The sequence below is a fragment of the Silene latifolia genome, chromosome X (assembly GCF_048544455.1).
Source record: "Silene latifolia isolate original U9 population chromosome X, ASM4854445v1, whole genome shotgun sequence".
Lineage (NCBI taxonomy): Eukaryota > Viridiplantae > Streptophyta > Magnoliopsida > Caryophyllales > Caryophyllaceae > Silene > Silene latifolia.
In genome coordinates, this window is record NC_133537.1 from 50,561,974 (window position 1) to 50,634,062 (window position 72,089).

Consider the following 72,089-nt stretch of genomic DNA (forward strand, 5'->3'; position numbering starts at 1 on the left):
GACCACCACCAACCTGGTCAATCGCCGCCGAGTCGAACCGAACTGTGGGCGCCATAAGGCCGGGTTCACCACCGTGCCTCACCACACGCCCACTGTCCTTGACTCACCACCACCGCAACAATCACCAAACCCCCGCAAACTACTACCACCCGCTCGCCGTCCCCCACGTACCCGCAGAGACGGTGGCACCACCGTCTCGACCTCCCCTAGTCCACGGTGGCGCCACCCCAAACCTACCCATCTAAACCCGTCTGAAAACCACTACATAAACCCGTTTCTACCCCCTTGTCGATGCCGCCCTTCACAGCCACCACTACCGCCTAAAACCACCTCAACAACCACCACCCCACTCGACCCTTACCACCCTACTCACTTACCCTGCTAACACCCACCAGCAACACCTCCCTAAGCCACGAAACAACACCCAAAAACCCGACATAAATGCTAAAATAGAGGAGATGGGTTGAATGCTTACCTTTCCGCCACCACAACAGCCACCACGGCCACCCACGGTCGTCGACAATAGTCCCTAGCTCATCTCTGCTGTGCCGTCAACACCCATGGCCACTCTCTCTCTCTCTCTCTATGCGTAAAAAGCTGAGATTTGGTGTTGATGAAGAAGGGAGGCGGGTTGAGTGAGTAAGGAATGAGGGAGGCGGGTTGGGTAGGGTTATTAGGGTTAGGGTATACTATTAGGGTTAGGGTTTAGGGTTAAATGGGCTGGACAGTTATTGGGCCAGCTCAAATGGTTAGCTCACATTTCGAATTCCATATAAACCCGTCTCAATTAGCTTAGATCGATACAACGCGAGTCAAGTAAAATAACTTAACGTAATTATCGACTAACAATTAACCCGACATAATTTAATTAGTAATATAAATGTATAATAATTAATATATAATAATATCCATTTAATTGATTATATAAAATACGGGGTATTACTGTCTTCCCCCCTTAAAATGAACTTCGTCCCGAAGTTCGGTCCCGTACTCAAACCTCAGAAGTATATTGTATATCGTACCTACGGACGTCACGCATTTCCTACATCGTTAATACACACTTTTGACACATCAGTTAAACATAACAGACACGGAATGTTACATTCTGCCCTCCTAAAAATAAACTTCGTCCCGAAGTTTAGCTCGTTTTTACTTAACCCACTAACTACAACTACTAACTACCTGAGAACACAAATGTATAATAACTAAATATTCATCTGAGAACACCGTCATCTTCCATCTCAATTCCGATCTCAAACTCAAGTAACTCAATAATCATGGTCTCACTGGACCGTAAATGTAATTCGGCACAAAGGCCCCACAACTCATAACTCAATACTAGTAGTTTAACTATACTCTCCTTTTACACCTCAACCAACTAACAGAAGTAGGAATAAAACATATAGAACTCATTTGCATAGGTACCCCACAACGAAACATCTACTTGATCAAAACCACCATCTACAAATAAGTGCAATATAAACATTAAGATTTTACAATCCTACCCGACTAGAAACATGGTTACGTCCTCGTAACCTCTTTTCAATTTTCATATACTTATGTAGCAAAATCATTATCAACCACATGTGACAGGAAAGAACACATGATAAGAGATTGCGCATTAACATTAAGGTCGAAACAAGGTTTTATTAAGGAATTAACTGATTATCAACAAGTAACATTTATTACTAGCTCATGCTTAACTTAAAAACACAACATCAAACTAAAAGAACAACTAGAAAGGAACCAAGGTTTACATGGTTTCAAAACTAAACAAATTTGATGATCAATTATAGACTATGAACGAGCGAGAGCAAAATCAACAAAGCAATTTAAGAACTTCTCACATTTGTAAACATATCACAGAAAACAGATCTACCACTGCTATCCCTCACAATCACAGGATCTTATTGACATGTCCGTACAACCATTTACTCACTCCCTGGTTTAGGTCACGAATTAGGCCGATGAATTTAAGCAATCAACAACATACTCATCATTCATATTTTTAATTATCAAAATTGTTTGCACGATATCAATTCTGAAAACATGTTTCCCAATAAAAGTAACAACGTATGATCTATGACAACGACAACATTACTTCCATATCCCTCATGTGTTTAACATCTTAGCAACCATATCATTCAATTGTGTCCAGCAACTTAGTATAATTCATTTTCAGCAAAACAAAAGATATCGTAAAAATAACTTAGACATATACATTTGCCATCATATACTTTGTAGAACTCTAGCTATGATAAAAGATTAACAACTTGAACAACTTCTCTGATTTGTACGGTTTGAATAATTAGGCAACTCGTAGGCTCAATTAAACGTAACTATAACGACTATCATTTAAACCAATGTATATCATGTGAATCATCAAAGGGTTATCCTATTATAATTGTCAACATAGTTATCATAAACAATCTCTATTAGAATATAATTGATAGTAACGACTCGAGAATATAGATATGTCAAACGTCGTGTTACGATTGCAAGAATCACTTTAGCATTTTATGACAATATAATAATGAACATATCCAATAAGAAATAACTCACTGTTTATTATCATGTTATAGGTTTAGGTTCAACTGAAATAATTTAATGCGATGAAGGTAACAAATATAACTATTGCACACAACTCATATGAAAGACATTAGAACTCAGATGCATCCTACATGTGTGAACATTTAGACATACTCATTACTACCATCCATGTGTAAACATTTAAACATAATTATTATAATTATTCATGCGAGTATATTAGAACAATAAAATTAACTTTTAACGCCATCAACTTTACCAAGATATGACAATATAGTTTTATATTTATATATATCCGACCACTATGCAAATATGATGAACACGCCAGCAATATTACAACATGCCAAATGTATATAACGTATGCAAACAACTGGACTCGTATAAACATTTCACCCTCGATGAAGAATCAAATTAAGCTATCCCATTTTACTCATACTATCATGCCAACAATGTTATCAACTAAGTTTTAATTTTATCACTTGTTAAGATACATAACTACTGAACATGTCTGCTACTATCATCATATAAGGACATTATAAATTCACATTACTAAAGCTCATGAATTAACCAAACAATCGTATGAAAATTCAACATAGAACGCACATTTTAAATGTTTTGATTCACGTTGTAACTTCCAAAAATCACGAATAAATAACCGTTCGATTATAACTCGATTCATATTACTTTTATAAAATACGGAGAGTTAAAAACACATGGGAAAAAGAATTAGGTCTAAAGTACATGAATTCCATTTTTAAAGAATTTTACAACTCAGTTGGTCCAAACAAACATGTGACCGCAATTGGTCTGAAACTTGGGTCAGTTTGCAAAACTTATTATTTAATATAGAGACATCAATATTTTTCGTGGCTTATCAATATAAAAACATATGCGAGTTTTATGATCGATGGAGTTGGAATTATGAGAAAATTATTAATACAATTTAAATGAGGATTTTTACAAAATCGTTTGTCAAAACATCACTGCATAGGAACTTCCTAACCACAACTTACTAAAATATTTATTACTCCTAATCCGTATATCATATAAGCATGAAACCAACGCCAAATGAACACTAACTCCCAAGGCTATCTCTCATAAAATTTTCATCCATAGGCAATAAACAGAAGGAAAATGGCAGTAAGATCAATTAAAGAGTAAAATCAAACAAAACGAGTTTCAGCACTAAGTCGTTCATTTTCTATGTTCCAAACTCTTACAACCATACTATCGATACTAACCCATCCCGACTTAAATCTCACCCTGTACTTACGTAAACATCTACCCCATAGAATCCCTTCGCATCTCGATCTACTCCTTACATCTAAATCACGATTGCTATGACTAAAACATGCATTTCAACAGTGTTTCTAATTACTATCACAATACTATACTAGCATGGCTTCGGGATCACATAACCGCATATTACTAGGCATAATAGTACTATCAGCACATCATTCAACATCCACCTAGATAACTATCATCGACTCGCAATTATTTTCATGCTCACGACTAGCACAACACTTCATTGATTATTAACCTGAATTCGAAAGTTTATTTCTCATTTCCACAACATTATATGATCACGTCATCATTCATACAAAATACTTACCGTAACGTTGTCCTGCAGAATGGTTAGAATATATGGGTCTCAAGGTATACATCAACTCGATTATGCAATAATCAATGTATCAATCAGTTAATACTTAGGCAACGATATTTGAATTTCATGTTCAACCTCAAGCAACTTTTCTACCCTTTCTCTCGTATACACTCGGGGTTTCCGGGTCAAAGGCGAGAGGGCCGCTGGTTCAGTGTGAGGGGGCCCCTAACTCATACCTTACCTTAGTGTGCTCCTAACAGTTCTATCCCGGGGTTCATTTTATTTAGACTCTTCCTATGTTCATTGGGTTTATTGGTTTAGGCCTGAGGATCGTTCGCTCTGATACCACTTTGTAACACCCCGGTTTATGAAGGAGCCTTTAGCAAGACATTCCCTAATAAACCGGACTGTTACCATCTCGGTTTCCCGAGGTAGTGAATAACAAATTAAACTCCAAGGCAAAATTATATAATTACTTTAACTTAATTATTACAAAACCTCTTTTACGTCAAATTACAAAGAACTAACATAAATAAAAGTGAAAGTCTTCTAGATGATGATCTAGCTACTAAGTCTTCTGATCCAGTGTCTCACGCCCACCAAGCTCCCGTCCTATCTCTTAAACCTGTCAAGTCTGCTCGCCAATATTTGGGTCATCACAGGTGTTCACGAATACACAGGGTCAACCACGAGGTTGAGTAGGGAAAACAATAAAACAACAAAATATGATATGCATGCTCCTCCGTCACCTCCATCTCCATCTCAACTCACATCTCATATCTCATACCCCGGACAACCCAGCCATACCGATCCCCGGTAGACTATATATATCGAGGGTAGCCGATCCGCACTCGCGATTGAGGACACCGGGGGCAAGTCTGCGAGAACCCGCCTGGGCCTTATCACAACATCGTCATCACCACACCACATCACCACAACATCCTCCATCTCCAATGCATATGAATGCTCAAAAGAAATTAATGCAACACAATATATATAAATCACTGAACTGATAAATCATAAAATCGTTCCGGTTACCCGATGCTGTGATATCATACTCAATACGATCAATTCAGTCAATCACCTTCCCGTATATGAATCATAACGTAAATCAACAACCATGAATCAAGTCAACACAATTCGACAACAACGGTAATAAGTCAAGTGTATTTCCCTACCTCAAGGTGCCAACAAATCCAATTAAGCAGTTCAAGCAGTCCAGAACATAAAGCAATGAATTTGATTAACGATCCTTCACGAATCCGTCACCTAAAACAATTATAATATTTATAATTACTAACTACTAAATATAGAAATCTCCCAAAGTAGAAGCTACTAAAAATAGATAGGTTACCCAATATAGAGAGTTCCTAAAATAGAAGTTTTCCAGAAATACAATCCCGACACCAAACTTATGCCCCAACTGCTAACTAAAATAACCCGATTAGTGTTTGACCCAACTTCCCAAAATAGAAAGTTACTAAAGTAGAATTTCTTAAAATGGAAACTTTCCCGATATAGTAACTTTTCTCTTTTAACAAACCCGACTCAAAACCCGACTTGAATTACCTAACTGGCTCGGGAACTAAATTGAATAACCAATATGATAATTAAAAGATTAAACGAATTATACGATTGAGAAAACTCGAATCAAACATTTGAACAACTCACAACCCGACTTAAAACCCGTCTTTAATTATTTAAATAACTCGGAATTAAATTAATTAATTAGGCATACGACCAATTAACGAAATTTAACGATTAAACTATGACAAAACCCGTTTCAAAACTAAAACAACCCGTCATCAACACTACCCCCCTCACACGCGCTCCCACGCTCCCACGCGCCACCACTAGGCCGTGTCAACCACCAGCCCAATCCCCCACACTGACCCAGCCACCAACGACCACCACCAGCCTGGTCGACTGCCGCCGGCGAGTCGAACCAGGGCTGCCATAAGGCCGGGTTCACCACCGTGCCTCACCACACGCCCACTGTCCTTGACTCACCACCACCGCAACAATCACCAAACCCCTGCCAAACTACCACGGCCCTGCTCGCCGTCAGCCCACGCACCCAGAAACAGTGGCACCACCGTCTCGACCTCCCCCTAGTCCACGGTGGCGCCACCCCAAACCTACCCATCTAAACCCGTCTGAAAACCACTACATAAACCCGTTTCTACCCCCTTGTCGATGCCGCCCTTCACAGCCACCACTACCGCCTAAAACCACCTCAACAACCACCACCCCACTCGACCCTTACCACCCTACTCCCTTACCCTGCTAACACCCACCAGCAACACCTCCCTAAGCCACGAAACAACACCCAAAAACCCGACATAAATGCTAAAACAGAGGAGATGGGTTGAATGCTTACCTTTCCGCCACCACAACAGCCACCACGGCCACCCACGGTGGTCAACAATAGTCCCTAGCTCATCCCTGCTGTGCCGTCAACACCCATGGCCACTCTCTCTCTCTCTCTATGCGTGAAAAGCTGAGATTTGGTGTTGATGAAGAAGGGAGGCGGGTTGATTGAGTAAGGAATGAGGGAGGCGGGTTGGGTAGGGTTATTAGGGTTAGGGTATACTATTAGGGTTAGGGTTTAGGGTTAAATGGGCTGGACAATTATTGGGCCAGCTCAAATAGTTAGCTCACATTTCGAATTCCATATAAACCCGTCTCAATTAGCTTAGATCGATACAACGCGAGTCAAGTAAAATAACTTAACGTAATTATCGACTAACAATTAACCCGACATAATTTAATTAGTAATATAAATGTATAATAATTAATATATAATAATATCCATTTAATTGATTATATAAAATACGGGGTATTACACTAGGTCTGAAGGAAAGAGGCGGAAATGATTTGCGATTTATCAAAACACGATTATAAACCCTCGCTGAAAAGACGCTACTCGATCGAGTAACCCACTTACTCGATCGAGTGGCTTCTACTCGATCGAGTACCCAAGCTACTCGATCGAGTACCCAAGCTACTCGATCAAGTAGCCTCTACTCAAGATATCTTGGTTTTTGTTTTATTTTGTAGCTCAACATTTGGTAATTTTCTATAGCGCCACTTATATTACGAACTTACACTGCTATAATTGCAGGATGCCATACTACCCTTGTCTGCAACAGTTATGGCTCTTCCTCCCTTATCTATAAGAGGAGATTTGGGTGTTATTTCAACTGCTGCAGCTAGGTATGCACCCTCATTATTGAAATCTTTCGCCCAGATGGGCCCACAAGGAGCTTTGGGTGCTACGAAGCTTCTCAGACCTTTTTCTGAGATACTTGATTCTCTGGAACTCAAAGACCCTTTTGTTCGGAACTGGGTGGATCTTCTCGCCTTTCTTCTAGCCGGTGTCAAATCTAATGGTATACTATCAGCATAGATGGTAACTATTATCTGATAAGTTCCCCATATTTTCCCATGGCATTATCATTTCTTGTCCTAAATTTTGACGGATGCAATTTCAAAACATTTTTCATTATTGACTTATTTATAAACAACCTTTCTGTGTTCACCGAAGGATAAGTTCCGTACATTTGACCCCCTTCACCTCGCCAGTTACAGTAACCCTTGTGACACTAGGTCAATATTGTTTTAGTATCAGTTCTGGCTTAATCTTTCACAATCTTCAAGTACTAAGTGGAAAAAATCCATCAAAATGCAAGATTTAACAAAATCCGTGTTTATGTTTCTACATTGTCACAATTGTGAATTGCATGGTTGCACCTTTTGATTCAAAAGAGATTTTGTCCCAATTTACAGATTTACATGTTTGCTGAGTGGTACAAGCCAGGATGTGTTCTTGAGTATCCTTTACAAGGAAGCGGAGCAGTAGTTGAGGCATTAGTTCGGGGGATTCAGAAGTTTAGGGGAAGGATCTCCCTTCGATCTCACGTTGACAAAGTTGTCGTCGAAAACGGTCGACCAGTTGGTGTTAGACTGAGAAGTGGTCAAGTATGTTTAACATACTAGCATGATTGGAAGGCACACACAATATTATGTATAGAGTAGAAAATGATCTTTTTGACGGTCTACGATAATTCATTGTTAGCTGACCCCTAATCGATTTGGGATTGAGACTCTATTGTTGTAGAAACTGATGTTTGTTCAGCTACGCCACAGTTTGTACGAGCGAAAAAGGCAGTTGTGAGTAATGCTTCCATGTGGGACACCTTGAATTTGGTGCCTAATGATGCTTTACCCAAGTCTTTCCAAGAGAGGGTTAAATCAACTCCACAATGTGATTCTTTCATGCATCTTCATCTGGGTTTTGATGCAGAGGTAAGCCATAACCTGGTGTAAATTGGTTAGATTCATTTATCTCCGATCTAATGCTTCCCTACACACCCTGAGGTCGTGCTTAAGCTATTCAATTAGATTGCTCACTTTGGACTGTGATGAATTTCTTCCTATAAATTTCTATTTCTAGTTGAGCTGAACTACTGCTGAAGATAATTTAGTTGGTTGATGTAGTTTTGGTGCTATTTACATTATGGTTGCTCAGAAATTGCCTCTTTGGGTTTCCAATACATGGGCGAGGCTACATAGCCCAAACTCCTTACTCCATCGTAAATGGGATCGCCATAGAGGCACCATAGTTATGTTACTGATGCATTTCTTTGTAACCTCATCGAAATTCTAAAATCCTCATTTTTCGGTGTAGATGATGTATCAAAGTGTTATATCTATGTCTGAATGTTGGGTGTTGGACACAAATGCACGTGCTGATATGGAAAGTCAGAGCAACCTAAATCATTGATTGTCTCATTTATGTGTTAATTTTCAGGGAGTGCGTGAAGACCTTGATATACACCATATAGTTGTAAACGATTGGAAGAGAGGAGTTGATGCAGATCAGAATGTAGTTCTGATATCTATTCCCAGCGCAGTCAGCTCAGAGTTGGCACCCCCGGGTAAACATATATTGCATGCTTATACACCAGGAACCGAACCATTTCAACTGTGGGAAGGGCTTGACCGCAGAAGCGATGAATACAAAAAACTCAAGGCAGAAAGATCTGAGGTATTTCTTTCCCTCCTTCGCCGCTAATTCATTTCTGGTGACCCCAGGGTGGAGTTATTTTTCATTTTGATTAACCTAAGAGTGGAGTTAGTTATAACTTTGACGACCCAGAATTTGAAAATTTGCTCACTGTGATGGACTTAGTGTAAGTTAGTTCATCAATAATAGTAAACTGTTTAGCGTGATGAAGTGCGAAGTATAGTTAACAAAACAAGCCCGAAAAAACAGGTAATATGAAAAGCAGTAGAACGAGCCGTAGGTCCAGGCTTCAGCAGGGAAAAATGTGAGGTGAAAATGGTAGGTACACCTCTAACCCATCAAAGGTTTCTAAGAAGAAATAGAGGAACATATGGACCTGCCATTGAAGCCGGAAAAGGGACATTTCCGGGACATTCAACTCCAATACCACAAATGTATTGTTGTGGTGATTCTACATTTCCAGGCATTGGAGTTCCTGTTGTTGCTGCCAGTGGTGCCATTGTGGCTAACTCTCTTGTTTCCGTCTCTCAACACTCTCAACTTCTTGACGCGGTAGGTATATAGTATATGAGCTCGACATTGTATCTTATAATTTTATTAACGGCCGTCATATATAATAAGATATTTAAGACCAATATAATTTACACAAGTACTCTGTAAGACGGGCTTACACATGTTGATTATTAAACAAGTTCTTTTTTTTGGCAACTATTACCTACTACTTTGTAATATGGTTATGTTTGGATCCGTTTTACACTATTCTTATGTAAAACTGTCTTACACGATACTAACAGTGCATAACTTGTTACTCAAAGCAGCTGGTTTCCAAGTTTGGAAGTTACAATATCATAGGAACGACTGGTTTTGCATCAATATTTATTAATATTTGTGTAAGGCGGTTTTAGACTTGTCCCTCGAGAATCCTATATTATAGACTCGATACTCATATTATACAGATTTCAGTGTGCATTAATATGTTACTGACTTATGAGACAGGTTGATGTCAGGAGAGAGTAGGGAGTGTGAATTTGGAAATCTTGTGATTCCTTTTCCCCTGGTAGGCTGCTAGGATCATATCATGTACAACATGAATCAATTAATGTAGTAACCTGCCAACTACTTTTTAATGTACTTGGTAACTTTGAACGTTACATTTACGTGCACGTTTTGGCTCTATTGTGCAATTAAATTTGACTTGATTCACAACAATCAAATAAAGCAGTTGTACGATTTCAATTAAGACACGCATATCCATATTCATATCCATATTGAGATTAAAACTGTTGAAATAGCATTTTGCTTTGGTCATTTCTACCATGCCTAACCTGTTTTAAATTCAATATAATTATGTCCATCTTAAACGGAAAAAAAGAACATACATTGGATGTGTACTATTTTAGATTTTTTTCTTTCTTTTTTTTTTTTTTTTTTTTGAGCATATGTGTATTTGTTTTCGAATGTATAATCTACTTACGGATCTTAAACAAGAATTTGAGAAATGTAATTTGAGAATTGTACAACTACTATACATTTATTCGAACTTATGTGTAATTTTTTGTGAGTTTTCTTAAAGTTTAATTTTTTTTATGTTTAAGTGGATGAGTTCAGATACTTTATAATATAACTCAGATTCTTTAAAATAAGACTCGAAAACTTTAGTATAGAGATGAGATTCGACACCATACAACTGGTGGTATAGTCTACTAATTGAGATTTAAAGTCAGTGGGAGATGAAAAATTTTCAGCGGAGACGAATAGGTAATAGTATTAAGCAAACTCGGAAAAAAATATCAAAAATATTAACTAAAAATTTCTAAAAGTACATTTTGTAAGTAAGTTAGCAGCCAACGCTACTGCTAGCCTCCCTCTCACTCTACCACAGCCTTTAATGCTTAAATTAGGTTGTCAATTAGGCTTATCCGAAGCCTACAATCAAGTAGATAATTAGGGAAGTTTTACCTAATAAATTACAAAAATGAGAATTTGTGAATAAATTGTATTTTCAAAATGTACAATGAATATGGACACATGGTCTAACAGTTCGGCTTTCATGCATGCATTTATACGCGAGGCGAGAATGAAGTCGCTATGGGGTGATAATTGCTCTGAGTTTGAGCCGGAAAGATGGATTTCGGATCGAGGTACGATTAAACATGAGCCATCAAGTAAGTACTTGATTTTCTATACGGGCCCGAGAAGCTGCATGGGCAAAGATGCGGCTCTGACCCAAATGAAGATGGTTGCAGCCACATTGATCCATAATTTCCGGTTCGAGCTCGTTAAAGGTCAGAAAATCCAACCGGATGTGTCCATGATTTTGCACGTCAAGCATGGATTGAACGTCAAAGTTCATAATCGATGGACATGAGACAAAAACAGTTCAAAGTTTGTGATTCATTTGTCTCTGTCGTCCATGCATGCATTATTCCTTAGGTATTATTATTACTATGAAAAAATTGTGTTCTTCGGAAGGATCGTCATTCTTACACTTAAAAACAATCAACAAAATGAAATATTATAAATGCTTAAGTATAAGGAGTAGAGTCCCCGCAGAGGACACAAGAATTTTTCGTACTACTACGTAAAATCTAGCTAGCTACTATTGCTTTCTATTGTGTTTATTGTACTTCATGTTGTAGTTTAGTTGTGTAATATTTGTAGCTTTTCTATTTTTATTTCCTTTCAAATTTCCTTATCAACTTCTCACATGAAAAATTAGACAAAACATGCGTTCATGTTTGATAATCTATCAACAGTTGGTGTCTTACCAATTCAGATCAATTAGGATCATTTTCAGTTTTCCTCTTTCTCTCTCTCTCTCTCTACCCTTCTATTACTTTTCAATGGCTCAGGTTTTATCTTAAAACGATCAATTAGGATCATTTTCATTCTTCGTTGTTCTAAGGTTTTACTAACTCCATTAGGCTTATCCGAAGCCTACAATCAAGTAGATAATTAGGGAAGTTTTACCTAATAAATTATGTCTATCCCTCTTACTAAAGTATGAGTAAGGACGTTTATTGTTCCTAATGAACAGTACCAAGGCACATCACTTTACTCTTTTTCACTTCAAAACGCAGCGTCCCATACTTTCTTCAATTCAATATTTTTGCCTACCTCTCACCTCGATTATGTTTTACTCTCAAAACCTCCTGCATCAACTTCCTCCTATTCAAGCCCTCTCCTCCATCAACCCCAGATTTCCCTCACGAATTTGCCAAATGGACACCACGATAACCGCTCCCTTTACCAGTATTTTTATGTTCCTCTTGCTTCTCTCTATTATCTTAAACTTACCGTCCATTTTCATCGGTATTTCTACATCGTTTTTTGATGATTATTTCAGTCCACTTTGCGCTCAAAAGACAGCCTTTTACCATTATTTATGCCAGATCTTAGCTAGATTTTGGTTGTGACTTTCTTCATTTTCGATTTTTGTCGTTTACTTTTTCTCGTTTAGTGATCTTCTACTTCAAACCCCAAATTGTGACACCCTTAGACACCGCTAGTTGCAATAGAAAATCTCATCTCAATTCCCGTCCCTTGGGATCCGACCTTTACTTGCCTCTTTACTAATTGTAGAGTTGTTTGTGAAGTTATAAATTGTGTTTTGGTCTAGGTGCTCCTAACGACAAGTACCGAAAACTAAACCTCTTCGAGAGTCCGATCAATAAATGGGGGTGTTACAAAGTGGTAACAGAGCAAAACGATCCTCAGGCCTAACCAATGAATAATAATGAAAATAGGATGTGTCTAATAAAATGAACCCGGGTAGAAACTGTTAGGAGCCCCTTAAGCTTGGGATGTGTAGGGCGCCCCTCACACCAAACTTCTCGCCCTTTCAGTTTTTAACCAGTTACCTTAAGAGATATTACAGTGTGGGGTAATTTAAAATGAATATTGCTTATTTTGTCTTAGGAGTTTTGGTTGCCTTGTTTGAAAATTGTTTTCATTGCTGACTGCGGTTACGGGGACGTAACTTTTCTTTAAAGAAGAGGGGTTTGGATAAGCATGTTGACATGAGAAAAGTATGTGGCATGTATGTGGGAGGCGTAATTATGATTAACATGCGATGTATTACGGAAAATGCGTGGAATTATGAAGAATGTGATTTGGTTGATTTCTCGAAATGTTACCCTTGATTGCTTTGGTTGCCATTTACTGCCTGTTTAATATCTTTGCACGAAATTTTTATGTGTGGAATTCTTGTGAGTTAGTTTCATATGCCGCTGGTTTCATGCTTAAATAATATACGGTTTAGGAGAAATAAATATTTTAGTGGACAGTTGTCAAAATATTCTTGTACAGTTATGTTTTCGTCTCATGTTTTTGTAAAAATTGCCATTTAAAAGTTACTTATTGTTTAGATATGATTTCAACTCCACTATTTTAAAGATTCGTATATGTTTCTAAATTGATAAGCCACGTTGCAAGATAATATTTTGACATTTTATAGTGATTTTTACAAGATGACCTAGATTTCTGACAAGTTGCTATTAAATTTCTGTTTCGACCAAATAATTTGTAAAATTCATTATAAATTGATCATATGAGCTTTGGACTTAATTATTTCTCTGATGAATTGTTAACTCTCTGTATTTTCTAAAAAGTATAAGTGCTCAACAAGTAATTATGTTATTAAATACTAATGATTTTTGGAAATCGTAACATGTTTTCTTATCCTTGAAAATGTAAGCTTTTACACCTTGATATTTTGATGTTGTAACTTATACGAAGTAGAATAATATGTCTAGTGATATGCGGAATGTGTTGCCCTAAGCCTATATATTTACATTAATTGGATCCATGTTTAAGTTAGACCTCGTTAGTAAGAAATACACGCGCACGTAATAAAAGGTAATTCATGGGTTGTTGTTATTCATTTATCCATCAATCGATGTTGTGTTGAAAATAATAGTTGTCTTATGTTACAATGTGTATTACATGTTTTGTGGTGTTATAACAAATGGTTTGTTTATTCCTGTTGTTTGATATCCCGAACTTCGAGGACGAAGTTTATTTTTAGGGGGAAGGAATGTGATACTACAAATGTTTGAGTTATTATTGTGACATATTGTGATAAGATTGGTGTAGTTGATAATAGTAAGTGGTTAATTGTGTTATCATGTATTATGATAAGTTGGATGGTGCTCAGTTGAGTGGACGTTTATAGATGTTGTTATAATATGTATGGGCGAACTTCGGGACGAAGTTCATTTTAAGGGGGGAAGACTGTAATACCTCGTAATTTAATAATGATTTATGAGAATAATTTATGTAATTTAAATAAGTAATTAATGGCATTTCTAATAATAGTAGCAAATAAGACGTTAATTAAATAAAAAAAGTAAGTAAGCAAGTCGAGTATTGAACTTAGCTAATAATAAGGCCTTGGACCGTGTGTTATATTTAAGTGGGCCGGTTTTGTTGGCCATATATATGTGTTGGTGGGGATTCGTATCGGGATTTAATAATAATAAGAATAAGAACAAGAATAATAATAATAATAATAATATTGGTAATTCCTATATTAATTGGAATAAGGCAATAGTTTCCTAATTGGCATCATAAACTCTCTAAACCTAGACTATAAATACTAAGATATCTAAAAAATAATTCACAAAGATAGAAGAAGGAGATTTAAGAGACGGAAGGAGCAATTAGCGATAAAAGGTAAAGATCATCGTAATTTATGTTTATATCGTCTTAATGACTTAAGTTATCGTTTATTCACCGTATTTACCACTGTGAACAGTGTCGTTGACCTTAAAAGTTGCCCTTGACCGTAATAATTCTAGTGGGACCAACCGTGACCTTCGTCGACCACAGTCGGTGGCAGAATTAGTGTCTAAAGGGGCGGTTGTCGCGGGATTTAAGACGGAATTTTTAGCTTGCGTGTTTGTCGTATGAGCATGGGACTCAGGTGGTTGGTATTGTCAGCGGGGGGCAGTCCTAGTGGTGGTGTCTAGGTGGTTTCAGGTGATGGTTGGTATGGTGGTTGGCGGTTGTTGCGTGTTGTGTTGTTATACGGGTCTTGTGACTCATTTCTGGGTGGTTGTTGGGTGTCATGAGAGGTCGTGGCTAGTGGTGGGACCATCGTGGGTCAACGGAGACCACAGTGGTGGCCACTGGTGGTCATGGGTTGGTGTAAAGAGGTGAGTGTGTGTGTGTGTTGTGGTTGTTGGTGTCGGGTTTAAGGAGGGAAGTTAGGGCGTGAGTTTGTGACTTGTATGTCGGGGTTGTTGGTGGCTGGGAAGGTCCAGGGACACCGTGGGATGGGTGGCCAACCACGATGAGAGTGATGGTGGAGAGTCGTGGTGGGGCTGGTGTTGGAAGAGTTAGTTGTCGGGTTTTCGGTATTGTTGGTGATGAGTGTGGTTGTTGCTGCTAGGGTGTGGGTTGCTGGTTGTTTGTGGCAGTCATTGCAGGTGGTTGAGAGACTGGTAGGAGGGACTTATAGTGGGGGTTGGGTTGGATTTGAGGTCGTGTGTTGGTAGTGTCAAAACACAGGTCTGGTTGGGGTGTTAGTCGTGGGTACATGGGTGTGTATGGTTGGATTGTTTCATGTGTTTGTAGTGGGTTTTGGGTATTTTGTTTATGGGTTGGTTTATTTAGTTTTATGACGGGTTTTTACGTAATAATATATACGGGAAATAATTAATATAATTAAATTATAATTGATTAAAATAATTCATAATGAATATAATTTATAAATTATAAAATAAGAGTAATGTAATTAATAAGTAAATTCATAATTGCTATTAAGTGACGGTTTTGTGGTGAAGTATTTCTGAGTCGTGCTTGAGCTGCTTAATTGGATTTGCTATTGGATTGTATTTGCTGCGAGGTAGGAAACTACTCAATCTTGTCTTCTTTATGTTATTTCTAAAAGATGGATTAAATGTATGTTGTGGTGAATTGGTGAAGGATGAGTTTAACTGTTTACAGCGATATTTTATTATCTTGCTGGATTTTCTATCTTATGCCATTATTCTATATCATGTTGGTTTGGTTATATTAATGAGAGTGTCATTATTATTGATTGTTATTGAAGTTGGGAGATGAGTTTTATGTGAATCCAGACCGTGTGTCTGAGGCGGGACTGTGTGTCCAGAGTATGACCAGACTGTGTGTTTCAGGCGGGACTGTGTGTCCTGAAGTATGACTGTGTGTCTAGAAGTGGCGTATGACTGTGTGTCTAGAAGTGGCCGTGTGCCGTAGTGTGAAGTGAACGGAATTGTGGTGGTAGAATTTATTTGTGTATCAGTGATATTGCAGGTTGCTTTATTCTTATTCATTGTTTCGTTTCCTACTCAACCTCGTGGTTGACCGTGTATTCGTGAACACATGTGATGAACCATAATGGGGAGCAGATTTGACAGGTACTAAAGATTAGCTGACTTGGGAGTTTATGGGAATGCGTGAGGACTTTGCCAGTCTTCCTAGAAATCTAGACCACATAGATTATTTAATCACTTATCTATTTCCGCTGCGAGTTGTATCTTATTTTATATTAAGTTTTGGTTTGGTTAAGTTGTAACGAACATGTAATCACTAAATTTTGCTTAATGTACTTTGGTGAGTTGGACTTTGTTATTCACTACCAGGGAAAATCGAGATGGTAACGCTCTCATTTACTTGGGATGTCTAGCTAAAGGCTCCTGAATAAATGAGGGTGTTACAGTGTTCTATTGTGGAGTACTTCTGTGGGTAGTCTATCGATGATGAATGCTGCAGTGCGCACACAATATCCCCAAAAGGAGAGAGGCAACCCAGAGCTAAATCTAAGAGCCCTGTTAATTTTCAACAAATGCCTATACTTTCTCTCCACTACTCCATTTTGTTGAAGTCTGTCCACACAACTGGTTTGTTGCCATGTCCCCTTAGACAATAGGAACCTTTCACTCTCTCCCTCAGTAAGTTCCAGAGCATTATCAGACCTTAAGTTCTTGATACTTTTCTCAAATTGATTTTGGACAAAATGATATAACTAAATTAGGAGTTGAGACACTTCAGACTTGTGTTTCATTAAGTAAACCCAAGTGGCTCGTGAGTTATCATCTACCAGAGTTAAGAAGTATTTATGTCTGTGTCTAGTTTCCTTTCTGTAGGGCCCCCAGACATCAACATGGACCAGATCAAAAATATGAGAAGCTTTGCTCATTCTGATAGGGTAAGGCAAGTTGGTTTATTTGGCCATAGAACAAGTGATACACACCCTGTGATTATTCTGGTGAAGAGATGAAGCCACACAAGGTATGTGTTTCAATTTGTGATTGCTAGCATGGCCCAACCTTAAAGGCCAAATATCACCATCCTTTTCATTAATAATTGGCAAATCCTTACACAAATCCTGAGAGGCATCAGAAGTATTGAAAATGATACCTTCTATTTCATTCATGCCAGTACTAGAAACAAAATAAGAGTTAATATTACATAGTTCAGAGTTACATTTCCCAACAGAAACACTTGCTAGACTAGTTTGAGGTGAGCTAGAACTATTAACTAGATAGTAGATGCCCTTGTCTTCTTTGCCCAGAGCCCTAATCCTCCTGGTATTAGAGTCCTGTATGGCACAAGCATGCTCATAAAACAAAATAACACATTGTCCATCCTTAATTAGTTTTTGCACAGATTACAAGTTATGTTTGAATAAAGGAACATATAAAACTTTCTTTAGTTTCATTCCATTTTTCAGTTGAAAAGAACCAGTGTGAGAAACATGTCAGGCACCACCATTTGGCAGGTTAATTTTGGGTTTTTCTTTTAGCTCTTTGCAATTTTCTAAGAGTCTTAAATATGATATCATGTGATCAGAAGCTCCTGAGTCAATTATCCACTCATGGGATCTGACATTGACATTATTGCAAGAGATGAGAGTCATACCTGCAAAGTTGGCCTCCATTTCATCCTCAATTTCAGGATAAGTGCTCATACCTTTCCCTTTTTGGTTGCTCATCAGTTGCTCAAACTGTTCAGTAGTCAGAGTAATAGCACCTGCCATCTCAGCACTTGCGTCACCAGTCATAGCATTGGCAGCCATTCTCCCTTTGTTAGGATATTTATGAAACTTGCCTTTGCTTGCCCCAGCTTTGTATCCCTTAAAACCAGTCCCAGCATGTTCATCAGTACTCTGGAAATTAGCAGCTTCAGGCTTTGCTGGAAAATACTTGGCCATAGGATAACCAGCTAGATAGCCAACCACTTTCCAGCACTTCTCTCTGACATGACCTTTCTTTCTGCAAGCAGTGCACTGAGGTCTGGTGTTAGATGGAGTCTGATCAGCAAAGGAAGCAGCATTCTCAGCTTCACCTTTCACATTGGTCTTGTAATTTTTCCTTTGTGCTTCTTCCTGTTGAAAGAGGGCAGCTGCCTCCTCAGCTTTTAGGAGAGGAGTCATCATGTGAACATTGCTTCTCATGGTGGTATAGGAAGGATTCAGGCTATTGAGAAACTGAAAGAGTTTCCTTTCTTCCTGCTCTTTGTGCTGAGCATCAAGAAAAGCCCCTATCTCAGGGGTCATTTCACTCATAGGAGGCCAATCATTCATCAGCTCTATGTTTTGCCACAGGATTCTGAGATGTGTGAAATACTCACATATAGTCTTCTCTCCTTGCTCCAGATCATCCAGCTCCTTGTTTAGTCTGAATTTTCTGGCTCCATTGCTCACAGAGAACTGCTTTTGCAGATAATCCCACATGTCCTTTGCTGTTTCAGAATACATCACATATCTCTTGATTTGTGGTACTACATTGTGAAGGATCTAGGATATCAGAAGACTGTTGCAGGTCGCCCAAGATGCTTCCCTTAAGGGATTATTGGTGGGCTTCTTCACCAAACCAGTCAGCATACCAAGTTTTCTCTTGGTGCAAATGTTGATTTCCATTTGCCTTTTCCACTCATGATAATTCTCAATTCCAGAAAGTTTAGTGTCCACCACTATAGGGTGTGCACTCTCAGCTGGATGGAGATAGAGAGGATCAGAGGTTTCTACGGTTGCATTTGCGAAAGGAATAAGAGATTCATATGAACTCATTTTTGTTGTAGAATTATTTGAAACAGGGAAAGAAAGAAGGATAGAATGCTTGTGAATGAATGAATTTCAACAAGCCAACGTCCAGTTTAAATAGACTGGATGTGTACTTCAACCATTAATGCCCAACCATAATTGGTTATCAGTCTCCTCATCCTTGAAGCTCTGATACCATATTGAGTTTATTGCCAATGAAGGAAGTAGAAGACTACATTCATTGTTAGAAGAGTTTTTGGTTGAATTTTCTGATGATATATTCAATAATACGAATGTATATTTTGTACATTGCTACTGACTTGAGTATATACTCCTAAAGTAAGGATAATAACCATTGAACAATTAAGTTAACTAATTAGTCTAATCTAGTTAATAAAGTTGATGGAAGACAAGCTAAGTACAACTAATAGCTACTATTAACCATCGTCCTTCTTTCTTCCTTTCTGATGAATGCCATGGACTGTTGGTCCATGGTGCATGCTTGTCATAGTGGCAGCAGTACATGGTACCTTCTTTTCTCTACAAGTACCCCTAAGAAAATTGCCCAACTGTCATTAAGGGATATTCCTGATCAACACCAATTTTTTTTTTTCTAAAATCCTTATCCCAAACATTTGCAGAGCCTTTTATGGTTTGGTTAACAACATAAAAGTTTTGGGTTTTTTATTTTTTTTTTCACAATGTTTTTAAAATTAAAATTCCAGCTACCACTTTTTTTTAAAAAAAAATGTTTTGTCAACACAACCTTTAATATAATTTTTTTTTTTACCAAACACGACATTTTGACCGGATTTTGTCAATTTAAAGCATTTCTAAATTGCATAAACTGCTATTATTATCAGCATATCATGACATTACTTTGCACAAAAAAAAATATCATGACATGACTCAGTTCACTTGATTAGTTGTAGATTAGCTCTTTTTTTTAAATCAAAATTCAATAGGATGAAATATAAAAATTAATTAAAGTATCAATTTAAATTTTATAAATAATATTATCACGCATTGTGCGGGATCTAGACTAGTTCTTAGTAAGGGCTATTTTTTTGTCTTGATTAGGAGTATTCCATACCGACAGTTGGGACAATCTCTTTCAACGTACTAAAGACAATTTAATGAGTAGACCCCTCAAAAGTTCAATTTTTTCATTTGTAAGAGTTCGGAATCGAACCCCAAACACTTATTTAAAAGATGAGTACACTTACCACTTAGACCAACCAACTTTAGTGCTAAAGGTTTTGGCTGCTCAATAAAAACTAGTGTATTATTGGGTTTTGGACTTGTAAGTAGAGTAGGCAATGGGCCGTGCTGGACCGGCCCGCGTGTCGGCCTGTCGTGCCTTCCTCCAAAATTGGCCCGGCCCAGGCACGAATATTGGGCTCCTCGGGCCGTGCCGTGCCAGGCCCACTGATCCATACCTACGCCGCGGCCCGCTCAAGGCACGGTCATTTTCTTGCTCGGGCCGTGCCTGGCCCATGGGCTTCTCGTGCCTTGTCCGTGGGCCGGCCCATGTGCCTTAATATTCTTTTTTATTTTAAAAAAAATGTTATATTATTGATATATTTTTAGTACTTTTTGTTTAATAAATGATGATTAATCGTTTAAATACTCCCTCCAATTCGCTATAATGTTCCCTATTTTCCAAAACGGATTATTCAAGTAATGTTCCCCTTTCCTTTTTTGGTAACCTTTTTCTCTTATTTTATTCATTTCTCTCTCCTATAATCAAACCCCACACAACTTTTTTACTCCTATTTTATTACTTTTCTTAATGTTTTGGCCCCACAACTCATTATTTAACTCCTATTAATTCATCTCTCTCTCCTAACATCAACCCCACCAATGTCCTTTATTCATTTTTAATAGTATTTCTTAAGTATCGTGCCAAAAGCAAATGGGAACAATATAACGAATCGGAGGGAGTATATATTTTATTAAATATTAATGTATTTTTTGTTTAATAAATGATGATTAATAGTTTAAATATATATTTTATTAAATATTAGTGTACTTTTTGTTTAATAACTGATGATCAACGGGCTGTTCTTCGTGTCGGGCCATGCCAGGCCCTGCCAGGCCCGCCGTGCCTGGTGCGTGCCGGGCTTCACCGTGCTTGGGCCGTGCCGTGCCTGGGCACAGATTTCTGAAGAAAATCGCGTCGGAGCCCGTCTGAAGTCCAGTTGTGCCGTACCCGTGCTTCCTCGATTTTCTCACCTGGCCGGGCCGTGCCGTGCCTGGCCGTGCCGCCCACCAGCCCGCGGCCCTTTATGCGAACTCTACTTGTAAGTGAAATGAAAACCTCGTAAAATCCAAGTAGCCCCAGCACAGCGTTCTTCACCCTTCAACTCTCCTCTTTCTTTCCTAACTTTTTATTTTTACCCTCCTCACAAAAAAAAAAAAAAACTCTTCCAGCTTCTCTTCAGGTAATTCCCTTTTATTTTACGTCTGTTTAATGGATATTCATTAATTTTTATTATGCAAGTTTACCCAGTTGCTGAATGATGACCACCTCCAAAAAGCATAATTATAATTTATAATTTACCCGCTTATTTACTTACTTTCTATGTTATTTCTGTTAATGTGAATTTTATTGGGTATTTTAATGTAATTGAATGATTATTTTCATATTTGTATGTGGAGCAAAAGCTGTTGAATAGAATCTGGGACCGTCATTTAGATAAACCATTGGGATTTTGTTGATTTTATTGGCTTCCAGGTTATGCGAGTCCTTAGCTGGTAAAGTGATTAGGGTTTGAGTCCTGTCTGTAGTCCTATCCTTGTGACACGGAACGAAAAAATTAAGACGGTTTTGCAGGTTAAACATGTTGCTAAAGAGTGTAGAGTAGACACTATGGTATGAACCTTGGTTGTTTAGCTTGCTGGTTTTGATGTATAATTCATTCTGTAGTAGTCGTCTGCCCTCGTCTTTTTAAGATTAAAATATAGCTATAATTGCTAAATATCGCTAGAGGTGGTTATTCCACCCCTTCAAGTGCTAACGTAGTGGAATATTCTGGCATTGTGAAAGTATGGTGTATGCGTGTAGTTGTTAGCGTGGTGTCTAGACGTCTAGTGAATCCATAAAAATTCAAGAATTGAGTTAAAGGAGAGTGTAAAAGAGTTACAATAAAAGTTTTCTTCTCCCTCAAATAAGGTAATATTTTCATTTTTATATGAACCCAAAGACACTATTCTTTCAGTTTGGGATGGGAATTGGAATATGGTGGAGTAGAGCAATATAACCCGCTTAATCATTGGTTAGATACTTAGATACAAAATTAAGTAGAAAGGGGAGGGATAGGGAGGGGTGGTCGACTAGTGCGTGGTGTTTTTCTTCGGAATCTTTTGTATGTGGAGGGATTTTTATTTGGCTTGGAAGGGGAAAATTTGCCTCTTTCTACCCACCTATTTCTCTCTAACCTAATTTGCTATCTAAACAAGATAAATTGTTGTTCTCCTTTTTCCCTCCATCCAAACAAAGGGTAAAAGTCGCTGGATACAATTAATAATTTAAGTTCCTAGGTATTTCTAGGACAACCTCGTATTGATTGATTAAAGCAACTACTTGCTCTGTAAATTTACGAAGTTGGGATGTGCGTTGATCCTCGATAGACGATAGCTATCAGGCTCCAATATTCTATAGCCTATAAGTTTATATGGCAAACACTAGAAAATAACCAAGGAATTAGTGTTCCCAGCTTCAATATTTTAATATTGTGCCTGGGAACTAGAAGTCGAAATTCAATATCAGACTTGGGCCTATTCCATTCTTTGGGAAGCACGACAAGTTGGAATTGGGTTCAATTCTTACCAAATCCAGCTCATCTGCCTGTCATTCTAATTCACACATATCTTTTATTTTCTCTGTCTTCCTTCTTTCTCCCTCTCTCATCTGTCATTATAGCTACTTCAATGGTTACCTCGAGCACTATTATCAGTTTCCCCATTTTCACGTCTCTTTGTTGCTTATACTTTTCTCTAGTCAGTTCAATTTCTAGGGTTTTTCTTATCAGTTTCTTGTAACATTTTTTTATTTTTTTACCTTATTTTTAGGACTAGTTTTTCTGCGTAACTTCAATATTGGTTTTAAGTTAATGATAAAGAAAATTTGGTTATTTTCTTAGGTTGGTATCTTGCCTTTACATGTTCAGGAACGCAATTAGATAACTAGTTCGAAGCACAATGCTTGTGTTTCATATTTTGAATATACAGTGTCATCAATCATCATTTGCTCAAAATATAGGCAAGTATTGATGTTTCTCATGTGCTATTTTGATTGCAGTAGGTAGTTTTTATCTACCTTCTGCGAACATCTTTTCCACAATTTTATTGAAACAAAATTGATCAATTGAACACTTGAACCATTAATAAGGAAGCCAATCTTGATCATACGTATTAACATATATCTTTGTTATTTGGATTGTGGGAAATGATGCTTTATATGCAGCGCTGCTGCTGCATGATCTAATTGTGTTTTTGTAAAACATTTGGTATCTGCACTATTTTTATCTTCTTATTTGATATTGGGTCTGTGACACCCCCATATACCAAGGAGGCTTAACAAGACCTTCCCTAGCATATAAAGGCATCACCATCTCGGTTACCCGAGGTAAGTAATCATCAAAGGTCAATAAAAGAACATTCAAAGTTATTTTACAAGTGATACAACCAAACCACTAAAACAAAAGGTACAACTCGTCAAGCTATATAACTACTTCTGACATTACTCGTGAAGACTCATCCCTGCCAGAACTCGCGCTACTACCCAAGACAACACCTGCTAAGACTGACTGCTCACCATAAGGGATCACGACAGACACAACAAAACAAACAAAAGACAAACCACACAAGGTCAGTAACTGAAGAGACACACAAACCACAGGCACAACAAGACAGAACAAAAACATACACACAAGCCACATCTCCTCCAACTAATCACCGTCACCGACTGTCCACTAGAACAGCCCTGCCAGTGGGGGACCGCAGCCGTACCCACTAAATCCCCGCTCATCATACCGAGCGATAAACCCTGTCCCATTAATGTGCACATCCCCTCCGGTGGCGGGTTCCACGGAGGGCGAAACTAGGGCGTGAAGCCACTCCCGCAAGTGACTCTACTCAGCCGAGGACGCACCTAAGAACCAAAGACAATCAATCACAAACAGCTGCAATACAACAACAACCAACAAAACAGCATACACCAACCGATTACCACGTATACTCAGCCACAAAGTCACAACAACAATACAACAACTGACACACTAGACCACCAATAGAAACTGAGTAGGCGAACCTACCTTTAACCAAAAGCAGCGATTCCTCGATCAACCATACGACATCAACCAAGCAAGCAATCCTTATACAAACAGTATACAAGCCTATTACTACCAATACAACCCTACAAGGAACAACAAAGAAAAAAATGATGATGATGACATACCTACGCATCCTAGATCGGCGTTAAGACCGCTACCCGACTCAAGCAACGCATCCCCAAGGCACTAACATCCTCAGAAGCTCCCATGGAAGAAGTTATGGTGAAGGGATGGGAAAAAAGCGGCATCTAGGTCTGAAGAAAAGAGGCGGAAATGATTTGCGATTTATCAAAACACGATTATAAACCCTCGCTGAAAAGACGCTACTCTATCGAGTGGCCCCTACTCGATCGAGTACCCAAGCTACTCGATCGAGTAGCCTCTACTCTATCGAGTACCACACACTCCTAAGGTTAAATAAGACACAAGGCACCTCTTGCACGCATTCCTAAAGGTTATCACCGGCCCAAAGGTCGGTCAAGGTTGGTCAACGAGTCCCTAAAAGGACGGGTATTACAGTCTTCCCCCCTTAAAAAGAACTTCGTCCCCGAAGTTCGACTCACCCACTCCCGAACCACAAGACATGACATCAAGGTCGACATCACCGTTTACCTGACATAGGGTCACAGCTTCTCTAAAAACATCATCCCACTACACCATCGTCATCAACTTTCTAACACACACCACATGTTCGAACCTTCAAATACCGAACACGCTACATGTAGCCAACAACCCTATCACAGACTCAACAATGTATGATTCATAGGCACACAACGTAACTACTAATGACAACCTCGCTACTGTTCAAAACATCGTCGTCTCATTAGGACCATCTTCTTACTATAACACAAAAAATTTCTTCCACAAACATTATAATAAGCTCAACTAATTTTCTCAAACATTAGAAACTCAACAAATTTTCACTTAACGCAACAAATTTCTTCCCTAAATATTATGAAACGCATATACTATAAAACGCATTAGAAATATAGTAAACTATTCTAAAAAATTATTAGGAATAATTATAGACTCGTACATGAAATATAACAAGGACGTTATAAAACATTACAAACATATGAGAACAATTGTTATAGTTTCGGCTTTTTCCTTTTGCGACATTACTCTTCCCCTCTAAAAAGGAACTTCGTCCCCGAAGCTCACCATCAAACGACCTTCCAGCCACCTAACCGGACACATGTCGCAACTTATCGACATTACTAACTAATTTCAGTTAGCATTAACTTATATACACCGACTACTTAAGAGAATGATTATCATTAATCATGAAAGACATGCATGTAACAATTTGTGTATAATGTAAGTATGGAAATTTTAGGAAATAAGTAACGAGTCTTTTCGATAATAAATAAGTTAAGCTTGCTTGTAAACATTGATGATTTAAAATGAATGCAATAAAAGAAACCTTTGTGTCACATCTATTCCCACCAAATGTCATCTATAAGTCAAGCACGGACCCAAGCATAACCAATAGGACGACCCGGACATGTTACTAATCTTCCATAACTATGATAAACATCAAAATATGCAAAAATAAAATCATTCAAACAATTCATTTTTCGCAAAGTTCCTGTAACAGTGCTACTCGATCGAGTGGGTTAGGCACTCGATCGAGCTGGCCCTACTCCATCGAGTATATCAGCTACTCGATCGAGTAGCCCGAATTCAGAATGCCTCTAAGTCGTCACATCTGCAGCTACTCGATCGAGTGAGGGGCACTCAATCGAGTGGATTTAAGTCACAAGCTACTCAAACTTCTCTAACACCATATATATATTGCATAATCATTAGTCGGGATGGTAACCCAACCACAAATCCTGCAAACAAGTCTAGAAAAAGCAAGTACGGACTTATGGCCACCAATACAAACCAAATACGATAAGTACGAAAAGAGAAAGTACTAACCAAAACAAAGTAACATCCAACACCACTACAAACACGATAAAAGAAACAGAGTATCACTTCTGCTGCTGCTGCTCATCCATGACATAATCCTCATCTCCACCACCACCCGAGGTGCCTTCTCCTGATGTGCCCAAACCCATATCACCACCGGCTCCAGCATCTGGTCTCACGTACCAAGGGGTCAAGCCGCCGTAGGGGTATGACTGAGGTTCTCCCCATGTGAACGCGTCCACCCCGTAAGAGTGAAAAACCCCGCTGTAATCCCCAACTCCCCTCCACCAAACCGGATGCGGTCCCGAGGTCCCAATGCCCTGAGCATACGCCATCTCATGAATGTTCTGGAGCGTCAAGGTAGAGGACACTCTCTCTGCCAGGTAGCTCTCACGTGTCTCTGGGGTATCAAGGTAAGGGTAACAAGGAAATGGGTGTTGTGGTGGTGCTGCCGGCTGTGGCTGTGTCTCAGCCATCCTCTCCCGCACTCGACGTGGCCCTCTCCCTATCCAAGGGAGATCCTCCTCAGCTCTCACATTCTCCCCCTTCCTTGGCTCAGGCATGACTCGGAGGATCTCCGGGTCGATGAAGTACGTCTGCCTCGCAGGACGCGCCTCAATCTCTTCCTCATCAGAATTGGCAGCTACCACTGCCGCAGGTAAAGGCTCTGTCGGTGGGAGGTGCTCAGGAGCTGGTATCTTCATCCAACTCATTCCCCATACCCTCCATGCTAAACTACCATCCTCCAAAGTTCTCAACCATTTCAGGTCGAGGAAGTAATCTATGTCCATGGTAGGGACCGGGGTGGCTAAGGGAATGTACTCCGAGGAAGCCTCAAAAGAAGTTAGCTTCTCAGCTAAACGTGTGGCGATAGCACCACAACTCAAAAACCTAGTGCTAGAGGAGGCCATCAAGGCAAGACTGGCACATACTATAGCGGGAGCATTGAAGGTCACTTTTTCAGTCCGCTCAGGGTTAAGGTAAGCCATCAGAAGCAACAACTCGTGGGAGTTCAACTTACTCATATCAGACCTCTCGTAAAGGAGACACGACACGGCACGGAGAAAGATCCTCAAGGTGAAATGCTCCACATCATTGATCAACATGTTGCTAGCGGTGGGAGCTGATTTCCCGGTGATACAGGGCATTGTGGGAAATATCGGTATACTTCCATTAACATTATAAGTATTATAACGAAATTATAAATATGAAAACTAGTCATAAATGAAATTTGCATAAACAAAAGAGAAGAGATTAATAATCAACCTTTGGTCCTTGCAAATATGGCCTAAGAACAATACCAAAATTGATATTCGCCTAATCGTTGCACCCAAGATGATATGAGAAATGCCCTTTTGATTTTGCTAGAATCGATCCCCAAAATTCACTAATTAATTTTAGGGTTTTTGTTGTGTTTTGTTTGATGAGAGAATGCTAGGTCAAAAATGAATTAGGTTAAGAAAAATGATCTCCCACTCTCTTATTATAACCGAAATAAGAGAAGTAAAGGGGAGATATTTTCTCTCCTCAATTTCGGCCAAAACCAACCGAAATAATAAGGAGGATTATCTCCTTATTTTCGGTTTTTCCACCTACCAAAATAAGGTGATTAAATCTTCTTATTTTTGGTAGTTTACAAAATGTATATAAAGTGTATAATTTATAAATTGTCATTTAATTTATTCCGTATTAATAAGTCTACACACAACAACTTGCAGTCGATTTATTAATGCCGGTCTGTAATAATTTATTATGACAATATCGTATAATATATACTTTAACTATAAATATCGCATATTTATAATTAGCTAATTAAAAATAACTGGTTACGTTTAATTACGAATTAACATCTTAATTCGTTCAAGCTAACATTATATACATTAATTAAATATAACATATTATATTCAATTTACGAATTGATAGTTAATTTGTCTCAGCTAATATTATTTAATTAAATTAAATAATCGTCTCATCAACACATTGACTAACTGTTTAGTCAAATACATGGACTAACCTTTTAGTCAGGCATCAATGTGATTATATTTTCATACAATCACATCTCTCAAACACATCCTTTAGGTGTGACTTTTAGGGACCAGTTGATCACCGCCATCAGTATGATAATAACGTCAAACTTTCTAGCAAGCCAACCGTTATTAAGTAATCGTTAATCAACTGATAAAATACAAAGTATACCCTTGTGAACCTATAAGAGATTTATAAATGTTATCACACTAATTGTGGAGGACACAAGCTCCAACAAACTCCCACTTGTCCTCACAAGTGTATGTGCGATAACCGATTCTCATATCCTAAAATTTCTCCCACTCAATGTAAAAAAATTTGCGAAATCCGTATTCACAAAGGTCGTATTTTACAAGTGATCAATATCAAGAGTGGTTTTCCCGACTAGAGAGTAACTTAACTGATAAACGAATCATCATTCGAGCATGGCCATGTATTTCAGTTACAACTCCTCGAGTGGCCCTGAGAAATTACTAAACCTGATAAAGGTTGGATATTTTCTTCAACTCGAATCCTGCAGATGTAAGCACAGTATGAAATGACCCAGAAAAAATCTACTTAGTCTCCTGTTACGGCAGACCATGAGAAAGAAACCAAAGTCACCCAAAAACTGCCTTAATCTCAAGAGACAGTCAATAGTCAAAAGAATCGACTCTAGGAACACAATGGACGTCCAATCCACGACCTGGCACCGAATGTTTTTAAACATTTAGGACTCCATTACGTTGTCACAATTTTTTTGTCCTACGAGATATCGTTATAACTCGTATCTGTGATCGATCAGCCAACTGTTTGACTTATGGCTCGTTGAACCCACCATCAATCGACTGCATAATATAATAGCCAGAGTTATCAGCTCATTAAGGCGATTACGGACCAAAACAAATATAATGTAATTCAGTTCACTTTGTGGCGTTCAATGTTGTCAGTACAATCCACATGAAAAACAAAATATGAAATAAAACGATGAAGTTATAAATAGTATATGAAAAAGATAATGTATCGAATCCATAATCAACTACTACAACTCAGGAACACGTTTAATTCCCATGGAAATAACGTGCCCTTCATGCTTATCATAATTCAACGGTTTAGTGAGAGGATCCGCGATGTTGTCATCCGAAGCTATCTTGTCAATCACTATCTCCTCTTGCTCCACGTAATCACGGATCAGGTGAGACTTCCGATGTACATGTCTAGACTTGTTGCTAGACCTGCTTAGCCTGGAAGATGGCACCTCTATTGTCACAATAGATGGTGATCGGGTCATTTGAACTAGGAACTATCGTAAGTCCTTGTAAGAATTGACGCATCCATATAGCTTCCTTTGCTGCTTCCGAAGCGGCATAGTACTCGGATTCAGTAGTAGAATCTGCTACAACACTCTGTTTGGAACTCTTCCAGCTGACCGCAGCACCATTAAGAGTAAAGACGAACTCGGACTGAGATTTAGAATCATCTCGATCCGTTTGGAAGCTAGCATCTGCGTAACCGATTGCGCATAGCTTAGTATCTCCTCCATAAGTCAATACCCTATCCTTAGTCCTCCGTAGGTACTTAAGGATGTTTTTAACAGCTATCCAGTGTGTTTGACCTGGATTCTTTTGGTACCAACTCGTCATACTCAATACATATGACGCGTGCATATCATGGCATACATGATTGATCCTATAGCTGATGCATAAGGAACACGACTCATGCGCTCAATCCCTTCGGGCATCGTGGGTGACTGAGACTTGCTCAACTGCATCCCAGATGTCATTGGAAGGTTCCCCTTCTTGGAGTTGGTCATGTTGAACCTTTCAAGAATCTTATCCAAATAAGACTTCTAACTCAGTGATAACGTCCGTCGTGATCTATCTCGGTAGATACGGATTCCCAATATGCGTTTTGCCTCACCCAGATCTTTCATCTGGAAATGGTTCTTCAACCATCCTTTAACCGAAGATAAGAGAGGAATGTCATTCACAATCAAGAGTATGTCATCGACATGCAATATCAAGAAAACAATCTTGCTCCCACTCGACTTGATATATAAGCATGGTTCCTCGACCGATCGAGTAAAACCATACTCTTTTATCACCTGGTCGAAACGATGATTCCAACTCCGAGAAGCTTGCTTAAGTCCATAAATGGAACGCTTAAGCTTGCACACTTTCTTAGGATTTTCAGGATCCATGAAACCTTCGGGTTGTACCATGTACAACTCTTCCTCCAAATAACCGTTTAAGAAGGCGGTTTTCACATCCATTTGCCAATTTCATAGTCATGAAAAGCGGCAATCGCTAAGATTATCCGAATGGAACGCAGCATAACTACGGGTGCAAAAATTTCATCATAATGCAATCCGTGCACTTGAGTGAAACCTTTTGCCACTAGCCGTGCCTTATAGGTAACTGGTTGCCCGTCTATAGAACGCTTTATTTTGTAAAGCCATTTGCACTATAGAGGTTTTACCTTATTAGGTAAATCAACTAGATCCCATACGTCATTCTCATACATGGAGTCCATCTCGGATTGCATGGTTCATTACTCTCTAGGAGCAAAACATCATTCTCCTCGACCATACCAATGTATCTGTCTGGAGGATTAGAGACTCTACCCGACATCCTAGGTTCCTGATGTGACCATAATTGGCGCATATTTAGCCCCCGAATTACCATTGTTTCCATGCTTTTTAGTGCCTATTTGGGTCATTTCTTATCTTTAGTTATTTGTTTTGCATATTCTTTGAGATTTTGATCCCTTGGTAGGAAAGGAGTAAGAATCTTGCATTTTCATGGCAAAACGAGGCTAAATTGATTGTATTCAATGACCAAGCATCAAGAAGAGACAAGACTAGAAGGCCTTTGTACATATCATAGTAGAAGAACCATGTTGAGAAAGGATCCTTGCGTCCCCAAGGAAATCCCCAAGGAATTTATGAAGAAAAGGGAAGAAAAGTAGAAGAATTGACGCTGACCAACAATCCGAACGGATTGCAGACAATCCGCCCGTCCAGCCAGCACAATCCGAGCGTCCCTCCTTGGAATCCGCTCGGATTCCCCCTCAACAATCCGAACGTCCCTCTCCTAAATCCGCTCGGATTGCACCGCCCAAATCCGGCCGTCCTGACCCTAATCCGCACGGATTCCTGCACAGCACGGATTTCATTCTTCAAGCTACGAAATGAGAAGCCCTTCTCTCAGAAAATACCGGGTCCTCCTTGCTCAACTTAAAAAGTGTAATTACTAGTTTAGCCCTTAGTTAACCCTAATGCATCCTCCCTAATTTTCACTATAAATACCCCATTAGGCTAATTAGAGGAGCATGTTCTTCTTATCAATAATTAGTGTAGTTAATATCAATCAAATCTCTTTTCAATATTGTAATCAAGTATTAATCAAGTTTTAATCCAAGTTTTAGTTCTTTAATCTCTCTCTTGTTCTTCCTTTATTTTGGGTAATTGAAGATTATTTGGGTTATTATTGGGAGATTGACAACCTCTCAATCTATCATTCAAGTACTTCTATTATTCTTGCTTTATTATTGGAATCATTAGTAGGTATAATCTCTTAATCCCTTTTTAATTATTGTTAATTACTTTCATTTATTCATCATGTTTCATATTGTTGGTATGATTGACAACCTTGCTAGCATGATCAACATGATAATGAGTGAGTAGTCTCTTAGCTAGGGTTTAATGGGTGATTAGGGAAACCAACATGGGGAATGATTCATGCTTAAATCAATATGCTTTCATATCTTATTTGCTTGCTTGTTTTGATCTTAATACATGCACATGTTATATTTGATGAAATGCTAAGCCTATGAATCCTTGCATTTACTATCATCTTCTATCTTTTCAATGAGACTTGTAAGACATAACCCAACTCGAGTCTCATTAGACCATGCATGTGTTGAGTAGGAAAGATTAAGTCGACTTGTAGGTGTTGTACAATGTAATCGATTCGGCTCCGGGACCCAAACTTTCCTAGGATTGTAAGATATAACCCAACTCAATCCATCACAACAATAATTGCTTGCTTATAATTTGAGAACATGTTTGTATGATCATATCCCATGATTCCCCTATGATCCCATGACACCCTAGTGCTTTTAATCAATTGTTTACACCCCTTTTTATTCATCTTGCTTGTTTATTTTCATTGTTATTCTAGTTTAGTAACCTTCTACATCAACCCAATTTGTGACACCCCTAGACACTACTAGTTACAATAGAATTCTCATTTCAATACCCGTCCCTTGGGATCCGACCTTTACTTGCCTCTTTACTAATTGTAGAGTTGTTTGTGAAGTATAAATTGTGTTTTGTATCGACCATTGACCAACGACCACATATACTTAATTGTGAACACGAAATGGCCTCGATCAAAAATGGCGCCGTTCTTGGGGACGGTGTTTAATTGATTTAAGATTTCTTTTTATTGTTATTAGTTGTGTCTTTCTTCACCTTGGGGAAGTAAAACTCCTCAAGGTTTGTTCTAATTGTTTTTGAGTTGTTTGATATTTTGCATGTCTAGAAGGTTACAAAGTGATTTGTTACCTTTTGACCGTGAAATCGAAAGAACCTTGACGAATAATAGGAGACTTGTTAGGAGGAATTTGAGAGGTGTTGGTGAAGTTGTTCAACCCACTAGTGAGTTTGTCAATCCTTTCGCAACCGAAGGAGAAGAAAACCCATTACACAATATCCCACAAAATCCACCTACAATGCCTAAATTCTCGTCACACTCTATACCCACCGAGGAGAATCTACCAAATGGTACTCCTACACCGCAACATCTCACCGGTAATTTTATTGCCAAGTCCGCCTTCATCCAACTAGTTGAGAGGAGCCAATTCGGGGGAATGCCTAGTGAGGACCCTCATTCTCATATGGAAACCTTTTGCGATTATTGTGATGCTATCTCTCAAACGGGCGTGACTCAAGACCAAATTAGATGGGTCTTATTTCCTTTTTCGTTAATCGGCACCGCAAAGCAATGGTTGAAGGGCCTTGATAAGGCCACCCTTGGAATAGATTCTTGGAAGAAGTTAGCTCTAGCTTTCTACAAAAAATTCTACCCACCGGAAAAGACTAACATGATAAGAGCTCAAATTACGGGTTTCAAGCAAAGGGATGAAGAATCTTTGTATGAGGCTTGGGAGCGGTTCAAAGGTATTTGTCGCTCATGTCCTCACCATGGACTTAGCGAATGGTTTTTGGTACAACGATTTTGGAACGGTTTATATGAAGATTCAAGGAACATTCTCAATATGGGATCAAATGGAATGTTCACCGATGTTGATGTCAATCAAACATGGAACAAGATTGAGGAAATGGCGGTCCATAATTCACAATATAGTAGACCTCGCAAGGCTACTAGAGGAGGAAAGCATGAAGTGGACTCCGTTACTCAATTGGGTGCTCAACTTAGTGCTCACATTGACACAATCAACTTGAAGTTTGAACAAGCTATGGCTAGACTTGAGGAAAACTCAAAATCATCAAAGCATCATGTCAATGCCATGACGGCATCCTCATCAATCCCAAGTGGGATATGTGAGAATTGTGGAACTTTGGGTCATGACCCAAGTGAGTGTAGGGGAACAACCGAACAAGTTAATGCTTTCCAAGCTTACAAAAGTGGTACCCCTTATTCAAATTTTTACAATGAAAACACCAAGTTCCATCCAAATCTCTCATACAAAAGCCAAAATGTTCAAAACCCTCAAACAACATACACTCCACCACCCATGAGGAATCAAAATCAAAGACCCTTTTACAATCAAAACCAAGGTTACCAAAATCAAAATCCATACAATCACCAAAATGACCAAGGTTTTGATGTCCAAAAAGCGGTCCTCCAAATGCAAAACAATCAACAAGAATTTTTCACTCAAATGCAAAAAGATAGCCAAGCAAAGGACACCACCATCAACAAAATTCTAGCTCACACCAAGATGTTGGAAACACAATTGACTCAACTAGCATCTTCAAGCTCACAAAGACAAAATGGGCAATTACCACCTCAAAGTAATCCCCCTAGACATGAAACGGTTAGTGCCATTCACTTGAGAAGTGGTACAAGATATGAGGCACCGAAGAAGCAAGTTGAGAATGAAGTTGTGCAAGCTAGTGAAAAGGAAGAAATTGTGCAAAGCCCCAAAGAAGGGGAATCATCAAAAGAAGAAAGTTCAAAGAAAAATGAAGACAAGGCCAAAGAGAAGGAGCCCATTGTGATTAGAGTTCCTTTTCCAAGTCGTCAAGCCAAGCCCAAATTTGATGATCAACTTGGAAAGTTCATGGAGATTGTGAAGAATTTAGAAGTCTCAATTCCTTTCACGGAATTAATCAATCACGTACCGGCCTATGCAAAATACATGAAAGATATCCTCACAAAGAAGAAGTCGATCCGGAAACTTGAGACTATCGCCTTCACTAAGGTGAGTAGTGCAATACTTCAAGGGAGTTCACCTCCAAAGTTAAAGGATCCGGGAAGCTTCTCAATACCGTGTACCATTGGCGACACGACGATCAACAAAGCCTTATGTGATCTAGGGGCTAGTGTGAGTGTCATACCGTACTCGGTAAGTAAAAGGTTGGGGATGGGAGAGCTTAAATGCACCAATATCACACTTCAAATGGCCGATAGATCGACGAAGACACCATTAGGGATATGGGAAGATGTCCCCGTGCGAATTGGGAAGTTTTTCATCCCGGTGGACTTTGTCATTGTTGATATGGAGGAAGATTCCAACATTCCAATCATCTTAGGAAGACCTTTCCTACACACCGCGGGTGCGGTGATTGATGTGAAACATGGAGAGCTCACTCTAGAAGTGGGAGATGAAAGCATAACTTTTAATCTTGACAAAACCATGAGAGCTCCTCGTTTGCATGAGCCATGTTTCATGATTGATCATTATAGCCGGAAGGATGAAAGGAAGAGATCGGAACTCCAACGGAGGAAGAAAATTGAAGATGCTTCATTCAAAGAGCAAGTGAATTGTGACAAGGAGAGCTTGCAAAGCTCATCAAAATCAACCAAGGAAGAAGAGGATGGCCTCATTGGCCAAGAGAAGAAATGGGGAGAGTTGTCTCCATCTAAGCAAGAGATTTTCAATGATCAACTCAATGAAGTTTGTGGTCTTTGGGACGACGAGTTCGAAGGGATTTTTAATCCCTACATTGGGCATGCCATCGATCATGATCAACAACAAGGGCCACGGTCTATTGAGGACCTCTACCACAATAATGAACAAGCTTTTGATTACTTCTTCAAGGTGTTGAGCAACATCAACAACACCTTGAACATGCCCCCTTGACATCTCATCAAGAATGAGAGTTTGGTGGAGTCCTCCCTAAACCACCACTTGTAAATATTTCTAACCCCCCTAACTTACATTTTAATTTTTGTATTGCATTTTTTGTCATTTTTGGATTTTTATTTACTTTGATCAAAATAATTGTCATGTAAGAGAGAAGTGAGGGAGGGACTAACGACTTCAATTGATGTGTAGTGCTTTACCTTAGTGTGGGGATGGGAATTGCCTAGGTTATCCATGCCTTAGTAATGCCCCCACAATGAAGAACACAAGAAATGAAGAAGAATGGAAGAATGGTAAAGGGAAATGCATTGTGCACGAATGGAATGAATCCGGGTGCAAAGGACCAGAATCCGAGCGGATCCCCAAAAATCCGCCCGTCTTGTGCAATCCGAGCGTCCTGACCAAAAGACGCCCGTCCTGAGCTGAGCTGAAATTGAAAATTTCTTGACTGTTGAAGAATCCGAGCGGATTTCTGGAAAGACGCCCGTCTCATAGAATCCGTCCGTCTTGTGAAGAAGACGCCCGTCTTTGCAGCTGAAGAAAATAAAGAAATTTCTCTGGACTGAAATCCGTCCGTCCTGAAGCAAATCCGCCCGTCCCATCACAGAAGAATCCGAGCGGATTTCCCAGAATCCGCCCGTCTTTAGGCGAGCTTCTGAAAATTTCCCCTGCGTTTTCGAAAATTTCGACTTCTTTAAATACCCTCCCACCTTCATTCCTTCATTCATTCATTCATAAACACTACCCACAACATCAAAACCCTCATCCTCTCCATCACAAAAACAAAACCCTCAACAAAATCCACCAAAATCAAATCAAACCATCCTTCAAACAACAAATCAATCACTCCATCTTCAATAAAAATCAAAACCAAGAACAAAATCTTCAACCTTTGAGTCGATTTTTGATTTCATAAAGGCAAAGCCTTTCACCTTCAAATCGATTTGGGCATTCTACAAATTGAAGATTTTTGATTCTTTTCTTGGTTAGTTCATCAAATGGCAAGGACAAAGGGAGCAACAAAGGCACCAAAGGCAAATGCTCTCTCTCAAAGGCAAAAAGCTCTCCAAACAAAGAAAGCTTTGGCAATGGTGGTATCAACACCAAACTTGGAAGTGCAACAACAACAACAAACTTCTATGGGAGCATCACCTTCTACTCCGGTAATCGATCAACTCTTGCATTATCCGGAGGTAACTTTTATTTCCGATACCCATAGAAATACATTTGTCAAGTTTGCTATGAAATCAATTCAATCCACCAAATTCATATGTGAAGATGCCTTGGAGAAATTGGGTGTTCTTGAACAAACAAAAGCCTTTTTCAATGCCATGGGTTTGAAGAAATTGTTTGAAACAAAGGAATCGACATACCCTTCCCTTGTCTTGGAATTCTTAAGTTCTTTAAAAGTTACCAAAGTTGAGGATAGGGAAAATCTTGAGTTTCGTCTAGCTAACATTAGTAGACGCATTACCTTTAAGGAATTGGGTGAAATTTTGGGTCTTAGCGATGAATCGAGATATCTTAAGCATTATGGAAAGTATGACCCCGAGCCTCTTTGGGAGGCAATCTCCGGGAAGAAATTTGATGATTTTCATGCTTGTCGTGCTCTTTTGGTCCATCATCCGGGCATAAGAGTATGGCACAAAGTTGTGGGAAATACCATAATTGCTAGGAAAGACACCAATCACTTCACAAGACTTGATTTTATTCTCCTTGAATCGGCTTTGAATGTCGGAAGAATTCACACCAAGCCTTTCAATTCTTTGAGGCTATTGGTTGATAGATGGCTTAATGTTGATAATGGGAAGAAGGGTACGACCGTTATTGTAAATGGCGGCCTAGTCACGGTCCTAGCTAAGCACTTTGATCCTAATTTCAATAAGGATAAGAAGTACAAAGCAAAGGAAGGTGGCCATCTTATTAATATGCACATTATGATTAACAAGTTCAAGTGGGTTGCCCATAACCCCCTTGACACTAAATATGGATGGCTAACTAGTGAAGCTAGATCGTTCACCTTACCCTCGAAGATTTGTCGCCTAAGTGTCCACCGGACCAACTATCTACTTCCCCTATCCGAAGAAGCCGAGTACATCATTCAACAACAAAAGGGTGATCATGAAACCCCCTCCTCTTCCATTGTTATACCGCCTTACCCCTTTGTGTATGAAGAGTTCAAACCGGAAGGAGTTGAAATTGGGAAAGACTATGTCACTCTTCTTATGCAAGCCATGCACAAGCAAGCTTATGAAGATCGGAAGAATGCATATTTGGCTCAATATCCTCCCCTCCTACATTTAGCTAGGCAAGGACTCCTTGATCCATCTTGTCCTTTGCCTAGTTGGGCGGATAAAGAAGCCTTGTTTCCGGGTGCATCTAGGGACGTGGTGGAAGACAATGAGGTTGTTGGAAATGGTGAAGAAATTGATGATAATATTGAGGAAGAAGCAAGTGGAGATGGAGAAGGAGATGGAGAAAGAGATGGTGAAGATGATGATGAACAAGATGATGAAGAAAGTGACAAGGAAAGTGGCAATGTGACCACTTCTCATGAGGGAAGTGGTGATGATGATAGCATGATGGAGGACTAGCAAGCCTTGGAGATTCCTACTCTCCCACGGTTTGTCTATATCTCTTTGTATTTTATTTCATTTTGATCATTGTTGGTTTAGTCCTAGTGATCGAGGCCATTTCGTGTTCACAATTAAGTATATGTGGTCGTTGGTCAATGGTCGATACAAAACACAATTTATACTTCACAAACAACTCTACAATTAGTAAAGAGGCAAGTAAAGGTCGGATCCCAAGGGACGGGTATTGAAATGAGAATTCTATTGTAACTAGTAGTGTCTAGGGGTGTCACAAATTGGGTTGATGTAGAAGGTTACTAAACTAGAATAACAATGAAAATAAACAAGCAAGATGAATAAAAAGGGGTGTAAACAATTGATTAAAAGCACTAGGGTGTCATGGGTTCATAGGGAAATCATGGGATATGATCATACAAACATGTTCTCAAATTATAAGCAAGCAATTATTGTTGTGATGGATTGAGTTGGGTTATATCTTACAATCCTAGGAAAGTTTGGGTCCCGGAGCCGAATCGATTAGATTTTACAACACCTACAAGTCGACTTAATCTTTCCTACTCAACACATGCATGGTCTAACAAGACTCGAGTTGGGTTATGTCTTACAAGTCAAGTTGAAAGGATAGAAGATGATAGTAAATGCAAGGATTCATAGGCTTAGCATTTCATCAAATATAACATGTGCATGTATTAAGATCAAAACAAGCAAGCAAATAAGATATGAAAGCATATTGATTTAAGCATGAATCATCCCCATGATGGTTTCCCCTAAGCACCCATTAAACCCTAGCTAAGAGACTACTCACTCATTATCATGTTGATCATGCTAGAAAGGTTGTCAATCATACTAACATAATGAAACATGATGAATAAATGAAAGTAATTAACAATAATTAAAAAGGGATTAAGAGATTATACCTACTAATGATTCCAATAATAAAGCAAGAATAATAGAAGTACTTGAATCCTAGATTGAGAGGTTGTCAATCTCCCAATAATAACCCAAATAATCTTCAATTACCCAAAATAAAGGAAGAACAAGAGAGAGATTAAAGAACTAAAACTTGGATTAAAACTTGATTAATACTTGATTACAATATTGAAGAGAGATTTGATTGATATTAACTACACTAATTATTGATAAGAAGAACATGCTCCTCTAATTAGCCTAATGGGGTATTTATAGTGAAAATTAGGGAGGATGCATTAGGGTTAACTAAGGGCTAAACTAGTAATTACACTTTTTAAGTTGAGCAAGGAGGAGCCGGTATTTTCTGAGAGAAGGGCTTCTCTTTTCGTAGCTTGAAGAATGAAATCCGTGCTGTACTGAAATCCGTGCGGATTAGAGTCGGGACGGCCGGATTTGGGCTGGGCAATCCAAGCGGATTCAAGAGAGGGACGCTCGGATTGTGTTGGGGTAATCCGAGCGGATTCCAAGGAGGGACGCTCGGATTGTGCTGGCTGGACGGACGGATTGTCTGCAATCCGTTCGGATTGTTGGTCAGCGTCAATTCTTCTTCTTTTCTTCCCTTTTCTTCATAAATTCCTTGGGGATTTCCTTGGGGACGCAAGGATCCTTTCTCAACATTGCTCTTCTACTATGATATGTACAAAGGCCTTCTAGTCTTGTCTCTTCTTGATGCTTGGTCATTAAATACAATCAATTTAGCCTCGTTTTGCCATGAAAATGCAAGATTCTTACTCCTTTCCTACCAAGGGATCAAAATCTCAAAGAATATGCAAAACAAAGAACTAAAGATAAGAAATGACCCAAATAGGCACTAAAAAGCATGGAAACAATGGTAATTCGGGGCTAAATATGCGCCAATTATGGTCACATCAAATATCCCCAAACCGAACCTTTGCTCGTCCCGAGTAAAGAGGTGACAAAGACTAGGACCAAAACTAACCTATCCTAATAATAATAGCCGATATGAGACAATTAGCGGGTCTCACTCCGCCCCTTCAACTCACAACAAGACAACCATGAGGTAGGATGCCTTCTTGCAAGGCAAGGTGGGTCTTGCCAAAATGGCGACACATCCAAACATTAAGCACATAAAATCACATAATGGATGCATCTACAAAAAGAATAGCCACTTTCCTCATCTAAGTGGCGGAAATTATCTACAAGGGAAGCAATTCAAGGGTACACAATCCTTCATAGATGCAATTTGTTCAAACTACTAAGCCTAGAAGGATACCAATAAATCACCTCCAAGTTGTGTCAAGCTAGGGTACCTTTGTCCTCAATCGTTAAATGCTTTCGTCAAGAGTAGACTCCCTATGGTGTTAGAAACACTTTAGGATCGCGGAATTCCCCTCTTGCCTAGACAAGAAGAAGGGTCGTCCCCTCTCTACCATGCACAAAAATGGATATGATGGATAAAGGGATCGATAGATATTTGAGTTTCTCTTTGGGAGTTTGCTTTTGTTTTTGTTTTTCCCCCCAATTTGTTGTGGCATTTGACATTTGAGAACACTTTCTTGCCATTTCTTTTTGATTTTTGGCTTTTCAAAACTTGACAACTTTTTTGCATTTCTTTTTGAACATTTTCAAAGTCACCCCAATTAGTAACGAGGGTGCCTTGTATTTGAAGCTTAGGAGTTCTATTTTTGCTCCTCTTTTCATTTGATGCATTTTTGCAAACTTTCTTTCACTTTTCATTTCATTGAACTCAAATTGATTTCTTTTTGTGCCCATTCCCTTTTTGATGACAAAATGTGGTAGAACATGGATGAATGATGGATGTATGGGTGCATGGTTTCAAGGGTCACCTTGGAATAAACGGTAGCCAAGGAGTTATCACACCACAAGGTACTCTTGACTAGGCCTTAATCCATGGGTCAAAGGATACTAGTATGACACATCCTAGGGTGTTTTACAAGTATTCTAACAAGCAAAGTCTTAAGAAGAAAAATCATCTACTAGGGCCTATATACACTAGTCAAGCTTCCCAAGTAGACGGTTTCGCAAAATTTTTTCTAACATGCAAACTACATGCCATGATGCAACTAACATATACACATCCTAATGCAAATGATTCTACCAACTAATATGGCATATAAACTAAATGCAATCCTAAGTTCACATTGTTTTACCGCATCAATCAAAATAAAGCCACATAGTCATTAACATAAAGAGGAAAAAGGAGATTGGAAAGATCATACCATGCGGTCTTCAATATCCTCATGTCTCGGATGTGGCGTAGTCAATCAAAGTGAACAAGGATAAACAAACACAATATATACAAGACAATATATACAAAGGAAATGAACTTGTTTTTGGTTTTTCAATTTTTTCAATTTTTATGATTTTTGAAATTTTTCAATTTTTATGGTTTTTGAATAAAAGTTAAGTGTTAGAATTCCCATCCCCACACTAATATGGGCATTGTCCTCAATGGCCAAAATGATGGAAATTATGCAAAGATGATGCATGATTTCTATACTAAATGCAATTCTACACTAAGCTATACTACATGATGCATGGTTTTTGTTATGACGGAGAGGATAATTTAGATTACCTCCCGTTGTGTATGCATTAACTTCCCCAAACCAAATAAGACACTATTGCTAATGTCAAGGATGGGTATAGTTCATGCACACACTATGCTATGCATGAAACTAGATTGTCATTTTGGATTTTACAAATGGGAACAATAAAGAACACCTCAATGGTACCGAGGTGTGAGTCCTTTGATGTTGCTAGGACTAAACCAACAATGATCAAAATGAAATAAAATACAAAGAGATATAGACAAACCATGGGAGTGTAGGAGTCTCCAAGGCTAGTCTTCCATCATGCTATCATCATCATCACTTCCCTCATGAGAAGTGGTCACATTGCCACTTTCCTTGGCACTTTCTTCTTCACTTTCTCCATCATCTTGTTCATCATCATCTTCACCATCTCTTTCTCCATCTCCACTTGCTTCTTCCTCAATATTATCATCAATTTATTCACCATTTCCAACAACCTCATTGTCTTCCACCACGTCCCTAGATGCACCCGGAAACAAGGCTTCTTTATCCGCCCAACTAGGCAAAGGACAAGATGGATCAAGGAGTCCTTGCCTAGCTAAATGTAAGAGGGGAGGATATTGAGCCAAATATGCATTCTTCCGATCTTCATAAGCTTACTTGTGCATGGCTTGCATAAGAAGAGTGACATAGTCTTTCCCAATTTCAACTCCTTGCGGTTTGAACTCTTCATACACAAAGGGGTAAGGCGGTATAACAATGGAAGAGGAGGGGGTTTCATGATCACCCTTTTGTTGTTGAATGATGTACTCGGCTTCTTCGGATAGGGGAAGTAGATAGTTTGTCCGGTGGACACTTAGACGACAAATCTTCGCGGGTAAAGTGAATGATCGAGCCTCACTAATAAGCCATCCACACTTGGTGTCAAGGGAGTTTTGAGCAACCCACTTGAACTTGTTAATCATGATAGGCATATCAATAAGATGGCCACCTTCCTTTGCCTTGTATTTGCTATCCTTATTGAAATTAGGATCAAAGTGCTTGGCTAGGACCGTGACTAGGCCGCCATTAACAATAACGGTTGTACCCTTCTTCCCACTTTCAACATGGAGCCATCTATCAACCAATAGCCTCAAAGAATTGAAAGGCTTGGTATGGATTCTTCCGATATTCAAAGCCGATTCAAGGAGAATAAAATCAAGTCTTGTGAAATGATTGGTGTCTTTCCTAGCAATTATGGTATTTCCCACAACTTTGTGCCATACTCTTATGCCCGGATGATGGACCAAAAGAGCACGACAAGCATGAAAATCATCAAATTTCTTCCCGGAGATTGCCTCCCAAAGAGGCTCGGGGTCATACTTTCCATAATGCTTAAAGTATCTCGATTCATCGCTAAGACCCAAAATTTCACCCAATTCCTTAAAGGTAATGCGTCTACTAATGTTAGCTAGACGAAACTCAAGATTTTCCCTATTCTCAATTTTGGTGACTTTTAAAGAACTTAAGAATTCCAAGACAAGGGAAGGGTATGTCAATTCCTTTGTTTCAAACAATTTCTTCAAACCCATGGCATTGAAAAAGGCTTTTGTTTGTTCAAGAACACCCAATTTCTCCAAAGCATCTTTACATATGAATTTGGTGGATTGAATTGATTTCATAGCAAACTTAGCAAATGTCTTTCTATGGGTATCGGAAATAAAAGTTACCTCCGGATAATGCAAGAGTTGATCGATTACCGGAGTAGAAGGTGATGCTCCCATAGAAGTTTGTTGTTGTTGTTGTTGCACTTCCAAGTTTGGTGTTGCTACCACCATTGCCAAAGCTTTCTTTGTTTGGAGAGCTTTTTGCCTTTGAGAGAGAGCCTTTGCCTTTGGTGCCTTTGTTGCCTTTGTTGCACCCTTTGTCCTTGCCATTTGATGAACTAACCAAGAAAAGAATCAAAAATCTTCAATTTGTAGAATGCCCAAATCGATTTGAAGGTGAAAGGCTTTGCCTTTATGAAATCAAAAATCGACTCAAAGGTTGAAGAATTTGTTCTTGGTTTTGATTTTTATTGAAGATGGAGTGATTGATTTGTTGTTTGAAGGATGGTTTGATTTGATTTTGGTGGATTTTGTTGAGGGTTTTTGTTTTTGTGATGGAGAGGATGAGGGTTTTGATGTTTAGGGTAGTGTTTATGAATGAATGAATGAATGAATGAAGGTGGGGGGGTATTTGAAGAAGTCGAAATTTTCGAAAACGCAGGGGCAATCCGTGCGGATTAGGCACAATCCGTGCGGATTCTGCAGCTTCAAAATTTTCAGGAGCTCGCCTAAAGACGGGCGGATTCTGGGGAATCCGCTCGGATTCTTCTGTGATGGGACGGGCGGATTTGCTTCAGGACGGACGGATTCTAGTCCAGGGAAATTTCTCTGTTTTCTTCAGCTGCAAAGACGGGCGTCTTCTTCACAAGACGGACGGATTCTGTGAGACGGGCGTCTTTCCAGAAATACGCTCGGATTCTTCAACAGTCAAGAAATTTTCAATTTCAGCTTAGCTCAGGACGGGCGTCTTTTGGTCAGGACGCTCGGATTGTTGGAGACGGGCGGATTTGGTACAATCCGCTCGGATTCTGGTCCTTTGTACCCGGATTCATTCCATTCGTGCACAATGCATTTCCCTTTACCATTCTTCCATTCTTCTTCATTTCTTGTGTTCTTCATTGTGGGGGCACTACTAAGGCATGAATAGCCTAGGCAATTCCCATCCCCACACTAAGGTAAAGCACTACACATCAATTAAAATTGTTAGTCCCTCCCTCACTTCTCTCTTACATGACAATTATTTTGATCAAAGTAAATAAAAATCCAAAAATGACAAAAAATGCAATATAAGAATTGAAATGTAAGTTAGGGGGGTTAGAAATATTTACAAGTGGTGGTTTAGGGAGGACTCCACCAAACTCTCATTCTTGATGAGATGTAAAGGGGGCATGTTCAAGGTGTTGTTGATGTTGCTCAACACCTTGAAGAAGTAATCAAAAGCTTGTTCATTGTTATGGTAGAGGTCCTCAATAGACCGTGGCCCTTGTTGTTGATCATAATCGATGGCATGCCCAATGTAGGGATTAAAGATCCCTTCAAATTCGTCGTCCCAAAGACCACAAACTTCATTGAGTTGATCATTGAAAATCTCTTGCTTAGATGGAGACAACTCTCCCAATTTCTTCTCTTGGCCAATGAGGCCATCCTCTTCTTCCTTGGTTGATTTTGATGAGCTTTGCAAGCTCTCCTTGTCACAATTCACTTGCTCTTTGAATGGAGCATCTTCAATTTTCTTCCTCCATTGGAGTTCCGATTTCTTCCTTTCATCTTTTCGGCTATAATGATCAATCATGAAACATGGCTCATGCAAACGAGGAGCTCTCATGGTCTTGTCAAGATTAAAAGTTATGCTTTCATCTCCCACTTCTAGAGTGAGCTCTCCATGTTTCACATCAATCACCGTACCCGCGGTGTGTAGGAAAGGTCTTCCTAAGATGATTGGAATGTTGGAATCTTCCTCCATATCAACAATGACAAAGTCCACCGGGATGAAAAACTTCCCAATTCGCACGGGGACGTCTTCCCATATCCCTAATGGTGTCTTCGTCGATCTATCGGCCATTTGAAGTGTGATATTGCATTTAAGCTCTTCCATTCCCAACCTTTTACTCACCGAGTACGGCATGACACTCACACTAGCCCCTAGATCACATAAGGCTTTGTTGATCGTCGTGTCGCCAATGGTACACGGTATTGAGAAGCTTCCCGGATCCTTTAACTTTGGAGGTGAACTCCCTTGAAGTATTGCACTACTCACCTTAGTGAAGGCGATAGTCTCAAGTTTCCGGATCGAATTCTTCTTTGTGAGGATATCTTTCATGTACTTTGCATAGGCCGGTACGTGATTGATTAATTCCGTAAAAGGAATTGAGACTTCTAAGTTCTTCACAATCTCCATGAACTTTCCAAGTTGATCATCAAATTTGGGCTTGGCTTGACGACTTGGAAAAGGAAGTCTAATCACAATGGGCTCCTTCTCTTTGGCCTTGTCTTCATTTTTCTTTAAACTTTCTTCTTTTGATGATTCCCCTTCTTTGGGGCTTTGCACAATTTCTTCCTTTTCACTAGCTTTCACAACTTCATCCTCAACTTGCTCCTTCGGTGCTTCATATCTTGTACCACTTCTCAAGTGAATGGCACTAAACGTTTCATGTCTAGGGGGATTACTTTGAGGTGGTAATTGCCCCTTTTGTCTTTGTGAGCTTGAAGATGCTAGTTGAGTCAATTGTGTTTCCAACATTTTGGTGTGAGCTAGAATGTTGTTGATGGTGGTGTCTTTTGCTTGGCTATCTTTTTGCATTTGAGTGAAAAATTCTTGTTGATTCTTTTGCATTTGGAGGACCGCTTTTTGGACATCAAAACCTTGGTCATTTTGGTGATTGTATGGATTTTGATTTTGGTAACCTTGGTTTTGATTGTAAAAGGGTCTTTGATTTTGGTTCCTCATGGGTGGTGGAGTGTATGTTGTTTGAGGGTTTTGAACATTTTGGCTTTTGTATGAGAGATTTGGATGGAACTTGGTGTTTTCATTGTAAAAATTTGAATAAGGGGTACCACGTTTGTAAGCTTGGAAAGCATTAACTTGTTCGGTTGTTACCCTACACTCACTTGGGTCATGACCCAAAGTTCCACAATTCTCACATATCCCAATTGGGATTGATGAGGATGCCGTCATGGCATTGACATGATGCTTTGATGATTTCGAGTTTTCCTCAAGTCTAGCCATAGCTTGTTCAAACTTCAAGTTGATTGTGTCAATGTGAGCACTAAGTTGAGCACCCAATTGAGTAACGGAGTCCACTTCATGCTTTCCTCCTCTAGTAGCCTTGCGAGGTCTACTATATTGTGAATTATGGACCGCCATTTTCTCAATCTTGTTCCATGTTTGATTGTCATCAACTTCGGTGAACATTCCATTTGATCCCATATTGAGAATGTTCCTTGAATCTTCATATAAACCATTCCAAAATTGTTGCACTAAAAACCATTCGCTAAGTCCATGGTGAGGACATGAGCGACAAATACCTTTGAACCGCTCCCAAGCTTCATACAAAGATTCTTCATCCCTTTGCTTAAAACCCGTAATTTGAGCTCTTAGCATGTTAGTCTTTTCCGGTGGGTAGAATTTTTGTAGAAAGCTAGAGCCAACTTCTTCCAAGAATCTATTCCAAGGGTGGCCTTATCAAGGCCCTTCAACCATTGCTTTGCGGTGCCGATTAACGAAAAAGGAAATAAGACCCATCTTATTTGGTCTTGAGTCACGCCCGTTTGAGAGATAGCATCACAATAATCGCAAAAGGTTTCCATATGAGAATGAGGGTCCTCACAATGCATTCCCCCGAATTGGCTCCTCTCAACTAGTTGGATGAAGGCGGACTTGGCAATAAAATTACCGGTGAGATGTTGCGGTGTAGGAGTACCATTTGGTAGATTCTCCTCGGTGGGTATAGAGTGTGACGAGAATTTAGGCATTGTAGGTGGATTTTGTGGGATATTGTGTAATGGGTTTTCTTCTCCTTCTATTGCGAAACGATTGACAAACTCACTAGTGGGTTGAACAACTTCACCAACACCTCTCAAATTCCTCCTAACAAGTCTCCTATTATTCGTCAAGGTTCTTTCGATTTCACGGTCAAAAGGTAACAAATCACCTTGTGACCTTCTAGACATGCAAAATATCAAACAACTCGAAAACAATTAGAACAAGCCTTGAGGAGTTTTACTTCCCCAAGGTGAAAAAGACACAACTAATAACAATAAAAGAAATCTTGAATCAATTAAACACCGTCCCCGGCAACGGCGCCATTTTTGATCGAGGCCATTTCGTGTTCACAATTAAGTATATGTGGTCGTTGGTCAATGGTCAATACAAAACACAATTTATACTTCACAAACAACTCTACAATTAGTAAAGAGGCAAGTAAAGGTCGGATCCCAAGGGACGGGTATTGAAATGAGAATTCTATTGTAACTAGTAGTGTCTAGGGGTGTCACAAATTGGGTTGATGTAGAAGGTTACTAAACTAGAATAACAATGAAAATAAACAAGCAAGATGAATAAAAAGGGGTGTAAACAATTGATTAAAAGCACTAGGGTGTCATGGGTTCATAGGGAAATCATGGGATATGATCATACAAACATGTTCTCAAATTATAAGCAAGCAATTATTGTTGTGATGGATTGAGTTGGGTTATATCTTACAATCCTAGGAAAGTTTGGGTCCCGGAGCCGAATCGATTAGATTGTACAACACCTACAAGTCGACTTAATCTTTCCTACTCAACACATGCATGGTCTAACAAGACTCGAGTTGGCTACAAGTCAAGTTGAAAGGATAGAAGATGATAGTAAATGCAAGGATTCATAGGCTTAGCATTTCATCAAATATAACATGTGCATGTATTAAGATCAAAACAAGCAAGCAAATAAGATATGAAAGCATATTGATTTAAGCATGAATCATCCCCATGATGGTTTCCCCTAATCACCCATTAAACCCTAGCTAAGAGACTACTCACTCATTATCATGTTGATCATGCTAGAAAGGTTGTCAATCATACTAACATAATGAAACATGATGAATAAATGAAAGTAATTAACAATAATTAAAAAGGGATTAAGAGATTATACCTACTAATGATTCCAATAATAAAGCAAGAATAATAGAAGTACTTGAATCCTAGATTGAGAGGTTGTCAATCTCCCAATAATAACCCAAATAATCTTCAATTACCCAAAATAAAGGAAGAACAAGAGAGAGATTAAAGAACTAAAACTTGGATTAAAACTTGATTAATACTTGATTACAATATTGAAGAGAGATTTGATTGATATTAACTACACTAATTATTGATAAGAAGAACATGCTCCTCTAATTAGCCTAATGGGGTATTTATAGTGAAAATTAGGGAGGATGCATTAGGGTTAACTAAGGGCTAAACTAGTAATTACACTTTTTAAGTTGAGCAAGGAGGAGCTGGTATTTTCTGAGAGAAGGGCTTCTCTTTTCGTAGCTTGAAGAATGAAATCCGTGCTGTACAGAAATCCGTGCGGATTAGAGTCGGGACGGCCGGATTTGGGCTGGGCAATCCGAGCGGATTCAAGAGAGGGACGCTCGGATTGTGCTGGGGTAATCCGAGCGGATTCCAAGGAGGGACGCTCGGATTGTGCTGGCTGGACGGACGGATTGTCTGCAATCCGTTCGGATTGTTGGTCAGCGTCAATTCTTCTTCTTTTTCTTCCCTTTTCTTCATAAATTCCTTGGGGATTTCCTTGGGGACGCAAGGATCCTTTCTCAACATTGCTCTTCTACTATGATATGTACAAAGGCCTTCTAGTCTTGTCTCTTCTTGATGCTTGGTCATTGAATACAATCAATTTAGCCTCGTTTTGCCATGAAAATGCAAGATTCTTACTCCTTTCCTACCAAGGGATCAAAATCTCAAAGAATATGCAAAACAAAGAACTAAAGATAAGAAATGACCCAAATAGGCACTAAAAAGCATGGAAACAATGGCAATTCGGGGGCTAAATATGCGCCAATTATGGTCACATCACCTAGCAACATCAAAGGACTCACACCTCGGTTCCATTGAGGTGTTCCTCTTTTTGTTCCCATTTGTAAAATCCAAAATGACAATCTAGTTTCATGCATAGCATAGTGTGTGCATGAACTATACCCATCCTTGAACATTAGCAATAGTGTCTCACTCGGTTTGGGGAAGTTGATGCATACGCAACGGGAGGTAATCTAAATTATCCTCTCCGTCATAACAAAAACCATGCATCATGTAGTGTAGCTTAGTATAGAATTGCATTTAGTATAGAAATCATGCATCATCTTTGCATAATTTCCATCATTTTGGCCATTGAGGACAATGCCCATATTAGTGTGGGGATGGGAATTCTAACACTTAACTTTTATTCAAAAACCCATAAAAATTTGAAAAATTGAAAAATCCAAAAACAAGTTCATTTCCTTTGTATATATTGTCTTGTATATATTGTGTTTGTTTTATCTTTGTTCACTTTGATTGACTACGCCACATCCGAGACATGAGGACATTGAAGACCGCATGGTATGATCTTTCCAATCTCCTTTTTCCTCTTTATGTTAATGACTATGTGGCTTTATTTTGATTGATGCGGTAAAAACAATGTGAATTTAGGATTGCATTTAGTTTATATGGCATATTAGTTGGTAGAATCATTTGCATTAGGATGTGTATATGCTAGTTGCATCATGGCATGTAGTTTGCATGTTAGAAAAATTTTGCGAAACCGTCTACTTGGGAAGCTTGACAAGTGTATATAGGCCCTAGTAGATGCTTTTTCTTCTTAAGACTTTGCTTGTTAGAATACTTGTAAAACACCCTAGGATGTGTCATTCTAGTATCCTTTGACCCATGGACTAAGGCCTAGTCAAGAGTACCTTGTGGTGTGATAACTCCTTGGCTACCGTTTATTCCAAGGTGACCCTTGAAACCATGCATCCATCCATCCATCATCCATATTCTACCATATTTTTGTCAACAAAAAGGGAATGGGCACAAAAAAAAAAGAAATCAATTTGAGTTCAATGAAATGAAAAGTGAAAGAAAGTTTGCAAAAATGCATCAAATGAAAAGAGGAGCAAAAATAGACTCCAAAAGCTTCAAAAACAAGGCACCCTCGTTACTAATTGGGGTGACTTTGAAAATGTTCAAAAGAAATGCAAAAAAAGTTGTTAAGTATTGAAATGCCAAAAATCAAAAAGAAATGGCAAGAAAGTGTTCTCAAATGTCAAATGCCACAAGAAATTGGGGGGAAAAACAAAAACAAAAGCAAACTCCCAAAGTGAAACTCAAATATCTATTGATCCCTTTATCCATCGTATCCATTTTTGTGCATGGTAGAGAGGGGACGACCCTTCTTCTTGTCTAGGCAAGAGGAGGAATTCCGCGATCCTCCAGTGTTTCTAACACCATAGGGAGTCTATTCTTGACGAAAGCTGTGACACCCCTCGTTGAGGTAACTAAAAGTAACTAGTAAATCGTGGCGGAAACACGAGATTTTTAAAACTTTTAAGGCTTCTAATGAAGTCCAACGCGAGGCATCACCAACACGATAAATAAGTTTAGTTAGTTAAATTTAAGTTTACAACACAAGTCTATTTATTGGGGAAAAAATATCCCACGAATTAACATAAGTTCAAAAGTAGGTGAGTCTATCAAGTGATAACTAAATAAGGTCCGAGGTAAGAACTCGCTAGCTCACACGGTCTTCCCCACTTAAGCTTCATCACAAACCTGTAATTCATAATAAATATGAAAGCCACAGTCAGTGGGGAGTAACTCAGGGTTCTCCCAGCCACAATATGTCAAAATAAAAGTAATTAGGAATTTAATTAAATAAACAAGCATGAGAGTAAATACTTACGGCATTACGAAAATCATGATTAGTGGGCATAAGAAATTAGGAATGGTAAAGCACAAATGCGAGAAGAATTATTAGGTCAAACTGTCACATATCAACTCGACTCAAATGTAAGACAATTACAAAGTATAGACTCAAACAAGACAACCCTCTAGACTCCAACCTCTTGGTAGGACGACGATCATAATACGGTCCTAGTCTAAACCTGGCCAGACTCTCGGGATGGACGACACCCGATTCGACAAACGATACCAAATCGTATCCAAGACTCGAAATATGGTACACCTAACCGTGCCCGAAAATCGAGTAACCTCAAGCGGAACCTTGTCACCTAACCGTGACCCCCGGTCCGAAAAAGGCGGAAGGAAAAATAGCCCAACTCGGAAGCAATGGCACCTAACCGTGACCCAATGTCCGAGGGCAAATAAATAGGGAATGTCGAGTAGTCTCACAATGTAAAACGTCACACTCGGGTCCGAACAAGAACCATAACCATTATGCATGATCATAACATTAATGAGTCTTAAAGTAACCAATTACCGATAGGAAAGAAGATGCATGCATAGCTCAATCATTATTGGAAGTCGCAAGTGAAATAGAACAAACAGGGACTCCCAGTAGGGTGGTGTCTGGCCGCCGGCCACCGGCCGGGACAACATGCCAAACTCGAAATTTAATAAAACTTACATAGTGCACTCCCAGCCGGTCAAGAGACCTTGCTGGTCCACCTACTGGGAATACGGCCAAATTTCAAAAACACATAAAACCTTGATGCGCTCCCAAGGTGGCCAAGACCTGGTCACGTCACCACCCGGGAATACGCCAAACTCAAAATCACCTAAAACCCTCGGTGTACTCCCGGCCCGGTCAAGACCGGCCGCGGTCACCCTACTGGGACTACTGAGCTTACTAAAATATGTCCAAAACTTACAGGAATCTCCCAGCCGGTCAGTAGACCGGCCGCCGGTCACCCGGCTGGGACTACAAACACGCGGGTTCAATGCAAAACACTTCCAAACCATTTGAAACCAACAAAAATTGTTTCCCATCAATTGTTTACGTATCCTAGCATGATTCTAACTCGGAAAAACAACATATTTGAGCATGTGAAAGGGTAATTCCGAATTCAAGAGATGTAGCATGAGATTTTCATCTAAACATGTGAGAATTGCAAACAAGCATGATATACAACATCCAAATTAGCACCAATCATGAAAGATACAACTTTTAACATTCATATGAGATTATAACTATATAAAACCACACAATTTTAACATAAAAGTCGAGTAACCAATCACCGTTACCTTTTTGCACTTCAATCTTCTAAAGACTCGTCAATGATGTAGCTATCCTCCTCCGGGTTGTCCAAGTTCTCCCTAAACACAAAAATAAAGATATTAAGTCAAGAATCCACATCCTTGAAAGATGAGGATTTCGAAAAAGAGGAAAAGATGGCAACTTTCTTACTTAGAAACAAGGGAAATGAGAAAAGGAAGAGAATGGCGCGAAAAAGAACGAGATTGGTGAAGAATTGAGTGAATTATGGTGATTTTAGGGTTGAGAGCAAGGGTTTAACAATGGTGGAGTGGTTGTTGGGGAAATTTCAGAAATTAGAAGTGAGGGAGATGAAGTTGTGAGGGTTTAGTTGAGGTTTTGTGTGGAGAAAAGAGGAGAGAAAAGACCCATGAGTCAAGTTAAGCCCAATAACTCAAAATGAGTCGGTATCCACTAGAATTTTCGTCCCAAGTCTACTATAACTCGAGACGGAGAATAATATTATTAAAATCTACACTATTATTACCGTTACACGGCTATGACGATGTTTTATGAAAATAAGCTTTAAATAATAATTATTTAATAAAAATTACTTAAAAATTTATTTAAAATATAAGGAAAGCGCGGGGTGTTACAATCATCCCACCTTTTAAAAAGTTTCGCCCTCGAAACTTGAAACGAAAAGGTATTACCTTAAGAAAACAAACTAGGGTACTTGACACGCATGGAAGCTTCCGGCTCCCAAGTCTCTTCTTCTACATCACCACACTTCCACAAAACCTTCACCAAGGGCACCACTTTGCTCCTTAGCTTCTTCTCCTTCTTATCCAAGATACGAATCGGTCTCTCCTCGAAAGAAAGACTAGGCTCAAGCTCGGGAATCTCATTTTGCAACACATGACTAGGGTCGCTAATGTATTTCCTAAGTTGAGAAACATGAAAGACATCATGAACTTTACCCAAACTCGGGGGCAAATCCAACTTATAAGCCACGACACCAATCCTCTTTACCACTTCATAAGGTCCAATGTACTTTGGACTCAACTTCCCTTTGTCTCCGAATCTCTTTACTCCTTTCATCGGGGACACTTTCAAGAACACTTTATCTCCAACTTCAAATTCCAAGGGTCGACGGCGAACATCGGCATAAGACTTCTGTCGATCTTGGGCGGCTTTCATTCTTTCACGGATGAGCTTCACTTGATCAATCGTCTCGGCTAACTTGTCGGGTCCTAGGTCACGAACATCACTTGCTTGATCCCAACAAATTGGACTTCGGCATTTCCTTCCATAAAGGGCTTCATAAGGGGCCATCTTGATAGAAGCATGATAACTATTGTTGTAAGAAAATTCCACCAAAGGTAAGCTCTTCTCCCAACTAGAATGAAAATCAAGGGCACAAGCACGCAACAAGTCTTCTAGAGTTTGAATTGTCCTCTCGAACTGTCCATCGGTAGCGGCATGAAAAGCGGTACTCATCAACAACTTACTACCCATAGCATCTTGCAAAGCTTTCCAAAATCTTGAACAAAACCTCGGGTCACGATCCGAAACGATCTCCTTAGGAACACCGTGGTAACGAACGATCTCATCAACATAAGCACTAGTAAGACGGTCTAAACTCCAAGTCTCTTTGATAGGGATGAACCTAGCACACTTGGTCAACCTATCCACAACAACCCATACGGCATCCTTTCCACCAACGGTCTTAGGCAAAGCCATCACAAAATCCATGGAAATGGACTCCCACTTCCATAAAGGAACATCCAACGGTTGTAGCAAACCACCGGGTCTCTTATGCTCAATCTTTACTTGTTGGCAAGTAAGACATCTTCCAACATATGACACAATGTCATTCTTCATGTTAGGCCACCAAAACTGAAGCTTCAAATCCTTATACATCTTGTCTCCTCCGGGGTGAATCGAATAAGGTGATAGATGAGCTTCATCTAGAACTCTCTTCCTCAAGTCAACGGCATCGGGCACATACATGCGTCCTCGGTAACGAAGGTAACCTCTAGCATCAATCTCACAATCCTTAGCTTTCCCTTCAAGAAGCTTGGCTTGAAAACTTTTAAAGGTAGCATCGTCCACAAGGCTATCTAGAATCTCACGGTGAAGAACGGGCTCGGAAACCATAGCACCAAGATAATCAAAACCACTCTCCACAAGTTGCAAACTTAACTTACGAAACTCGGCACAAAGGTCATCGGGGAGCACACGAATAGCACTCAAGGGATGAGTAGACTTCCTACTAAGGGCATCGGCAACCACATTTGCCTTTCCTTCATGATACAACAACTCCATGTCGTAATCATTCACCAATTCCAACCATCGTCGTTGTCTCATATTCAAATCCTTTTGGGTGAAGATGTACCTCAAACTCTTATGGTCGGTGTAGATACGGCAATGGACTCCAATGAGGTAGTGTCTCCACATCTTCAAAGCATGAACGATGGCGGCTAATTCCAAATCATGAGTGGGATAGTTCACCTCATGAACTCTCAATTGTCGCGAAGCATAGGCAACAACTCCTCTATTTTGCATGAGAACACAACCCAAACCCATCTTAGAAGCATCACAAAACACATCAAAATCAACTCCATCCTCGGGCAAGGTCAACACGGGGGCGGTGGTCAACCTCTTCTTCAACTCTTGGAATGCACTTTCACAAGCTTCGGTCCACACAAACTTGGTCTCTTTCTTCAAAAGTTGAGTCATCGGTCTAGCAAGCTTGGAAAAATCTTTCACAAAGCGACGGTAGTAACCCGCCAAACCTAAGAAACTACGGATCTCACCAACATCGGTTGGACTCTTCCACTCAATCACGGCTTCAATCTTCGAAGGATCTACCATGACACCATCCTTAGATATCACATGGCCTAGAAAAGACACCTTAGACAACCAAAATTCACACTTGGAGAATTTGGCAAACCACTTTTGACGACGGAGGATTTCCAAAATGATACGAAAGTGATCGGCATGCTCTTCTTCGGACTTGGAAAAGATGAGGATATCGTCAATGAAAACCACAACACACTTGTCTAAGAACTCACTAAAGGTCCGGTTCATTTGGTCTATGAAGATAGAAGGGGCATTGGTTAAACCAAAGGGCATCACCTTAAACTCGAAATGTCCATATCTCGTGCTAAAGGCGGTCTTAGGGATATCGGACTCACGAACGGGAATTTGATGGTAACCGGATCTCAAATCAATCTTGGAGAAAGTAGAAGCACCTTTGAGTTGATCAAACAAATCTTCAATCCTTGGTAGAGGATACTTGTTCTTGATGGTAACTCGGTTAAGCTCACGGTAGTCAATGCAAAGTCTCATGGATCCATCTTTCTTCTTCACAAAGAGAACGGGAGCACCCCAAGGCGAGGCACTAGGTCTAATGAATCCTTTCTCAATCATCTCATCAAGTTGCTTTCTCAACTCCTTCAACTCGGTTGGCGCCATACGGTACGGGGCTTTAGCAATCGGACCGGTTCCGGGTACAAGGTCGATAGAGAACTCAACATCACGCTCGGGAGGAATTCGGGCAACTCTTGGGAAAGATATCGGCGAACTCACAAACCACGGGCACTTCTTTGATCTTTGGTAAGGAAGGGGAGGTCGAAGTCACCACACAAAGAAAGATTTGGTAACCTTTCCTCCTCATACTCATCAACTTCAAAGCGGAAATCAACTTCACACCTTCTTGGGAACGGACTCCTCTATAGGACACACGAGTGCCTAACGGACTCTTGAGGCGAATCTTTTGGTCTCTACACTCGAATCTTGCATCATACTTTGACAGCCAATCCATACCCAAAATTACATCGAATTCCTTAAGGGGAAAACGAAGTAGGTTAGCGGGGAATAAGGTTCCCGAAATAGAGATAGGAATGTCGGAGAAAGTGAGGGAACAAGAGAACATCTCTCCGGAAGGTAAGGATATAGAAGTTTCCTAACTAGGAATAGGTTCAATGGCTAGCTTTTCGGAGAATTTGGAAGATATAAAAGATAAAGATGCGCCGGTATCAAATAAAATGAGGCAAGGTTGTTCGAAAATTGAGAACATACCCGTGATGATATCGGGATGAGCGGCGGCTTCGGCTCGACTCATGACAAAGATAGTTCCTCTTGGCCTAGCATTTGGAGTAGGAGCATTCTTCTTCTCGGGGTATCGGCAACACGATGTCCGGGCTTCTTACAATGAAAGCAAGTCAAGGGCTTGCCATAGCATCCAACTCCGGGGTGTAGAGCTTGTCTACAATGGTAGCACTTACGGTCCTTCTCAAGTTCATTAGTTGGTGTGGGAACTTGTCCTTTAGATTCTTGAACTCTTGGTCCTTGTCCTCCATAGTCTTGCATCCTTGGCACAAACCTTCTCTTGTTGGCATAGTTGGAAGTAGAAGGCACAAATGGTCTTTTGCCATGAAAGGTAGAACGATAAGAATGAGAAGAGGAGTGGGTTTTGGAATCTTCTTCAATGGCCTTCAAAGAGCTTTCGGCCCAAATAGCATCATCATAGACTTCCACAAAGGTAGTTGAGCTTCTTCTCACCATGCTTTCCACCTTAGGATTCAACTTGTTCTTGTAGAAGTAGACACGATCCTCTTCATCTTTCACGAACTTGGAGGCATAATGAGCAAGTTCATTAAACTTGTCGGTGTAGGCTTGAATTGATAGCTTCCCTTGCTTGAATTCCATGAATTCCTTCAATCTTTGTTGCTTGAGCTCCTTAGGGTAGAAGCGGGTTTCCACAAGTGACTTGAAGCGGCTCCAATCAAAGTTGGGGTCTTGAGTAGCGGTAGGACCGGTCAAAGTCCACCACCTATCGGCTTCCTTCACAAGAAAGTGAGAGGCTAATCTCACCTTGTCCTCCTCTCGGGCATCAAAGAGAGAGAAGTTCTTCTCCATATCACGAAACCACTCCGAGAGAGCAACGGGATCCACTTCACCACCATAGGTCCTAGCCTTGTTCCTTGCTAGTTGACTTGCAATCCAAGCATAGCTTCCTTGACGGTTAGCCTCATGAAGAGGGGGAGCGGGTTGAACATTTTGTTGATTAGCAAGTACTTGAGTGAGGGCTTGCATGATAGCATTATCCACATTGGTCGCTCGTACCATCTTTTCGCACAAGAGCAAACAAGTTAGAACCTATCACAAAACATACACAAAAAGGCTACCAACTTAGGTCCTTAATTCTACCCATCTCTCATTCATTATTCAAGGTCAAGTAAGACTTTTAAGTTGGGGTACACGTGTGTGCATCGGGAGCAATATATGCTCTGATACCAACTGTGACACCCCTCGTTGAGGTAACTAAAAGTAACTAGTAAATCGTGGCGGAAACACGAGATTTTTAAAACTTTTAAGGCTTCTAATGAAGTCCAACGCGAGGCATCACCAACACGATAAATAAGTTTAGTTAGTTAAATTTAAGTTTACAACACAAGTCTATTTATTGGGGAAAAAATATCCCACGAATTAACATAAGTTCAAAAGTAGGTGAGTCTATCAAGTGATAACTAAATAAGGTCCGAGGTAAGAACTCGCTAGCTCACACGGTCTTCCCCACTTAAGCTTCATCACAAACCTGTCATTCATAATAAATATGAAAGCCACAGTCAGTGGGGAGTAACTCAGGGTTCTCCCAGCCACAATATGTCAAAATACAAGTAATTAGGAATTTAATTAAATAAACAAGCATGAGAGTAAATACTTACGGCATTACGAAAATCATGATTAGTGGGCATAAGAAATTAGGAATGGTAAAGCACAAATGCGAGAAGAATTATTAGGTCAAACTGTCACATATCAACTCGACTCAAATGTAAGACAATTACAAAGTATAGACTCAAACAAGACAACCCTCTAGACTCCAACCTCTTGGTAGGACGACGATCATAATACGGTCCTAGTCTAAACCTGGCCAGACTCTCGGGATGGACGACACCCGATTCGACAAACGATACCAAATCGTATCCAAGACTCGAAATATGGTACACCTAACCGTGCCCGAAAATCGAGTAACCTCAAGCGGAACCTTGTCACCTAACCGTGACCCCCGGTCCGAAAAAGGCGGAAGGAAAAATAGCCCAACTCGGAAGCAATGGCACCTAACCGTGACCCAATGTCCGAGGGCAAATAAATAGGGAATGTCGAGTAGTCTCACAATGTAAAACGTCACACTCGGGTCCGAACAAGAACCATAACCATTATGCATGATCATAACATTAATGAGTCTTAAAGTAACCAATTACCGATAGGAAAGAAGATGCATGCATAGCTCAATCATTATTGGAAGTCGCAAGTGAAATAGAACAAACAGGGGACTCCCAGCCGGGTGGTGTACCGGCCGCCGGGCCACCGGCTGGGACAACATGCCAAACTCAGAAATTTAATAAAACTTACAGTGCACTCCCAGCCGGTCAGTAGACCGGCTGCCGGTCCACCGGCTGGGAATACGGCCAAATTTCAATAACACATAAAACCTTCAGTGCGCTCCCAACCGGTCAGTAGACCGGCCGCCGGTCACCCGGCTGGGAATACGCCCAAACTCAAAATCACCTAAAACCCTCAGTGTACTCCCAGCCGGTCAGTAGACCGGCCGCCGGTCACCCGGCTGGGACTACAGGCTTACTAAAATATGTCCAAAACTTACAGGAATCTCCCAGCCGGTCAGTAGACCGGCCGCCGGTCACCCGGCTGGGACTACAAACACGCGGGTTCAATGCAAAACACTTCCAAACCATTTGAAACCAACAAAAATTGTTTCCCATCAATTGTTTACGTATCCTAGCATGATTCTAACTCGGAAAAACAACATATTTGAGCATGTGAAAGGGTAATTCCGAATTCAAGAGATGTAGCATGAGATTTTCATCTAAACATGTGAGAATTGCAAACAAGCATGATATACAACATCCAAATTAGCACCAATCATGAAAGATACAACTTTTAACATTCATATGAGATTATAACTATATAAAACAACACAATTTTAACATAAAAGTCGAGTAACCAATCACCGTTACCTTTTTGCACTTCAATCTTCTAAAGACTCGTCAATGATGTAGCTATCCTCCTCCGGGTTGTCCAAGTTCTCCCCTAAACACAAAAATAAAGATATTAAGTCAAGAATCCACATCCTTGAAAGATGAGGATTTCGAAAAAGAGGAAAAGATGGCAACTTTCTTACTTAGAAACAAGGGAAATGAGAAAAGGAAGAGAATGGCGCGAAAAAGAACGAGATTGGTGAAGAATTGAGTGAATTATGGTGATTTTAGGGTTGAGAGCAAGGGTTTAACAATGGTGGAGTGGTTGTTGGGGAAATTTCAGAAATTAGAAGTGAGGGAGATGAAGTTGTGAGGGTTTAGTTGAGGTTTTGTGTGGAGAAAAGAGGAGAGAAAAGACCCATGAGTCAAGTTAAGCCCAATAACTCAAAATGATTCGGTATCCACTAGAATTTTCGTCCCAAGTCTACTATAACTCGAGACGGAGAATAATATTATTAAAATCTACACTATTATTACCGTTACACGGCTATGACGATGTTTTATGAAAATAAGCTTTAAATAATAATTATTTAATAAAAATTACTTAAAAATTTATTTAAAATATAAGGAAAGCGCGGGGTGTTACAAAAGCATTTAACGATTGAGGACAAAGGTACCCTAGCTTGACACATTTTGGAGGTGATTTATTGGTATCCTTCTAGGCTTAGTAGTTTGAACAAATTGCATCTATGAAGGATTGTGTACCCTTGAATTGCTTCCCTTGTAGATAATTTTCGCCACTTAGATGAGGAAAGTGGCTATTCTTTTTGTAGATGCATCCATTATGTGATTTTGTGTGCTTAATGTTTGGATGTGTCGCCATTTTGGCAAGACCCACCTTGCCTTGCAAGAAGGCATCCTACCTCATGGTTGTCTTGTTGTGAGTTGAAGGGGCGGAGTGAGACCCGCTAATTGTCTCATATCGGCTATTATTATTAGGATAGGTTAGTTTTGGTCCTAGTCTTTGTCACCTCTTTACTCGGGACGAGCAAAGGTTCGGTTTGGGGATATTTGATGTGACCATAATTGCCGCATATTTAGCCCCCGAATTACCATTGTTTCCATGCTTTTTAGTGCCTATTTGGTTCATTTCTTATCTTTAGTTCTTTGTTTTGCATATTCTTTGAGATTTTGATCCCTTGGTAGGAAAGGAGTAAGAATCTTGCATTTTCATGGCAAAACGAGGCTAAATTGATTGTATTCAATGACCAAGCATCAAGAAGAGACAAGACTAGAAGGCCTTTGTACATATCATAGTAGAAGAACCATGTTGAGAAAGGATCCTTGCGTCCCCAAGGAAATCCCCAAGGAATTTATGAAGAAAAGGGAAGAAAAGTAGAAGAATTGACGACGACCAACAATCCGAACGGATTGCGGACAATCCGCCCGTCCGGCCCAAAGACAATCCGAGCGTCCCTCCTTGGAATCCGCTCGGATTCCCCTTCAACAATCCGAGCGTCCCTCTCCTAAATCCGCTCGGATTGCACCGCCCAAATCCGGCCGTCCCGACCCTAATCCGCAGTTCTCGCACAAAGACGGATTTCATTCTTCAAGCTACGAAAAGAGAAGCCCTTCTCTCAGAAAATACCGGGTCCTCCTTGCTCAACTTAAAAAGTGTAATTACTAGTTTAGCCCTTAGTTAACCCTAATGCATCCTCCCTAATTTTCACTATAAATACCCCATTAGGCTAATTAGAGGAGCATGTTCTTCTTATCAATAATTAGTGTAGTTAATATCAATCAAATCTCTTTTCAATATTGTAATCAAGTATTAATCAAGTTTTAATCCAAGTTTTAGTTCTTTAATCTCTCTCTTATTCTTCCTTTATTTTGGGTAATTGAAGATTATTTGGGTTATTATTGGGAGATTGACAACCTCTCAATCTATCATTCAAGTACTTCTATTATTCTTGCTTTATTATTGGAATCATTAGTAGGTATAATCTCTTAATCCCTTTTTAATTATTGTTAATTACTTTCATTTATTCATCATGTTTCATATTGTTGGTATGATTGACAACCTTGCTAGCATGATCAACATGATAATGAGTGAGTAGTCTCTTAGCTAGGGTTTAATGGGTGATTAGGGGAAACCATCATGGGGAATGATTCATGCTTAAATCAATATGCTTTCATATCTTATTTGCTTGCTTGTTTTGATCTTAATACATGCACATGTTATATTTGATGAAATGCTAAGCCTATGAATCCTTGCATTTACTATCATCTTCTATCTTTTCAATGAGACTTGTAAGACATAACCCAACTCGAGTCTCATTAGACCATGCATGTGTTGAGTAGGAAAGATTAAGTCGACTTGTAGGTGTTGTACAATGTAATCGATTCGGCTCCGGGACCCAAACTTTCCTAGGATTGTAAGATATAACCCAACTCAATCCATCACAACAATAATTGCTTGCTTATAATTTGAGAACATGTTTGTATGATCATATCCCATGATTCCCCTATGATCCCATGACACCCTAGTGCTTTTAATCAATTGTTTACACCCCTTATTTTATTCATCTTGCTAGTTTATTTTCATTGTTATTTTAGTTTAGTGACCTTCTACACCAACCCAATTTGTGACACCCCTAGACACTACTAGTTACAATAGAATTCTCATTTCAATACCCGTCCCTTGGGATCCGACCTTTACTTGCCTCTTTACTAATTGTAGAGTTGTTTGTGAAGTATAAATTGTGTTTTGTATAGACCATTGACCAACGACCACATATACTTAATTGTGAACACGAAATGGCCTCGATCAGTTCCGGAGAAATATTAACCGTATCATCAGTTGGAGGAACAACTTCCTCCATCTGTTCCTCGGTTGTTGGTTCTGGAATCTCCAACAGCTCGAAGGTTCTATTACTTGTCTTGTTCTCGATAAATTCTCTCTAAGAACGTCGCACTAGCCGCAACAAAAACTCGATGTTCGGTAGGCGAATAGAAGTAATGACCAAACATTCCTTTTGGATAACCAATAAAGTATGTCTTGACCGATCGCGGGCCGAGCTTATCCTCGTGTCTCCACTTGACATAAGCCTCGCAGCCCCAAACCCGAATAAAGGACAAGTTGGGTACCGTTCCCTTCCACATTTCATATGGAGTCTTGTCGACAGCTTTATTCGGACTTCGGTTAAGTATAAGAGCAGCTGACATAAGAGCAAAACCCCATAATGAATCAGGTACAACCATGTGACTCATCAAGGATCGAATCATATCAAGTAATGTTCGATTTCTCCGTTCGGACACACCATTTAACTGAGGTGTTTCAGGTGGAGTTAACTGTAAAACGATTCCACAGTCTTTAAGGTGTTGATCAAACTCATTTGAAAGATATTCGCCACCCTGATCTGGACGGAGTGCTTTAACCTTTCTACCCATTTGGTTCTCAACCTTATTCTGGTATTCCTTGAATTTCTCAAAGGACTCACTTTTATGCTTCATTAAGTAGACATATCCGTATCTACTCAAATCGTCCGTGAAAGTGGTAAAATATCTATAGCCATCTCTAGCTGTAATTAACATAGGTCCACAAACATCAGTATGTAAGAGTCCTAATAGGTCACTAGCGCGCATTCCAACACCTTTGAAGGAAATTCGAGTCATTTTGCCGATAAGACATGATTCACACGTGCCAAAAGTAGAAAAATCAAATGCGGGAATAGTCCCATCCTCGACGAGTTTCTTTACACGTTTTTCATTTATGTGTCCCATTAGACAATGCCATAGATAGGTTTGATCTTTGTCACCAACCTTTAATTTCTTATTATTCACGTGTAATATATTGGTAGTTTGATCTAAGATGTAAATTCCATTCATGGAAACTGCTTTGCCATAAATCATTTCATTGAAAGAGAAAATACAGCTATTATCCTTTATTGAAAATGCAAAACCGTCTTTATCGAGTACGGAAAAAGAAATAATGTTCTTTGATAAACTAGGTACATAGTAACAGTTATATAAATATAACTCAAACCCACTAGGGAGCTGGATTACATATGTTCCCATGGAGACTGCAGCAACTCGTGCTCCATTTCCGACTCGCAGGTCCACATCGCCCTTTGCGAGGGGTTTGATGTTTCTTAGGCCCTGCAAATGATTACACAGATGAGAACCACAACCAGTATCAAGTACCCAAGTTTCGAAACTTGCATGGTTAATCTCAATCATATGAATATAAGATGACATACAAACAGGAGTGACGCGGCCTGCTTTTATGTCCTCACGGTAAACGGGACAGTTCCTCCTCCAATGTCTAGTATTGTGACAATGGTGGCACTCAATGTCACCGTCCTTGCTCTTTGCCTTGCCTTTTGAGCCACTAGTCTCACCAGGCCCACTCTTACCGTTTCCTGGCTTCTTAAACTTTGGCTTACCTACAGTTAGGTCGCCGGGAGCTTTGCCCTTACCCTTATTCTTGTTGGAAATCATGAGAACATCTTGCTTCATGCTCCCACTCAATTTCATATCCTTCTCGGTCTGTACGAGAAGTGAGTGTAGCTCATGAGGACTTTTCTTCATGTCATTCATATAGTAATTTGCCCTGAAGAGGGCAAAACCATCATGAAGTGAATGAAGCATACGGTCAATGACTATGCTCTCACTGATTTTGCAATCAAGTGCCTCCAATTTCTCGACATTCTCAATCATGTTAAGAATGTGTGGGCAATGAAGCGTCTTTGCAAATTGGTTTCCATTGCAAAGATGAGTACGTTCTTTATCGCACCCGCTTCCATAACGAAGTCACTATAAGCAAGTGACTCGTTAACTCCTGCATTGGGGCCTGGGTTTATCGGTATTGGCTCAGTTAAGTACTTGAGCTTACCGTCAGCAATGGCAGCATTCTGCAATGATGCCTCCCAGTCCGCAAAGTTGGACCCGTCATTTTTCAGACGTGTGAACTGATTCATGTGGTCCATGAAAGCTTTCAGCCAGGACTCGCGTCCATGTGTGGCACTTGACATTGGGATTTCGTTATTTCCAGCCATTTGTTGTAACAGTATTATCAATATAAATGAATTCTACACTGCGAAAAGAAGAATAAAATATAATAAGCATACTCATCGTTATGATTTAAGTCTAATGCAATACTGTTATAACGCGAAGACTCAAGCACTTATACAATTGACCTCCCTCAAGAATTATATAAATGATCCCACACTACTACAAATACAGGCAACTACAATGGCCCTTTAACAACTCTTATTCACGGAAATCATCAAAAGACGTTGTAGAATGGATGGCCCGAATTTTACCAAACTTAATTACAACGGTTCTGTGTTGTTAACCGTTGTTATTGGTTTTAACAACGGGTCATACTTTCAAAACCGTTGTTAATATAAAAACTAATAACAACGGTTAAATTTTAACCGTTGTTAATAATTTGGCGCAAAATTAGTGAAAAGTAATTACAACGGTTTGTTTAGAACCCGTTGTTAATACTTTTTAACAACGGTTGTAGACTCAATAACCGTTGTTATTAATGTTATGAAAATCTTAAAAACAACAGATTGCTTTATTCTGCTATACGCTACAAAACACAAACACAAGCTAATACTGCTACTATATCATCCTCCATTCCTCCCTGATCGTCTCTCTGTCTTCATCTCCGTCACTGTTGTCACCGTCTTCTCTCCCTCATCGTGTTTATCAATCAGGTATATATATGTTTCTTAGCAACGCTTATAGATATAGGATTTTTTGGGTTATTATCTAATTTGTTGATAATTTAGCTTAATTGCTTTCCTGAATTTCGTTTATTTGTTTGCTTATTATTGTATTTTCTGAATTAGTTGCCTATTATTATGAATGTAGAATAATGACTCGAACTTGGATGATTGATGCAAATATGAGTGACCGCACCTACAAGGATGGTTTAGCTGAATTTTATGAATTCGTTTCGAACAATTTGAAAGGTTCTTCTAGTATTGCATGTCCTTGTGAAAGATGTGGTAATATTAGCTATATGGCTTTTCCGGACGTTAAAATACACCTAGAAAAGTGGAGATTTAGTCGATCCTATACACGTTGGATTTTTCATGGGTAATCATTAGAGGAAGAGAATAACTCTGAAGAAGATGATGTTGAGGTACACGAAAGGCTAACTGATGATCCTGAGTTTGCCGAGTTTTTTGAGTTGGAAGAGTTGGAAGTAGAGAAGTTGAATGTTGGGTCTATAGATAATGAAGAGAATGATGATGAGTCGATTGCTTTTGAAGATGTAGGTGATGACACTAGTAATTGGGATGACCTTAACAACATGTATGAGAAGTTGTGTGAGTCTGAAGCACCTCTGTATCCTGGTTGTAAGTTCACAAAAATGTCGGTTGTGGTGAAGTTGTATAATATCAAGGGGGCAAATGGGGTGAGTGACACGTGTTTCACTAGTTTTTTAGCCTTGATAAAGGAGTTGCTTCCTGATGGTAATGTTCTACCTGTTAAGACATATGAGGCGAAAAAACTAATAAGAGGAGTGGGTATGAAATATGAGAAAATACATGCATGTCCAAATGATTGCATCTTGTATCGGAAATTATATCAAAACTTAACCAATTGCCCTAAATGTTTGGAGTGGCGTTATAAGGATAAGGAAGGGATCCCGGCTAAGGTGTTGTGGTATTTTACATTGATACCAAGAGTCATGAGGATTTATGCGAATCCCGATGATTCAAAAATGTTAACTTGGCATGAAACAGGAAGAATAAATGATGGAAAGCTAAGACACCCGGCAGATGGTATGCAATGGAAATCGTTCAACGCTAAGTATCCCGAGTTTGGCAATGAACCTAGAAACTTACGTCTAACGCTGTCCACTGATGAAACATGAGTAGCCAACATAGTACTTGGCCAGTAGTGTTGGCTATTTATAACTTACCTCCATATGTGTGCATGAAAAGAAAGTATTTGATGTTGTCGTTGTTAATTTCCGGCCCTAAACAACATGGAAATGATATAGATGTATATTTGGAACCTCTTCTAGATGATTTGCGATTGTTGTGGGATAGTAGGATAGAAGTATTTGATGCATATAAGAACGAAACTTTCAATTTGAGAGCGATGTTATTGTGTACAATAACTGACTATCCGGCTTATGGCGACCTTTCTGGGCACACAATTCATGGGAAAGAGGCTTGTCCATTGTGTGGGGAGGATATCGAGTCTGAATACTTGAAGTCTTCTCGTAAGTATGTGTATATGGGAAATAGGAGGTTCTTGTATCATGACCAATGTTATCGCAAGATGCAGAAAGCATTCAATGGAAGACAAGAACTTTGTCAACCTCCTAGAATTTTGAGTGGGCATGAAGTTTATCAGAAAGTAAAGCATATTGAGATAGATTATGGGAAGAAGAACGGCTCTAAATTTTCTACTCGTGGGTATAAGAAAAGATCCATATTTTTTGATAAACTTCCATATTGGCCTGGCCTGGAGGTCAGGCATTGCCTCGATTTCATGCACATTGAGAAAAATGTCTGTGATAATATTATCAATACCCTTCGAATGTTCCTGGTAAAACAAAGGATAACGCCGCAGCTAGGGAAGATATGAAAATGATGGGTATTAGGCTAGAGTTGGCACCACGGAAGAGAGGTAATCGTACATTTTTACCGCCAGCAACTTATACCCTTTCACGGAATGAGAAAAAGAGTTTTGTGCATGCTTGAATGGAATTAAAGTGCCACATGGTTATTCGTCGAACATCAAAAGCCTAGTGTCGATGCAAGACCTAAAACTCACCGGGTTAAAGTCACATGATTGTCACACTTTGATGCAACAATTACTACTGGTGGCTATTCGTTCCATTTTACCTGAAAAGGTAAGATATGTTATAACTAGATTATGTCTCTTCTTCCGGTCCATATGAGAAAGTCATCGATCCCGATGACGCGGATTCATTGCGGGACCTCGTTGTAACCTCTCTTTGTCAGTTGGAAATGTATTTTCCACCCTCTTTCTTCACTATCATGATTCATCTGACCATTCACTTGGTTAGGGATATTTTGTACCTTGGGCCCGTGTACTTGAGATACCAGTATCCTTTCGAAAGATTGATGAAAGTCTACAAGGACTATACATCTAATCGGTATCGTCCCAGGAAGGTTGTATTCTTTGAACGCGCTATTTTAGACGAAGCTCTTTCATATTGTTAAGCTCATCTCTCCCCCCGAGGAGTTGATTGGCGTTCCTAAGAATCGTCATAGTGATTGGATGACCGGAAAAGGTATTAGGGGCCGGGTTGAAAAAATTGTGACACGTGAAATGTTGCATTTAGCACACACGTATGTGCTAAACAACGAAGATGAGGTGCAACCTTATATTCAACAACACAAAGATGAGCTCAAATACGATCACCCAAACAAGACCGAGAAGTGGATTGCGAATGAGCATACGAAGACGTTTGCAGAGTGGTTTAGGAATATTGTCTTAGAGTGTACAGATCAAACTGGTGATGACATCTCTCCTAGGTTACTACGTCTTGGTTTAGGTCCAAATGCCAGGGTCACCTTTTACAACAGTTTTGCCATTAATGGATATACTTTTTACACCCGCGAGCAAGATGAGTTAAGCACAATGCAAAATAGTGGTGTGAGTTCTGAATTTGAGGCAATGCACTTTGCTACTTCAAAAGATAAAAAGCCTATTTGGGGAAAATGCCTTTATTATGGTGTTATTCAAGAAATATTGGTACTAGAATACATTGATTTCACAATGCCTTTGTTTCGATGTAACTAGGTTGATAACAACATCCATTGTGTCCGAAAGGATAAGATGGGATTTACGTTGGTCAATCTGGGTAAGGTTGGCAATAATAAGGATGATCCTTTCATAATGGCATCCCAAGCTAAACAAGTGTTCTATGTCACCGATCCTATGGATAAGAAGTGGTCTGTTGTACTGTCTATAAGGAGTAGAAGGAGTAGTCCATCCGATAATGGTGATGATGATCAGGATGTCGTTTTTTAGGGAATGGATCACTCTACCACTGTATCTTATTTCGACGATGTTGCCATTGATCATAAGGACACTGAAAGCATCTATATGCGTGATGACCATGGTGAAGGTATTTGGGTTAACGAAGAAACTATGACATCCAAGAAACGTCCCCGATCCTGAGATAGTTCATCAGGATACAGTGATATGGACGACCAACATTTTGAGTCATTTTAAGACCAATAATTTGATGGTTTAATTTATTGGTAAATCAATAATGGTCATTGTTAAATAAAAATTGCCAAATTTGCATGGCATGGTAAATCCTGTAGCTTAGATATGCAGTATGCATGCATGCTGGTGTTGTATTATTTTCTTGATCTTATTATTAGATCTCGGATTTGGTGTTGAAATTCTTTGAATAATGTTGCAGTATATGGTGCTTCACTGTTACGAGTATGTATTATTCTGAGTTTGGACTGTAATGGAATTACAGTAATTTTTTTTTCAAAAAAAAAAAAAGGTTCAACAATAACAACGGTTATATTTAAATTACCCGTTGTTAATACTTTCAACAACGGTTATAGTTACACTACCCATTGTTAAAACTTTCAACAACGGTTATAGTACCCCTACCCGTTGTCATTGATTTTTTTGACATATTTCATTTTGGTGCAAATTTGGTGAAAATATATTACAACGGGTATATTTTAACCGTTGTAATAAAGTTTTGACAACGGTTGACTTTTATTGACCCGTTGTTATTAACATATAACAACGGTTTTGCTTTGAGAACCCGTTGTCAATAGTTTGTCTTAATAAAAAACTAATATACAAACACATACAGCATACCATACACAAACACACACAACACCAGTTCAACCGTTGGTATCCTGAGTTTATTCTTCTCTCTTCCTCGCTTTCTACATTCTCGTCGCCGGCCGTCGCCCAGTTTCCGACGCCCAGATTCCGTTGCTTTCCCTTATCATCCGGCTCGTTCTCTTTATCATCATCATCATCATCAGGTATGTTCACTTTAGTTTTGTGTTTCGTCATTAGGGTTTTAAGACGATCATCTTTTTTCTTTTTCATGCATCTGTTTGTTTTTCGTCTTCTTTGTTATCTTTATCATCCCGCATCATCTACTTCACTCCTCTTATTAGGGTTTAGGATTTTAGAAGCTCAATCTGTTGTTTTAAATTTTCATTCCTATTAGGGTTTAGGGTTTTAGATAATACTCTGCATGTACGTTGTTAAGTTGTTCATTTCCTATATCATTCATATTTGGGTTTTAGGATTATCATGGGTGAAAAACGGAAAAGAAGTCAAAAGAATAATAAGCCTGGGGATAATAAGTCTGGTGAGAGGGGTGCTACGAAGTGCCCGAGAGCCCTTGCAGCTATAGCCGCTAAAGAACCGATGGAAATAACATGGAGCTCGAAAGGTTTCCCTACTAGTCCAAATGCGGGTTTTTTATCCAGTTTGATTGGATGTTGCACAAGACAGTTTGGTTTGTGCCTATCCATTTAGATGATGTTAGAAATTTGAATCCAAAATTGGCGAAATTATACTTGGCTCGTGTAAAGGAAGCCTTTATTATACCCGATGAAAGCCATTATAAGTATTTAATGCATAAGGCAGCGGATGTCCACAGGCAGTGGAGGTGTGACGTTGCTAGGGATTGGTTGTATGTGGACAAGGCAACGGGGGAGATGCGTAAGAGCCCACCGGCAAACAAGTGTCCCACCATCAGTCAGGAACAATGGGATCTTTTCAAAGAGATGAGAACTACTGAGAAGTTTCAGGTTAAATATCCTCGCCTTTTAACAATTTACCTATCATTTTTTTAATTAATGAGTCCTTTATATAATCTTTTTATTATCTCATCTACTTGCGCTTTTATATAATTATTTGAAGGCCGTTAGCAGAAGAAATCGTGCTAACATTTCATGCAAGAAGGAGAAATGGTATGGTTCTCGAGGCGGTTACAGAAAGATAGAAGAGAACCTCGTAAGTAGCATGCATTATTCCCCGGCCTGTGAGACTTTATTTTTCTAATCACACTAGGACTTGCATTGATACACATTTACATGTATAAATGTTACCATGTTAATGTGTAGGTGGCAAAGGGAGTAACCAACTTGGATCGGCATGTAACTTATAAAGAAGGGCACACGCCTAAAGGATCCCGGTCGTCGCGTGACAAATATGATGAGGAAGTGTTGGCCAACATAGTAATAAGCATTATTTTATTAAGACGAGTTCATTACTAACTTTATTATTTTAGTCACAAATATAATTTGAAGTTTATTTAATATATTATAGGACAACGTATTGAAAGAGGTAGAAGAAGGAAAATTCACTCCCAGTGGTCGTAATGACGTTCTTGCTAGAGCGATCGGCCGACCCGAACATCCAGGTCATTTGAGGGGCGTCCCGTTACAGGTTGGAGTAACGAAATATTATGGGACAACTGCCCCGATAAAGAAGAAAAGGAAGACTAAGTCTGAGAAGGCTGACATGGTACCATTTATTCTATTATTTTCATTTAAGTTCAACTCACATGTTATTGTTGGGATAAACATTGCTGAAATAGTACATTCTTGGCACGCAGCTTCAGTTAATGGCATCCGTACTACTAAAGTTGAATGCTGGAGGCAAGCTTTCCGAAGAAGAAGTGAAGATGATGGAGGATGTCATTTACAAAGGGGGTAATAAGGTACAACAGATTGGTCAAGAGGCCGCTACTACCTTGGCAATACATGAGAAGGAAGTATCGGTCAACGAGATTCAGAAAGATCAGGTACCTAATGCTTCTGAAGTTGTAACAACTAAAGCCGATCAGGTACCTAATACTTCCTTATTTTTCTTTTCTTTTTTTTTGGGTAAGATCAGGGGGTGTGTTCCCTGCTAGCTCTAATGCTATAACTTCTGACATCGTGCCATTGGTTCATTTTATTAGGTAAATAATGGGTCTGAAAAGGAGATGCAACTTGAGAAGACGGCTGATGGAAAACAGCTGATGGGTGAGTGATGTCGTCGGGTCACATCCAATCAAACACATTTATAATACTCAACAAACAACTAGTTAGCGGTAAGTCGAGGTCGATCCATGGGACGGTGTGCTTTAGGTTCTAAGTCTATCTATCTCAATTTATGCTAGTGTCACAATTTGGTTGGGTTTGTAGTTGTGTTCCAGACTAATGCAAACAATAAGGCAAAACAAGCGACAAAAGGAAAGGTGTAAACAAATGATTAAAAGTGCTAGGATATCATGGGGTCATAGAGGATTCATGGTTTTGATCATACAAAAATGTTTACAATCATAAGCAAGCAATTAGTGTTGTGGAGGAACCGAGTTGGTTTATGTCTTACGGTTCTTAGGAAGAGTTGGGTCCCGGAGCCAAATCGATTAGATTGTACAACACCTACAAGTCGACTTACTTTCCTCCTAATCAACTTCTATGCATGGTC

General features: G+C 39.5%; 1 protein-coding gene, 2 non-coding genes and 1 pseudogene across 3 annotated transcripts; 2 read left to right on the forward strand and 2 right to left on the reverse strand.

Moving 5' to 3' along the window:
- The first annotated feature begins 8,175 nt into the window (after positions 1–8,175).
- On the forward strand, positions 8,176–9,894 carry LOC141617353 (prolycopene isomerase, chloroplastic-like; annotated as a pseudogene).
- A 6,963-nt stretch (positions 9,895–16,857) lies between these two features.
- On the reverse strand, positions 16,858–19,215 carry LOC141617354 (uncharacterized). Its single transcript, XM_074434542.1, has 4 exons — positions 19,032–19,215; positions 18,034–18,926; positions 17,398–17,745; positions 16,858–17,169 (listed from the first exon to the last, which is right to left on the reverse strand). The coding sequence occupies exons 1-4, from the start codon at positions 19,213–19,215 to the stop codon at positions 16,858–16,860; spliced, it is 1,737 nt and encodes a 578-aa protein (XP_074290643.1).
- Positions 19,216–33,548: 14,333 nt separating this feature from the next.
- On the reverse strand, positions 33,549–33,655 carry LOC141624705 (small nucleolar RNA R71). The gene has a single exon (XR_012534510.1). It is a non-coding gene; the product is annotated as a small nucleolar RNA R71 (small nucleolar RNA).
- Positions 33,656–46,933: 13,278 nt separating this feature from the next.
- Positions 46,934–47,040, forward strand: LOC141625944 (small nucleolar RNA R71). The gene has a single exon (XR_012535684.1). It is a non-coding gene; the product is annotated as a small nucleolar RNA R71 (small nucleolar RNA).
- The last annotated feature ends 25,049 nt before the right edge of the window (positions 47,041–72,089 follow it).

What these genes read in the sequence shown, in the direction of transcription:
- LOC141617354 (XM_074434542.1), bottom strand. Translation starts at nt 19,215, where the DNA reads ATGAGTTCATATGAATCTCTTATTCCTTTCGCAAATGCAACCGTAGAA. An exon ending in TTGCACCAAGAGAAAACTTG is followed by an intron (nt 18,927 to 19,031) that starts GTATGCTGACTG and finishes TTCACAATGTAG; the next exon opens with TACCACAAATCAAGAGATAT. An exon ending in TTCACCAGAATAATCACAGG is followed by an intron (nt 17,170 to 17,397) that starts GTGTGTATCACT and finishes CTCCTAATTTAG; the next exon opens with TTATATCATTTTGTCCAAAA.